Genomic DNA, 72,089 nt, shown 5'->3' on the forward strand with positions numbered 1-72,089 from the left:
TCTTATAAGCTGGCTGGCTTCTCCCAGGCCATTTTTTCCCTCTTCTCTCACTGAGCTTCAGTTTTGCTTTTGCTGCTAACTTACAGTTCTAAGATGTGGTGAGGAATGAGAGGGGCTGCCAGTGGGGACGTTTAAAGTAATTTTCATCTATAAAGCAAAGCTCCTGGTGAGTCACTTTGGGCCATAGCCAACTCTTTGTTCACCTGCGCAGACATGAATGGGCTGCAATGTACACAGCTCACCACCACCACTGCTTTCTCTTGATCCTGGGCTTCTTTGGAGGTCCTGTCATAGCTGAAAGAGCCAAGAGGCCTTGCTGGGCTGTGACATGATCTGCAGCACTGCCCTAAATCTCTGTCCTGCTGTGAGACCCCCATTCTGTGCCTGACACCCTTCGCTGTAGGCACATGCTGTGCCGCACAAGCTGGGCAGGCTGCGGGGGGTGGCTGGGCACAACAACACATCTAGGCATGCTGCATGACATGCTTCAGCCATACTCCATCAGAAGCAAGGCTAGGTTTTGTTTTAGAAAACAACAACTCTGAATACTGCCAAGTAGTTGATGATTTTCCAGGTCTGCCTATGGGTGTCTGGATGGAAAACGCTGCTTTTTGGGCTCCTGTATGGGAGGGGGGAAGCCTGCCTTACAATAAAAACGTTTGTTCAAGCAGTGCTTTCACTGGTAGATTACATCTCAGCGGAGCCGTGAGGACTGATTCTGGCTGCATGAAGGCCTCCCTTGTAGCAATATATCTATTCTGAGCACACACAAGTCTCATTAGCATTAATAAATTGGCACTGAGGGGATTTTATAACATCTCTATGGCTGGCTGTCTCAGTTCCTTACGGCCGGTTCAACTTCAGACAGAGCTTTGCGAGTAGTTTTTAAAGGGGCAGATTAGGAAAGCAAGATGAGCCAAAGGAGAAGCAGGGCTTAATGTAGGCATGACAGGGAAAGGCAGGGTGTCTTTTTGCTGTCTCAGCCCCATTTTCCACTTATTGGATAAATATGTGACTCTTTCTGAATCCCGATTACCCTGCCCCTCTCTAGCTATTTGCATGAGTGGTGTGAAGGGGAAAGATCTGCTGGCACTGCCCAATACCCTGCTTGTATCCCCCTCACTTTCTTTTCATCTAACCTAGAGCTGTCCCCTGCCCGTAGCACACACCTGACTGCTAGACCATGTAACTCTCTGCTCCTGCTCCCCATCTCCATTGCATGCAGCTTCCTTTACTCCCCGAGCTCGGTCTGGTTCCTCTCCCAAGGGCTCACAGGCTCTTTCCATAAGGTTCTTTTGTTTTCCCAGCAGCAGCAGAGAATTACGTGTTTCACCTCTTCCCAGTGTGGCTGTGATCTTCTCACATTACCCCTCCATTGCTCTTTTTCTCCACTGTGCAAACATGCCTAGCACTTCCCCTTAAATGCCCAAGATCCTAAACCCCAGCAACTCATTATTCTCATTACACAACAGGGCAATCCCTCCCAAACTCTGGTTTAGGGACTTGAAAAGCAAATCTTGTCTACGCGATAAAGAGATAGCCTTATGCTTTAAGGCAAACTAATATGGAACAGTGTCTCTCTGACAGTCATTTCTTAACACAGAGTGAGCTATGAAAATTAGGTGGGTGGTGCACCCTTTCCCAGGTCAGAAGAGACAAGATGTAGTTACATCCATGTGAGCACTTCTGACTTGACCTTCAGTGTTTGGAGTCGCATCTGACCCCAAATACAATACTCATACTGGGTGGGAAAAGGAAAATAAATCCTGCAATTTCTCAAGTTTACTCTAGCTAGTGATATTATAATGTCTTATACTGCTGCTAGTAGTAGACAGCTGCAGGACAGTGTTCTGAAAAGTTCCTGTTGTTTTCCTTCACAGAAGCATTCAAGCACCTTGGCAATAGCCAGTCTAACAAAGTCTACTTTGAGGCTCAGCACAGAGACTAGCACAGAGGCAGAATAACACAGTAAAGAATAAACCTCACCAAGATCTGCATTTGGAGTGGAAAACTGCTTAGGCTAACAAGCACGAAATGTCAGGCAGTAGGTCTTGGGAACTAAGTGCATTTCTCCACTCAGTTTACATGGAAAGGAGCCTTCTTGTGTAATTAACACCAAAACACCTCCTTTCTCACAGAAAGAACGGAGATACAGCAGATGGGCAACTGTTTCACGAGAGAACATCATGGTAAAGGCAAATGGCATCTTGGCTTCTGGAGACTGGATTTGAGTCCAGGTCCTCCAAATGCCAGAGGAGCAGTCCAGCAGTTGGCCATGACTCACATGCCAGTGGGGGTACCTCCTCACAGTTTTTTTTCAATAAGACATTGTATAAGCCAGTTGGGCTGCAGAAAACATTAGGATGACATTGGTCCCTAGTGATGAAGGGCAGAGCATGTGTCTGCCAGTAGTAGTGTCGGCACCAAAGAGTTTCAGATTTGAGCCTCATCCTTCCATCATAAGAAGGCAGCTTAATGTGACTTAGAAGCACTCCACAATGTAGAAAGATTCTACACGAGAAATAAGATTTCTAGAGTTAATGGGAACATCCAGTTCAAATAGAAAATCTCAATGAAAGAGCTTTGGAAGCTTTATAAATGCTCTGAAGTTTTACCTATGCAGCCAAACTCCAGGAACCGGAGTAAATTTCTCCATTAGGAGGGCCACCCTACAGATGCCCACCCAAGCTGGTACTGGTTAGTACCAAGGGAGAGACAGGAGACAGGATTTCCTGATCTCATCCAGTCTCTCTGAATTGCTTTGTAGCAATTCAAAAAACACCAAAAAGGTAATATATTTTCTGCCATTCTTTTCCTCTGTCTAAAGTAGAAACCAACTAGGAAAATACGTTTAACATCAGACATACTTTTTCCCTGTATATGAAGAAATCCAGAAGATGAGTGTTTCATTATAAAAATATTTCATACTTAAGAGATACTGTCTGTATGTCCTTGGTTGGGTAGCAGGGTAAACAGTTGTATAAAAGTGAAAGGATTTAAGATGTGTTAAAAGGGAGTTCATTTTAGCTGCACTGTAACTACAATAACATACCGATATTTTATTCTTAGCCATGCCAATCTTGTATGAACACTCTCCCTTCCTGTTGCTCTTTCACATTGCCTGGATAGGAAATCAAATGCAACAGAGATGGGTGAGACCAAAAAAGTTTCAGATTTTATTGAACTTTGAGGTTTTTGGAGCTAGTGGCTTGCAGAGGTGTCACTCTGTGGTGGATTTCATCTGTAGCTCTGTGACTACCAACTGAAGGATGGACCGTGTGAACAGACATGAACGAAGAAGAACTACGTTTGGCCCCGGTTTTGTCTGTTGTAACACAGGAATAATGTGCTGCTTGAACCATGTTTGTTTGACCTGTGTGTAGAGAACATGGCGTTTTTTGAAAGAAACGCAGCTCTGCTGACTCCTGTGTTTGGAAATTACCTTTTCAGTTACTCAAACAGGAAAGGATAAACACTGGAAACATTATTAATAAAACATTAAAAACCCCCAAAACCCCAGCTCCTAATTCAGCAGAGGTCAGACAATAAAGTTTACAATCACGCACTCCACGCTGCTCGGCACTCAGAGCCAGCACACCAGTGACTGGCCAGATTAGTTAATCTTCCTCAGTTTCGTCTTGGGCCCTATAACTACTGTGGCAGGTCATTAACCAGCTGGTGAAGCCCCAGCACATCGTACATTTATTCCCAAACCTTAGCAGCCGTTGCTGAGTCCAGGAGCCTTAAAGAGGTATTTCTGATGTTAGCTGACAGAACGGTAATTTATGCTTGCTGTAATTCAAAGGGATTCCAAGGCAACTGTAAACTAATGAAACCTGAATAGCTTTCCCGGAGAAGGTTCCTTGTTTAATCAGTTGAACTAAAATGGAAATATGTAAAATGGGCACTCATCCTTATTTTAAAAAAAATACAGATTTTTGTGAAAAGGGACATAAATGAGATCATGTTGTGTTAAAGGAAAGAAATGTAGATTAATGTGTGATTAATGCAAAATGTTTATTCCCCCCGCATTTCTTGATTTTTTAAACTTTGCTGTCCATCACTGACAAAAGTAAAAAGTGAAGAACACAATCCTAGTAAGTTTGGTAACCTAGTAGAGGTATTGATTTCAGCCAGGATTTTCTTTTTCTTTCCTTTTTCTTTTTGTCTCCCCCCACCCCCCACCCCCTTTTTTTTTTTTAAATCTCAAATGAAAGGCTCTCTTTAATCAGATAATTGACCCGCTGGTAATTTTAGCCTTTTGTGACACACCAGTTGGCAGGTACAGTGGTACAAAACCATAGCCTTTTCCTACAGCTTTCCCTCCCTCTGGGACGCTCACAGACGTGTCTCTGTCTTTATCAGTCCCAGGGGACTGTTCCCAAACATTTTACATTGACAATGCAAAGGAGGGGCCTTCTCCCTCCTGCAAAGGGCCAGCTGTCAGAGGTAATGACTGCCGGTGGACGCACAGATGGCACTAGAGGTGCTCCCTCATCCCACCACGCACCTGAAGAAAGGTGGTGTCCATTGCACAGCTGTTCCCGTAGGGGCCACATTCTTGTCCCCATCCTAGGGCTCAGGGTCCTTGCCAGGTTGGGGTGTGGTCTCGATGGTGGTGGACATGGACATCCCCAGAGCCTGCCACGCTGGCGAAGAAGACACGGCCCCGAGAGAGCGTCGCTTGCAGTTACTGCCTGCTCCTTGCTCTTCCCCTCCTCTGCTCATCGCTTTCAGCGGTGGCCAGAAGCAGAACGTAACTCGCTGCGTGACTGACAGCCCTTCAAGCTCCTCAGCAAACCTCAGGCCTTAGTTTGAAAGGCTCCTGAAAGAAAAAGGATTGTGTGCTCTCTGAATGCAAGGCTGCTGAACCGCTGCCAACCCCAGGCTGCTCCATTCAAAGGGCTGAGTGAATAAATGAGAATAACATCCTTAGGGACCTCGGGGATCAGTTTACTCTAAAAATCCTCAGCCTTACAAAGGGTCAGAGTCACAAGGTAAATGAAAATGGCTGGGAGGGGACTTTGATGGCCGAAACACTGTAACTGTAGAGGACTTGAAAGAAAACTGTATTTTTAAAAAAGTGAGAGAAGGGAGAGAGCAAACAGGGGGAGAGGTGGCAGGGAGGGGGACTTCAGCCTGCAGCCTCAGCACAAGGGAGAATGGGGAATGGGAAGAGAAGAAAAAGAAACTTCTCCGCTCTCTTAATCTGCAACAATCTTTAAAATACTGCTGTTTAGGGTATGGGCAGTAGCTGTAGTGAGAGAGAGACTCTCCCCTGCCTGCTGCCTCAGCGCGACCAAGGCATTTCCTCTGGGTAAGCAGCTCTCTGGGCACAGAGGGCTGAGCAAATGGCACTAGAGGCATTACTGCACTGTGCCCTGAGAAGCTGAAAAGAACAGCACACAAATAATAAAATGGTTCGGGCATCTCAGTTAAAAAGTGTCCACATAAGTTAATGAGGAGACATTCAAGAACAACATTTTGGAAATAGCTTTGCCCTGGTAGGGAAGGCAAATGGTGTGAATGTGTGCACTTGCCTTGGGTCTATTTAAGAGTTGCTGTGTAAATGTTGTTAAGTCATATATACAGCCAGACTTGAAACAACATGGAGACCAGTGGGAATTAGACACCTAAACACCTCAGTCTTGAAACCACTGGCTCTCGTTGGTCTCATCTCTTTACCTTTAGTTCTCTGAGCAGCCCCGCTAATAGTGACAGTAGTAAGGTTAAACATCATCCTAAACATTTGCAGGATCAGGTTGTAAGTGACTCAGAGCAGCTGCAGTTTCTTATTAGATGTTTGTATAGTGCCTGGCATCTGGGCCACATCTCAGTTGGAGTTACTGTAATTCAAGCCCTAGTAATTTCAAAAATAGGTTAAATACTGAATTATAAGTTTTCTGTCAGATTCTCTTATGCTGATTAAATATTTTTCTAAGTCCTTTAAGTCAAGACGCCCAGCTGACAAGTGCGTAGTTTTGGTTCAGAGTGTGCTGGTTTCTAAACGATGTACCTTAACTAAGGGAGAAGCTGTGTATGCAGCTGAACTCATCTTCACTCTCACATGGTAAAGATGATACCTGTAGGCTACTGAGGGAGTTAGAGGCATTTCTCCCCACGCTGCTGTTAGTAAAAACTCTGCTATCTCTAGGTAGTTTCCTTTTACTTTTTTTCTGTAATGGAGAACAGGAAAAAGAGTATCCTATTGAAAACTAAGAGAAATTCAAGCTTGCTGCATTTAGGCATCCAGACAAAGCTCCCTACTCCGTGGAAAAGAGTCTTGCCTTTAGCTTTCACTGGACTTCATGTCATCATATAGACTCCATGCCTCATAACTGAGTTAAATTTTGTTATTTATGACACACTTGTGGGGCTAGGAATGTTAGTACCCCATAGTGGTGCACAAAATAATGGTGGGCAGAGAACATGCAGGATCCTATTTCATGTTTCTTACACACCAGCTGCAATATTGCTCCTCTGAACAAGTCTCCTGCCTTGATATCCAAGTGGGGAAGGACCTGTCCGTCCCAGAGAGCATTATAGGCTCTTGTGCATTTCTGCTGGTGTTTTTTAGGGTGAAAGCAAGAGGGTTTAGCTCACCAGTAGTAGGCCAGTGAGTAGCTAGACCCATAATCTGAAAGTAGAGATAAAACCTATTTCAGACTTTGGTTTTGTGTAGTGTGGGTTGCTAATAGAGTTGATGGAACCACAGAAGAGGTAAAATGGCATCCCTGTGGGCAAATGATAACAGCAGATTTTTGCAAACCAGAAAACTCTGAGGCTTTTGTAAAGCTCCTCCCCCCCCGCCCATCAGGTTCAGAAAACAGCATTTATGCCTAAATCCTTGTACTAAGCAGGATAGAGACATCACTGGCTTGTGATCCAGTTCCTGTGTCAACCAGTAGAAGCTTCAGGGGGACTCATTTAATCTCTCTGTGCCTCCTCTTCATAGTGCAGAAACAGAAGCACTAGTTTAATCCTACATACTGTGCAAAAGAGGTACCTGTAAACTGCAGAAATGTTGTTTTGGCAGATAATGCAGGAAGAAATGACTTTGTTACAGAGCACAGCAGTGAAGAAGGTGTTTGATTGTTTATTTTTAAACAAAAGCAGGTAGTTCACAAAACTCAAGCCAAATTTTCTAATAAGACTGGGCTCCCTCGTGGATTCTCTGAAGTTTAATAAAGGAACAAGATCATGCTGTGGCATATCCAGGGTGTGGGCATTAATGGGATTTCCTTCTAGCCTGCCACCTCTTTTCCCATGCCAGTGGGAGCTTTGCTTTCTTTGAGATCTCTACCACCTTTGTAAAATTTAGCTGAAATAGGCCATAGGGTTCAGAAGTTACTGGAGTATCTCATGTTGGTATAAGACTAATTTCCTTAGGAAATCAGGCTGAGAAAGCAGTTTGGTTCAGAGTACACTTACAGCTATAATATGGTGTAATTTACTGTAGCTGTGAGCATCACTGTATAAATGAACACACATGCACACACATTTCCTAATGCCTAGTGGAAGCAATAAGCAGAACCAATCATGTATATGTAATTGTGTTTATTTTTCACAAATGTCTTTTTAAAAAGGATGCTCTTAAACCAAACATTTGAGAAATGACCCAAATAAGGATTTATCTCAATTATGTGTGTGGAAAATTATATGATAGACATTTTTTTCCAAGAGAAAAAACTGAAATGTCACATGGAGTTCATTAAAATCGAGCTAATGGTTTCAATCACATTTCTAATAGTGTAGAATAGCTAGCCAGCAATGTGGACCGCGATTAAATCTGTGTGATACCTACTGAGACACGTGCTTTTGTTTTCCCTCAACTTGATGGGCGAACTGTTTGTTGCTGAAATGCTTTATTTTTACAAATGTGGATAAGGAGAAACATGAATGAAGAAAAATATGAATGAGCACAAGGAGTAAACATGACTAGCCTATAGAAAATCTTGCTATAGATTGGTTCAGATAGATAGTGACAAAGAGGCCCGTATCTGCTGTAGGGTGGGCAGTTCATGGTTCTCTGCAATGCAGTCATATATAAGGACAGTGTCAGGGCAATATATATTTCTTTTATAAAGTGCCAACCTGTTCCTAGCCTCAAGCAGAAGAAGAGCAAAACAGCCCAGCATAACCTACTAATGCAGTTTGTGCCAACATTTGCTTATTCTCCCAATTCCCACAATCATTTTTTAAAAAGTAGATGTCAGACAGCGTTCGACATTTAGGTTGCCGTTGGCACTGCAAGGTTTTTGTTAATGTGGGGGCAGGGAGCAGCTGACCCGCACACAGCCCGCTTCAGGCTGCCTTTTTTTGCTCGATAACCTTTGCAAATGCGCCTTTCCCCTTTATTTCGCTTCCCCGGTGCTCCCCAGCAGCCAGACTTGGGAGTACCGTCCAAACGATGTGCTCGGGAGCCAGAGAAGCGCTTTCCACCCCGCGCTGTGGATTTAGGTTCAGCCTTCAGAGGGCAGCGCAGGGCCGCAGACGGGCCGGGCGGCGAGGGGGGACCCGGGGCCAGGGCCGCCGCTCCCCGGCTGCCGCTGCCCGCCCAGAGCCGGGGCAGCCGGTGCAAGCAGCACCGAAACCTCCCCTCGGGTGAGGTCTGCGCTCTCCTGGCGTATTTTCTTCTAAGCCCTTTCCCAGACGGCATTATTGATTCATGGCGTTGCTCCCCACACGGTGTGCTGATGCAAGGCGATACTGAGCGCGGCTCTCTGCGTGTGGACCAAAAGCACAAGGTGATGGCTGTGGATCTGCCAGACAGGCTGTTGTGGGCGATCTGTAGGAGAGAGAAAGGAAGCACCTTTGCCGTGTGATGTTTCTGTGAACGGAAATTTTACTCTGTAACCACGCTTTTATTTTCAGAAGGAGAAAACTGCAAATGATTCCAAGAAAGACCCTCTTGCTTATTCGAGTTTTAATTGTGATTAGTTCTGCTGGTATGGAGTTCAGTGTGCCTTCCCCGGAACAAAACGTGACTTGTTTAATTTCATTCTAAAATCCAATAAAAGTAGTTTAGATGCATGTTGAAAGACCCATCGGCTTCCGCTGGGCACACCACATAAGCAGTTGGCGTCCTATCTACTTCCCTCATCTTGCTTTTAATTCTCTCTTTTCCCTTACTTTCTAATATCAACTTTCACATAACTCTGTATTGCCTCAGGCCTACATGTTCCATAGATCAAATCACTTTTAATAAGAAAAAGTGAGTTGATTTATAAGGGAAATATTTCCTTGATGGGCACTGGGAAGGGGGAGGGGGGGGAAAGCCCAAAGAATTTTCTTGATGATCCATTTCATTTCCTAGTTAGTGTGCCTACAAGATAACCTTCCCCCAAATTCCTTACAAAAATGCCCCTCTAACCTAGCTGAGGAATGTCAGTTCCGGTTGAAAAGGTGCCCTTCCTCCTACTCAGTCTCTCTTGCTGCCGTTTAGAGTGATCTCGGGGCTTGCTTCTGCTGGAAAACCTCAACATTTGGGCTTCTGAGCTGGCCAGCCGTGGCACTCAGTGTGGAGAAAATGCTGGAATGAAAAGATGCTTTTATATCACTGTTTTCCTTCTGTATTATGAAAGCACTACAGCACCAGGAGGGAAAAGGAAGGTTTTACAGTTGGAGGAGCGCAGTTTGGGGAAGAAAACCAAGTGTCCTTGAAAATATCTCCTGGGTTGTATCACATGTGCTCATGGATGCCAGCAACTGGGAATGGAACAGCACCAGGGAAACAGGATGGATTTCAAAATATAAAAATGCCAAAGTGCTGTAGTACTATGCCAGGGAAGCAGGCTAAAAATGCCTAACAGCACACCTAGCTGTAGCAGAGAAGAATGTAGACAAACCCATAAAGTCTGGACAATTCTCTGAGAAACAGAGGAACTGCCTTCCTGGAACAGGCTTGCGCTACTCTCCAGATGCTCCAGAAGGCAGCAAAAAAACCCCTCTGAAAACCAAAAATCTCAGGGAAGACATTAAAGGAACAGTTTGCCAATAAAGGAGAATTCTTCATGATTGCCTTCAGTTAGTTACTGTCTTACCCTCAGAGCAGGAAAGCTTAATTCATTTCTAAAACTCTTTTAATATGCAAGACACACCAGGATCATGAATTCTGTAAGATAATTGCTCATGCACATGTATAAAAAGCATGCATTGCACTTAAAAGTTGCATACCTTTAAGAGTGGCTACAGCATTGTGTGTGAGACAGAGAAAAGCTTAAATGAGTAACAGTGTGTTGCCCTCATATTTTACACTGATTTCCATTCCCATCTTGCTCTCTTACTCTCCACTTGATATCCTTTGCCACTTTTTAGCCTGCAGTCATGTCCCTGCAGAGACGGGTATCTGTGTCATACTTCCCGCAGTAGGACAATTATTGGTGGACTAAGATTACAGCATTAAATGTGTTCACAATTCCTGCTCCGCATGACAGTCCAACTCTCATCCTTGCTGTGCGATGCCGATGCTGCTGTGCTGCAATTAGCCTGCCGGGCTGCTTGAGGGGCCAGCCCCGCACACGCCTGGCCACTGGCAGCAAGACAGAAGCACAGGAGAAAACTCCTTTGCTACATACGCGTCTGCAATACATTTTGTCTACTTTGCTGGCAGGGAGGCCAAATGATACCTTTCCTTTTAGAACAGCAAAATGAATCATACTTTCTGTCTTAAGAGTAACATTTATGTGTCTGCGGGAACGTGATCCTTATTCTCTCTGTTACAGACACGAGCCAGATGCTTTCCTGTAGTTCAGATCTATGCAAGATACATTCATTTCCCTTTTTCCTTCTTTACCTTCCCCTCTCCCTCCTCCTTTCTTCCTTTTTCTTTCCCCTTCTCACGTTTTCTCTTTTTCTCTTGGGCTATGTGTATATGCGGTCCTTCCCAAACAAAAGGAGTTTGCTCCTTTTTGTAGAAGAGTAGGGAAAGTTTTTGTATGAGTGTAAAATTCTGCAGTTCATTCTAAAGCTCTTCATTCTACAGTTCTGAGTGGGGATAGCTTCCACACTAGTGTCTCAAAATGACCTTTAAGTTCCATGCACTCCCGAGAGAATGCCTTACGTATTGGGAACTACAAAGAGAGCTACCTGGAAAGAGATCTGGCTTGCAGGGAGTCCTAGGCACCTAGTGCCTGGGAAGCAACTACAAGTTGGATACAGTAAATAATTTAACTGATTTTGAGCTCATTTCTGCTTAAGCCTGGGGAGAAGCAGGGGCATCTTTGACTGGCTTTGCCACCAAGGCAAGACTGTGGCATAAAGTCCAACAACAGAGTGAAGAACTGCAGGAGAAAGCTGCTGCAGAGGGAGTACAAGCTCTGTCAGCTAGAGCAGAGGTCTTGGCCCATCAGAAGACTCGCTGGTTTCTTTCCTGAGCATAAGTGCAAAGGAGTTTTAAGAAAAGATCTAAAACCCATCTGACTTTGTGGATGTTTACAGCAAACTCTTCCCAACACCAGGAGTCACACAGACACGGTTGCTTACAAATGTAAAAATTCAACACAGATGGATTAGGAGGGGAGTCAAGCTCTCGGTGCTGACTCCGAGACAAGAGTGGGCTGCAAAATAAAGCCTGCTAGCTTATGTTTGACGAGGCAGAGATGAGGCAAGGAAAGTGAGCTGTAACATGATCAAAACACTGAGGTTGGGAAATGATCTTTGGAGCAGCATTCTCAATCATTCTGAGCAGGGAAAACTGTATTTTTCAGGAAGAGAGGAAAGGCTGTGGCTTCCGTGGTCCACTGTGCTTTGTTCAGACCAGGACTGAACAAGCCTTTTAATCTATGTGGTGCTTGCTTTACTAGACAGATTTATATATTGTATACGTGTTAGAGAAAGGTTCCTGAGCCAGTATTTGTTCTAAATCCTTCCCTTTTCATTTCATTTTTACTGTTCTCACAAACGCCTATTAAAATCAGGATCTCATAGGTCTAGTGGATACCCAAATATTACTGCCACCTTGTTACAGCTACAGAGTCTGTGGGGGACCAGCAGACTCCTCATTCAGTTGAGTTCCCATTAGCTGGTTCCTGTTGCAGCTCAGGGCTAAGGACATGCTGGCAGGGAAAGGTGTTCCAGTGCTCAATTCCTTCAGCTGCCTGTGTTAGGTGCTCCCTTTGTGCTGTCTCCAGAGACTGAGCAGTCTTTGAGTAAGCCAGGGTAGACCGATGGACCTGAACCTTTTGTAAGCAGCCATTCATGATGTGGTTGCATGGGCACAAGAGCAGAGGTGGGAAAAAATGATGGAAGGATGGGTTTATCCCTTTTTTCAGCAGCTTGATCTGTGTTGAGTGGCTTTTCTTCACGCTTATGTTTATCTACTTCTGCTTTAAACACCTCTGATAGTTGTAAATAATAACTCTGAGATCCCAGGAGGGTTTTTGTGGTGGATCACAGTGTCATTCAGAGTGAGACATACTCTGAAGTGACAGAAGGAATTTGGAAATCTCACTGACAGTGCTGGAAAAGCCCTTGATGAGATAGAAAATATAACTTAGAAAAATCAAATTATTTGCAGAATAGCATCCTGTCTCTCATATTTCAGCTGCTCACTCTGCCTCCATCAGGTAGCCACTCCCACATTACTGATGCTAGGGCAACCCAACACTCCTGCATTCCTCAGCTTCCCTTCTAGCTCTCTCTAAACTGTTTGTTTGTTTTCTGATTACTTTGGCATTTTTGTGGTATTAAAATACTAACAAATGAACAGTTGCCTAAGTTGAGCCTAATGGTAACTGTACACAAGACTTTGTAGCTCTGTGTTTTTGTAACCATGCAAATTATGGGTCCTTGCTTTTTTTTAATTTTGCACTGTATCACCACATAAGCTGTTATCTAATTTGCTCTCTGCCAGCACTGCATAAGCGTCATTGCTTTTCAAGGCTACTTTTACCTGTTGTTAAATAGCCATTCCTACTGATACTTCTATTTTTTGCACATGGGTTAGAAATCTTTACAGAAACATATTATTTTTACAATATTGATGTGTCTGCTAGTAAAATAACATTCAACGGAAGAAAGACATTCATGCCCTTGCTGAAAAACAGGTACGAAGACATGTCCAGAGATCACCACCGTGCCTGATCTATGTAACATTTTTATTAATGTTATAAAATGAGTTATACATAAGACTGGCTAACAGTACTGAATAACTCTCTCTAAGGTGAAAGAAATAGCCTAAAATACTTAAGAAAGTTACAAAGAAACACTGGATGGTAATAATTTAGTACACAAGACAGAAAAAATGAAGTCTGCCTTTACATAATCTGCATCTCAGATGTTCAATGACAGAGATGGAGGTTAAAAAGTGTAATACCAATGTAGAAAAATTAGTTATGTCTTTCAGTCCTTGCAATACAGGACTTGTCATATAGGAGAGGATATTGATTTGGGATGATCAGCACCTTGGCTTAGAACCCCAGTCCTTCTAAAGAAGAGCCAAGGACTATTCAGGCGGGAGTCAATTCATTCTTGCTTTAGACAGCAAGCGTTACAGTGCCCTTCTCTACCTGTCTGAACAGGACACGAGTTGTTGGAGGCTTCACTTGAGTCCTCAGGTTGATCTTTACTAGGTCTTCTTTTCAAGTCTGGAAAAGCCCATCTGATCCGTGCTGGATGTGACTCTTAGCAAAAATAAGACAGTTAAACAAGTATGCAGGATAAAGGAATTAAAAGAATGCATTTATTCTGTGGCATTACCTGCATTTTTGAGAAATAGTCACTCAGTGGTTAGATGAGAAAAAGTGCGTTTAAAATTTTATGTGCCTTAAGATAGAGCTGGTAAACACACATGCTGTGGAGTGTCCCTGCTGTCTGGAGCTCACCGGCCCCTTATTACGCTCATTTGTTCTGCATGGCAAGGGCTGAGTTCCACAGTTTGCTGTTGGCAGCTGAGAGCTATTATTGGGCTGCAACATCTGTTTCAACAACAGTGGGTCCCTGGTCAGCAAAACTAATTAAAAAAGAAGTCCAGAGTCAAATACCATGACCTATCTAGTGTGTCTATGTGTAAACATGGTAACTACTGGAATAATGAAAACTTTACAATGCTTAGGATCATTTACAAAAATATGACAAGTGATGAAAAGTCTTCAGAACTGTTCTTTATATCAGACACTTATGAACAGCACACACAAAGATCAAGATTCCTGCAAACGCTTAAGCACATAGGGAACTTTTTATGCACATGGGCATTGGTAGTAAACTCACTGAGGCCACTCGGCTGTGCAGCCCTTCTCACGTGGGTGAATATTTTCAGAATTGTATCGCAAGTTTCCTCAATACTCTGCCAGGGTTTTGTTAATTGGTAATGGTAGCTAGGAGGTTGCTCGGGTGTGTGTTTAATGGCTCCAAACATTCACAGGATTCCTCAGTTCCTCTCTTCTGTCAAAATTTCAGTTGTCAAGACGGAAGCAACCAGGGCTGGTAAGTTCCAGCACGTTAAATACAATCCTCTGACCTAGTGAGAAGAGGAGTCATGTTTATATTGGGCTGATGAAATGAGATGACTTGTTTGAGGAAAAGGCCTTAGACAAAATACCCAGAACAGGAGTGGCTGGTAGGAAGCTGTCAGAGCAGGCACTGTTTTGTCAGCAAAATGATGACTGAGTTAACTCCAAAGCATCCTAATTTTCATTTTCCCCAGGTTTGCTGATGAATTCCAAACTTTTTAAAACTGAACTGAGGCTAAAAAGTGATGAAAACCTCCCTACTGTATACACACAGATAAAAAAGTTGTCTGTTTTCTTCTCTAAATATGGTTAGATTTTGTGCTAAATGTTGTCCTTAAAGGAAGCCTCTTCATAGTCCCTGCATGAGCTATATGGGAGGTGGGTCCAGACAAGTGAGTAGAGGCAGGAGTGCAGCAGATCGTGCGTTATGAAGCTGCTGCTTTCCAACACAGCGAATGGGCAGGACATGACAGAGCTTCAGAGCTTCCTTCCCCATCCCATCTTCATAATATGGACTATAAGTAGGTTAACTGTGAGGACCTTTTCCCAGCAAACAGAAAACACACAGAAGGAACTGTAATTCTCAAGGTCACTATTTCCTATCCATACAGCTCCTAATGCTACACTATGTATCTTCTTTCCAGGTACGTGGTGCAGCTGCTGTCAAACCCATCATGACTATTAAATGAAGATACCAATGATTAGTAGTATCCCTGAGTAAGTCTGTCTATTCACAGTTCTTTTCTTTTTCAAATGTGTTTTGAACATTTCCAGCCAACAGGAAAATTGCTAATGGATTCTTGTGTCTGGTTTTAAAATGCAAAAAAATTGTTTTTGTTTAGCTCTTTCCTGACCAAACCTATGCTTGTCTATGATTTCCCGTATTGCAAAATAACAGAATCCTTTCTCTTCAGGGGCAACAGAGAGACTGAAATGTGTACTGAAGACAATATACCCGTGTAGCCAGTCATTTTCTACAATCCATTCTTTCTTTAGAAATGATGGGAAATCAATGTTTCCCTAGAGATTTTTACTGCCAGTCTGTTTATCTGCCAGAACCTCTTCAATATCCATCTTAGATGGCTGAAAATTATCTTTACAGGGTGTTGAGATGAATGGTTTGTCAGACCTTCTGCCTGATGATTTTTACATCCTTTTCTAATCTCTCCATTGAATAGTAAGTTAGCAAAAAGTAAAATACATACAATATGCCATTTTGAACTACCAGACTTGCTGCAAATCCTAATTCAGTTATGAGACTGTGCCCTTAAAGCAGTGGGAAAATTGCCATTCATTTTAATGTCTTATGTGTCAAAATAATGACCAGATTATGTCTTTGTGACATTCCAATTATTTGTCCATAAGTGTATCTTCCCCACAGGCTGACACTATTTTTGGTGCGAAAGAGCAATATTCCCATGGATGGTTTTCTTAATATCACTGGCAAAATTTGGATTATCCACTCCCAATTCTGTTTTTTTTAAACTGCAAATCCTGGTCTTTCTAACTAGTTTAACCTGCCATCGTGCCAAGTAGTGTGTTAGATGACAAGGTGATTGATCCACTGTTCCACATGTCCTTGGGCTTTTCCAGATTTTTTCATCAACTTGTGCAAATTCGTCTTAATGTTTTTGGTTGTGTTTCAGATATAGCACTATTATTTGAGAAATGAGTAATTGCATTATTTCCCTTTTTAAAATTTTGCCAGAAAATGCATCAATCAAAACTATATACTAGGAATTTGTATGGATTCTTGAAAGAATTTAAAGACCTCAGAAAAGAGACAAAAGAATAGAGAAACCATCAGCATTTATTTTGCTAGAAAAAAGTAAGAAATTGAGACCTTGTTTGTAAGATTGGGAGCCTGTTTCACCATTGTGCCTCAGTTCCAAAGAAAGCGCAGGAAAAAAAACCAAAACATGTATCAAGTTGAAGTTGTTCATTTTAATCTTAGGACCTTCCCCCACTTCCAGCAGATGTGGACCTCGGGGTTTTGCCCATCCGTAATATAAAGGCTGCTACTGAATGAAAGAAGAGGTGCTTTCAAGTCAGGTAATCCTGTGTGGTGACCATATGTTCCCCATTCCTGTTTCACGCTGTGCTGTTTTCATTTCATGCCACTAAGCTTTTGGGGCACAATGTTGGTAATTGCCCCTGCGCAAAGAGCAGTGAGGATGCCGGTGCTGGCAGGCACAGCGCTGAGCCGCCCAAGGGTGAGATGGAGAGATGGTGGGGCAAGGAGGGCAGGGCTTCCTGGGCGAGATGTAGGGGCTCCTTTGGCAGGGAAGGATGCTGGTGCTTTGCCAACAGAGGACAGGTTCATGTCACACCTAGTATGCAATAGGATAAAAGCACCCATAGGTGTGGTGTTAATGTTTTCCCAGTACGCTATTCTGGCTGGTGCTGGGCCACATGCAGTGGGGGTGATAGCTTGGAGGGGCTGTCCAGGCTCACACAACCTCTCCCGAGCATCTGCCTGCCTGGGGCTGGCACGGGGCGAGGGTGTGGGGGCAGCTACCACCGGCCAGAGGACAGGACAGTCACTTCCAAAACAGCCCTGCCCCTTCCCCTTTATTCCCCTGATTCCTGCAGGGCCAGCAGGAAGCGTGACTCCCCACATTTCTCAGTCTTAAACATGCCTTTCTCCTACTGTCTTTCTGTTGGCAGAAGGAGCCTGTCCCTGGACCCTCATCCACGGGAGAGTGACATCCAATTTCTTCTACACTGCTGAAAAACTTGGAGCCAGTCATGACTATGTTGATCTGCTTAGTTTTACTGGATGAAAACTGTAATTATAATAGCACTGACGCAGTGCAGAGCAAGACTTTCAGCTGTTGCAATCATCACAGTTCTGCCAGCTTCGAAGGAAATAATCTGTTCATGCCAGTCCAGAATCTGGCCACCTTCTAAAGAAATCAAGTAATGATGAAATCACCAGAGTCCCTATTGAACAACATTTTATTAACATAGTTACCTTTTCTTGCAAGAATAGCTTGCACCTTTTAGCCCAAATCTGAGTCAAATTCTGACTGCAAATATATTGTTATTTTTTTGGGGGGGGGGGAGGTGGGTGGGGTGCCTTGCAGTAAGTTGTATAAAGAAATATAATTGTCTTTCCAGTATTTTATTCCCATTGCTTGGGTTATGCTATGCAAAGTTCTGAGCAGCTGATGAGTTCAAATTCTTCCGCGCACTGATTGCAAAGCTAATCAGGTAGGTGAAATAGGACTGAAATACTGCTATTTGCTCTAATTTCTAGGAATATAAATAGTGACCACAGCTTTAGTTCTTGAGCTGAAATATTCACAGGACGCCTGCCTACATTCACCCGAGAGCCAGCGGGCATCTGGCTGCAAGACTTCATAGACTTGCTTCTAAAAACTAGAAACAAAGCAGAGAGGACAAGAACAATGCAGCCCTACAGGATCTCTCCTAAATTAGAGCTTTCACCATGGGAGAGTGAGCAGCTCAGGGGAATTGGTAATGGGAAATTGGAGCCATGCACCTCGAGGCTGCCAATCTGTATCTGATCCAGGCTAGTACTGGCTGGAAGCCTTTAGCATCCAACCGCTCTTTTCTTGTCTTTGTGAAGCTGTTAGCAGCCTCAGCCTGGTTCCTGGTGGAACTATATCCACAGCACAAGGCAACCTTCACAGCTGGCATGAAGCTGCAGCCTCGCTTACATTCACAGCAGAGAGGTGAGGTGAGGAGGAGGTGGAGACATAGCTCCTTCCTACCCTTAGGAGAGTCCCCCATGGCCAGGGAGAGGCATGTAGGCAAAAGGGTGTGTGGAAGATACTGTTGCTGGTTAATGTGCACTCAGGAGAGGAGTCTGGCTCAGAGAGACCCTGGGCTAGAGGGGTACATGGGGAGGGGTGGCAAAAGATTGGTTGGAAGTCAAGGGATGGGGCAGGGTTGAGCAAGAAGTGCCCTAGCAAGGAAGCCGTCTGCATACAGTGCATGTCAACAGCAGTCATCTTCTCTCCCTATGCAGCATTTCTTATGTGAGGATGGAATGCAAGAGGAGTGTGTTTCTGATACACAACTGCCTAATTTCTGTGAAATCAATGGGAAGGCAGGGGCTGAGCATTTTGAGTACCTTTGAAAAATCCTAGCGTCCACCTGAAAAGTGCACACTCTGCTACTTGTGCCCATGGTTTCTCAGGGTGAAGAATTGCTCAGCCCTCAGTATACCTATTGGTCTTCCCCAGATATCAAAATAAAATAAAATAATAATAATTTTTTTTAAAAAAAGTGCAGCAATACCAAAATCATTACAGCATAGACTGTTTGGGGGCTGGAAGTACTGAAGAAGCAGAACAGCAGGATGGAGTTCTCATACAGAGGCAGGAGGAGAAATAACTCATTGCAGCAGAGCCAGATTTCCCAGAACAAACTGACACATTCTATTAAGCCCTCACTTGCTACCTGGGGACGAGCTTTAACTGAACCTTGGGGCTGGCCATCCAAACACAGGCAGGTAATCAGGTAACGTGAGCCACTTTATACCTACCTGGAAAAAAAAAGTACAGGTTGGGTGTGCAGTACCTAAACTAATTACTCCAAAATGATTGCCTGGATTTGGGCCAGGCATTATCTCATTTGTCCTCAGCGCTACTGCAATGGCATGAGGGGAACAGAAAATGCAGTAACTTGAGAGGGAGATAAGAACAAGAGGGAGGGAGAATTGGGAATGCTTTTTAGCTGTGAAGGAGATGTTCTGTCTCTGCACCATTCTTTTGTCCAACCTCAACAACAGTGAAGCAGCCTTTGTATCTTGTCTCCTTCTTTTAAAATGGATTGGTAGCCAGAAAGAAGCATTACCCACATATACATAGTCTAAACACTGAATTAACCTGTTTTTTTCTCCTTGCTCTCCTTAGAGCTACACTCATCCTACTGAAGAAGAAAATGTCAAGATCTGATTGTAATTTTTAGAAAAAACCTGTCATCTCCATTTTCTACACAGATTATTGGTTATATAGTGAACATAATTTTGACTCATACTGAGTAGAACAGAGAAGTTCTGATCCCAAGGATTATTGGTCTTAATGAAAAGAGTTCCCTTTGATATGTTCAAAGCAGAGCTGCAGAGAATGGTTATTGGTTATTTTATTGCTGGTAGAGAAAATCAGTCATTTAGTTTCTGATATAATATAGTATACAGGACCTGCCTAGGAATTTAGGAGAAACAAATAAAGTAAAAGTCAGCATTAGAGAACAAAAAAAAAACCCCAAAACAAAAAACACAGACTAAAACCCAGCAGCACAACATCTTTTGTCTTTTATATACTGTCATACGGAGAAAATAATATTTTTCATGTAGAAGCTGACAATTCCTGCATTGTGTTTAAAGTGTTCCTGGAAAGTGTGGGCTTGGGAACTACCACAGATGTATTTATGGGGAAGGAAGGCACCTGAGACTTATCTTGCTAATGGCTGTGTTTCGCATTATTCAACTGATGTGGAACTTACTGTGTGAAACCCATGACAGACATCAAGAAGGAGGAAGGAGGTGAAACAATATTGAAAAGCTGTAACTTTACTTTCCATTTTCTGTTCCATTTTCAGTGACACTTACTTAATATATGTGAATATAATAAATAATTTACTAATAAATAAAACATAAGGAAAGAATAGGCAAGAATGTGAAATCAATAAGCTTAGTTTTTACAAGAAAGGACAAGTAAGAGTCTTATTAAGTCCATCCAATAATCCATCCCTGATTCACTTAGTCAGTGCTTAGAAAGTCAGTAAATGTTCATTTTCAGCTCTTGCTCATTCAACTCAATGTAGATTTGTTTAAACTTGCAGAAGAGTACAGATCTGGGGAATAGTGCCGCTTTGCTGCATTAGAACATGCAAGCCACATTTAGCTGAAGAACAGATAAACCGTGACCATTTATGTGTAGCTGCCTGGTCTTCTGCGTTGGTTGGGTGTGAGCTGGGCATGTCAGTGTTTGCCTTTGTTCCCTGTTCAGGATGACAGGGGAGGTTCAGCTTCAACCAGGAGAGCACAGCTGAAGGTTAGAGGACAGGACAGATTCTATCTTTGAACTTCAGTTTGGCGCTACCTAGGAGCTGTAGCTGACATTAATGCTAACATAGAAGATCATGTTGCTTGACCAATTTCTTTAATTCCCTTTCCCCTTCTTTTCCTTTTCTTCATCCTCTTTTTCCTTTTTCTTCTTCTTTTTGCTTTTCCTTTTTCTTTTTATCTTTTCTTTTTCTATTCCTATTCCTTTTCTTTTTCTTCTTTTTCTCTCTCCCTCTCCTCTCCTCTCCTCTCCTCTCCTCTCCTCTCCTCTCCTCTCCTCTCCTCTCCTCTCCTCTCCTCTCCTCTCCTCTCCTCTCCTCTCCTCTCCTCTCCTCTCCTCTCCTCTCCTCTCCTCTCCTCTCCTCTCCTCTCCTCTCCTCTCCTCTCCTCTCCTCTCCTCTCCTCTCCTCTCCTCTCCTCTCCTCTCCTCTCCTCTCCTCTCCTCTCCTCTCCTCCTCTTTTTTTTTTTTTCCCCTCCTCTATCACCTTTGGTGGTCAACTGTATTTATAGACAAAGGGCCACAATGTACATGCCTGATTCTTTCAAGTTAGATGCCTGCCTCTTTCAAGGGAGCCTGTAGCCAAAATTACCTGTGACCTTTCCCAGGAGCATGGGTAGAAACTTCTTCTTGAGTGAGATAAAGAAATTAGACTTCATTCTTCCATGGTTTACTCCTAGGAATGCATTTTGGCAAGATGCTAAGAATAAACCAGTTCTTGAAAGGGGGATCTGGGAAGTTGACAAGCATGGCTAAGCCCAGCAGGGAAATTTGATGAGGAAATAAGATGCTTTGTAGATCAGTGTGTAGTGATTAGTCTTTTGAATGCTGGGATTATTATATAAGCAAAAAAGGAGGGGGGCACTTTTTGTATCTGACAGCTACCACTTATACAGGTATTCTTCAAACTAATGAGAAACATAATGGTGTATTTGTTTATAAATCTTGAGTGAGACTCCTGCATTTTCCACCGACCAATTAAATGTGATGGAAAAGTAAAGACAACTTTTCTTTTTCTTCTCTCCCAAATTAGAATCAGTACAGAAAGAACAGGTAAAAAAACCCCAGTTAATATCCTGCCCTGTCACTGAAATGCTGCTTTCAATCTTGGAGTCTATGTTCATCTTCAAACAAAAAGTGTATTATATATTTGAAACTCAGACTCCACATTTTGTACACTGTAAACATGTACTGAGAATAATGAAGGATCCAGAAATCATTGCACACTGGTATGACAGATATTAGTTGCCATCATGCTGTACAAAACCAAACAGGTTAGGAAAAGCACGGAGTACAAAAATCATCAAATGAATGTCTGAAACCACAAAGAAATTAAAAATACTAAAATGTCCTATAAAAACAATAGGTAAGCTGATACTTAATTAACAGTTCTGTCCATTTTTTTCCTTTTTCATAAGCAACTAATTCTTGTTCTTAAAACTATGGTCTCCATCTGTTTTAAAAATTGAACCATCATCCATAAATGTTATTTTCCCCTCTCTATCTTCCTCTCCAGTCATCATATACACATACAAACAAAAGTAACTTGTTAAGCTTACTTAGAATTTTGCACATAGATTCTACTAGTAAGCATTATGACTCTGTGTATGTGTGTGAAAAGAGAGAAAAAGTGAGGCAACATATTAAACCTCAGATAAAATGTTGGAATATTTTACGGAAGTTCTTCTTCACACATAACACATGACATTGTTCACACAGAAAATGCTTAGGGAAACAGAGAGAGTCATTTACAAACTTCTCCGAACAGCCTGTACGTCTGAGTCAAAATAACCTATTTGCAATGTTATTTGATTATCCCGGACATTATTACGCATTTTTGTTTAGTTTTCTGCACCGTAGCTAATAAGTTGGCTAAGACCACCTGGAGCTAGCTGGAGATCAGAGTGTTTCCAGTCCTGTCTGCAGTGCCCTTTCCCTTACAGACAGACTAATTTGTGTGCAAGCAAGATTTACCATGAGCATATGCCTTTCTCTCTCACTGGGACATTATCTTAGGAAGTGTTATTCTAAGTAGTAATTCCCCAGTTCAAGTGAAAACACTTAGGGAGTCAGCTTATTGAACGGAAATCTGAAGTATATTTATGAATGTTTACACATAACATATGCACATACTTGTACATGCTATGGGATATAACACCATCTGGACTGAGGCCAGATCTCACTGTTTATATGCACAAATGTATGGCCTCATTTTGTTCAACTTTTTCTGAATTGCAGGGGTAAGCTAAGTGTAAATGAGTCTCTGCCTGAGTTACAGCATTATTGAATTAGTTACAGGAGCAAGTATTTAGTTATGATTAACATTTTATAGGTGGAACTTCCAACCAGAAAAGAAAGGAGACTTTTTTCCAAAAATTCACTGTTGTATTCATACATTAAGTACACTGTGTGGTTCCAGTAAACCCCTTTTTGAAGACTATCTTCAGTGCTATGTGCTGCTAGTGACCCTGCTATTGCTCTTTAAACTGCAGTTGGCTGCCTACACCTGGGGAAGTCCTTGAATTTTGGACTCACATGAATCTTTATCATAGGGCTAGCTTAGTCCTGGTAGCAGCGCTTTACATATTTTTACTTTGCACAGCAATAAATTACTCTACGTAAGTTTTAAGAGCACGGAGAACCTGTTGCCCACCTATGCAGAATCTGCATGGATGCCCAGTTTTTCCATTTCTTCTGCAATTTCCTTTCATCTTTAGTCTACTGTAAGCTTAGCAGAAACAGTCTTGTATGAATTTTCATGTGTATTGTGTTTTCTTCAAACAAATGCCCCTACCTTGTTAGAGGATTAGAATACCATAGAGATATGGTATTCTAGACATTACTGTCATCTTGGACACCTCATTTGTTGTTCCTATCTGCACAAATTTTTTTGGTCTTTTTGATTATAGTTGAGGAATGAGTATCTAATAGAGGACTTGAGAAAATGTCTACAATTTATACTCAGTATTTTGGCTGGTGCAAAGTGTAAAGTGTGTCTTTGAATTGGATTCTATCATAATTTTAAAGCTGTTGTTTTTCTTGTCTTACAGTCACTGCTGGAAAACCTGGAGGTTGTCTAGATCCAAGACTTTTCCTAAACATCTTTTGATATGAATCTTTTATGACTGTTCTCCATTTTTCTGTGTTATATTGAATAGTGAATGCAAAGACAGTCTCTTCAGATAGTGACTCAGAGGAATGCAACATGCAATCTACACAAAGGAAAGTTAATACTCTAGCAGCTAATTAAAAAAGCATTACCTTCCACCAGTGCTGACCTCAAGCCATGCAGAGGATAAAGATGGTTGTCTGTCAATCAAGTTTACCTAACAAACCCTGGCACAATATTATGATGAATGGACAGATCTAAAAAAGGGTGATATTGCTCAGAACTCCAAGGTACTCTTAATACCACATTTAAAGAAGCAGAAGGCCTCATCAGTCATTTGAAACCTCAGCCTGCATGCTAGGGATATACCAGTGCTAAATTTGCTGAGTACTACAGATACTAGACATGCAATATGTAGAAGGACCATTATAGGCTTCCATGGGGATTTTGATATCCTCAGCACTAGGGTGTTCAAACCACAACAGTACCTACAGACATCCTAAAGTCTGCGTGCTCATATTTCACCGTCTTTCATCATTCCAACAGCAGAATAAACACTGAATTTTAAGTCTTTTTGTGTTCCAAAGAAATTTTATTGTATGTTTAGGAACTTTGCAACTGCTGATGCTGGCTCACTCTCCACTTCTACTTTACCATTAATTAAGAGAAATTCAACTGCCATGTTCTCTGTAGAAATAGTGTAGAAATAGCATTCACCCACACTGCAATTGCAATGCATTTAATTCCTCTATCCCCCTGCCCATGTATTTCTTCATCTAGATTTTTATCATGCAACCTGTTGCCCCAGTTCTGTGACAACACAGCCACAGAGCCCTTTGTTAGAGTGAGAAATGGCTTTTAAAAAATGTACCTTTTGTTTTCCTTGAACCAGCTAAGAGGTGAGAGGTTAAGCTCCTAGTCATTTATATCAATTCTATAGTACTTATCTGAATAGCCATGTAAGAGTCTGGGCTAAAATGTGCTTTAACCATGCTTTAGTGAAAATATGAGGAGCAATCACCTGAATTCTGTTCCCATAAGACTTCTTTTCTCTGCACAAATGCATTCACTTTATATGCGGGATAGCATAAAGGGATCCCACTGTAAGTGAACGCAAAAGAGCCAGGCATCTTGGGATGGCTCATCACCTTGTTTCCAGACTTCCTCTCCTGAGGTCCCTTTTACATTGCTCAGTTCAGACTGGAAGAATAAGCCCCCACAAATCAGAACAATTGTCTTTATGCTATTAGGATACTGAAATATTTGAGTCATACAGACCTAGAAGTGTGTGTGTGTTTTTAGGCAAGAACTATAGTAGGGGGAGAGAGAGGAGCTGGGGAGCAGGATCTCTCTACCATGCCTCCTTGGTCAGCCACAGCCAACATCTATAAAACTTCTCTTGGAAAAGTAGCAAAGTCCACTCTGTCCTTTCCTCTTTCCTCCCACTGAGCAGGGAGTCCATTTCAGTCTGTTCATGCTCGTGGGGAGGCCTCTGCAACTATTTTGTATGTCCTAGCCTGTGGGATGGATACCTGCAGCATGAAATGAACAGCTGTAGCTGCTGCTTGTGAAGTCAAATGCAGTTTATTATTAAGATAGAGAAAGAAACAGTCTCAATGGGAAACTGACCATATCCTGTGAGGGAGAGGGCAATAGGATCCATATTACTATTTCAATGAAAATTAGTAAATCTTTCGAGCATATCCCTGTGTTTTAAAGAATCAATGTATAGATCTTTGGGGAGCGTTTTATTCCCTGTAATTAAGATAATTTTAACTCTCTTAAAAGGTAGTGCTTGGTTCAACAAAGCTAAGTGCCACATCCTCCACTTGGGTCACAACAACGCCACGTTAACACTACAGGCGTGGGGAAGAGTGGTTGGAAAGCTGCCTGACAGAAAAGGACCTGCGGGTGCTGGCCGACAGCCGGCTGAACATGGGCCAGCAGTGTGCCCAGGTGGCCAAGAAGGCCAACAGCATCCTGGCTTGTATCAGAAAAGTGTGGCCAGCAGGACTAGGAAATTGCTTGTCCCCCTGTACTTGGCACTGGTGAAGCTGCACCTCACTGTGTTCAGTTTTGGGTCCCTCACTACAAGACAGACACTGAGGTGCTGGAGCATGTCCAGAGAAGGGCAACAAAGCTGGTGAAGGGTCTGGAGCACGTCTTATGAGGAGTGGATGAGGGAACTGGGGCTGTTTAGTCTGGAGAAAAGGAGGCTCAGGGGGGACCTTATTGCTCTTTACGGCTGCCTGAAAGGAGGTTGGAGCGAGATGGGTGTTGGTCTCTTCTCCCAAGTAACAAGAGACAGGGCAGGTGGAAATGGCCTCAAGTTGTGCCAGAGGAGGTTTAGATTGGATATTAGGAAAACTTTCTTCACCAAAACAGTTGTCAAGCATTGGAACAGGCTGCTCAGGGAGGTAGTTGAGTCACCATCCCTGGAGGTATTTAAAAGGTGTGTAGATGTGGTGCTTAGGAACGTGTTTTAGTGGTGGACTTGGCAGTGTTAGGTTTGTGGTTGGACTCTGTGATCTTAATGTTCTTTTCCAACATAAAGGATTCTATAATTCTATGATCCTATGATTCTGTGATTCCATCACTATTGATCTGTGTGGTCAGGATCAAATAATGTTAGACCAGTGCTTTAGAGGATGATGAATAGAGAAACATGGCATGATGAACTGAGAGGAAGGATGATGAAAAATGTAATTTCCATAAATGTAAAGCCTGACAAAAGCTGACTTGCTGTGATACTTGGTTCATTACCTGAAGAGGGAAGGGATTACATGCCGGGGTAACATGCTATCACCATTGAGGTTCTTGGCCTCCAGGACATGGTGGAAGCAACCACCTCTGGAAGCTAATGGTCAATGGCAGCTCAAGCAGCAGGGTGCTGAGCCAGCGGTAACCATAAACTGCAGCAGACAAGGCGTGTGGCATCTGAAACCTGAAAGCAAGCAGATGAGCCACCGCTTCTCTCTCCAGTCATGCAACTTCCTGTTGCCTAAACTGAATTGTTCTAGATGAAATTTTCCGTGTAAAAGCTGACATCAGGATGAGTGTTCCTGGGAAGCAGCAGTAAAAACAGTTCATTTTTTCTTCAGCTATTCTTCAGGGAAAATACACTCGCATATATTTTCATGGCCTTCTCTTTGACCAGTATATTGGCCCACGCTTTGGAACAAGGCTTTGAAACATGGTACAGATAAGGTTCTTTGTCTCAGCAGCGTGCTGCTTTTTGGCCTCCTCATGAAAATCTCCCCAGGTGTTGCCAACTTGCAGACCTTTGACTTGCTGCACTTTGCACATGCTCAGCTGTGATTTTCCCAGTTACATTTCCAGAATATTCCAGTTGCTCTGCGCATGCTCCAGGACTCTCTCTGCAATTGCAGCTGTGGGTTCCTGTCTAAGGATACAGTTTCATGATCAGCGTAATTTGATCTAACTGTGGGCTGCTGCCCAAAAAGGATGGCCCCATTTTCTCTGGGATCCCCAACTGCATTTGCTGAACTCCCCTTTTGCATCAGATCTATCAACTGTACAATTATGGAACAGCTCATGAGGATGACAAAAAAATCTTCCTAGTTTTTTTCTTTCCTCTGTTTTTCAAGGTCAGTGCCAGTTCCAAGTACACAGACCAAGGGCAATGTGCCTGACCCAGGTTTCCTCTCATTGCCTTGCTTGGGTATGCACTGCATGGGAGGAAGGAGCTGCTCACTGGGATGCAGCAAGGGCACAGGCCAGACCTGTGGAGCAGGCAGTCGTGTAATATACATTCATGAAATAATACATGGAAAAACTTGTGCTAAGTAAATGAGAGCAGTAAACAATGTCCAGGGTATTGGACTGCAGATGCTTGTCTACTATATAAGCCATTTGAGTACAGTACACAGTATTGTACTTGCCTATATGCAAGCATCTTGGTGGACAGCAGTAGATAGCAGGAATTCAAAATTACTATTATTAGTTCACCAGCGCATACTGGAAGAACACCAGCTACTTTACCAATATCTCAGACAAGCAGGCCTTCCACTACGAGCTCACCTATTCAGTGTAGTAAGTATGGGCACTGTGTCTGCTGTGCCGTGCAGGGTAAGAGGAACACAGCCCATGGTGCTGAAGGACTCACTCTTTCTCTGGGGTAGTGTTCTAGAGGTTAGCTAGGTTTTTTGCCTTTAGTGTTTGTCATCTAGCCAAACGAAATAATTTATCTGAAACTGCAGCAAGGTGCATCAGTGGTCTGCGTGTTCGTACGTATGCCATGCTTCTTGTGCTGCCCTCTGCTCAGTGGCTCAGAGCAGCTGGAGGCTGGTGGCTGTCGGTAGCATCTTTTCCCATGGGAAAGGAGAGATATCCTAAAGCTTTGATTTAACATGGAGCTCTCAGTGGGTAAAGCAGTGCGTGCTCTGCCTGCTGATTGCTTACTCAGTGCTGTTGGTTGCATTAGAATAAAAGGGTACCTAATAACTCCTCCATAATACTCTTGGATTTTTACACATAAATTCATCTGTTCATCACAAGCTTCTATAGCAAACGACTCACAGGAGATGACTTTGATTTCTAAGAAAATAACTGGGAGAAGCAGCTTTTAATTGTTTTCTGCATATACAAAACCACAGTCATAAGGAAATAATGCATACATATGCACAAAATGCAAAGGTGCTACCAGAAATACGGCCTTCAATGTATTACCTAATCCAGTTCAGAGGAACTCTCTGAGTGCAAAGGCTGGGTTGCTGTGATATGATTTGAGCATATGGATATAAAGAAATGCTAAAAGAAATGGAATTAGGTAGCTTATTTATGTTCTCCTCTACCCAGTGCACGGCATCATTATCATTTTATCAGGATCCCCTGACACTCCTGATGAAGTGTGAGCAGATTGACTCACCAAAGCCACAGCCCAAATGAGCCTTTACTCTGATATTCAAGGATAGCTTGTGAAACTTTCCAGCTGATGCTGAGTTATCCTCTGGGAATACTACAAGGATTTCAGGAAACCCTTTTTTACTTTCTTTCTTCCTTTTCCTCTTTCTTTACCATGATGTCTTATTTTATAGCGGAAGGACTAAATCTCGCTATGGGAAATATGAACTTGTGATAAAAGCAAGGGTTAAAACCAAAAAACCCCAACTTCCAGAATTTTTCCATATCTGATCCATCATTAACAGCAGTGAATTTGGGATCATCCAAATTCCACACTGATTTTTGGGAAGGGGGAGATGAGACAATTCAAAGAGTTAAATCCTTTGTCACAACACAGCTTGCCTCCAGTTTGCACTCTGTTATAAATGAGACCTACTTCAGTGTTATTTGATGGCTCAGCAAGTTCAACAAGGTATTTGTCGGTATTAATCAGATGATTGTACCCTTTGGATTAGTTCCTAGTATCTGCTAATGGTGAGTCACTTATTGAATTTCAGTAGTACTGAGGAAAAGAAAAAAGTTTTTAAAAAGGTGGTACATAGAGTTTTAGCTTTACCTTCAGGCTGTCAGTTCAGTATCTCACTATCACTCCGTCAAAAACTAACTCCTACTGAAAACAACTACAAAAATACACCACCAGCACCAAATATTGTCAGAGCTAAAAGGAATACCCACACTGTAGGCTTGTTTCACCAAAAAATTGCACAGCATCTAGCGCATGAGCCAAACCTGTTTGGCCTTTAAAAAAGCACACCTGGGTATGTTAATGAGGCTTCTATCTCCATAGTATGAATAAGGCATAATAAAGTTCAGTATTTTGCTGGAACAAAGACTTCAACCAAAGCCTCAAAGCTACAGCCAAGTTAGCTCTAGTCCATGCTACAGTACACAGCCACATTTAAAAAGTTATGGAAAAAAAAAAAAAGGAACCAGATCACCCAATGTTGTTGGCTTTTCTGTCATTCTTTTTTTCAATGCAGATGGGTCCTAGAGGACAAAAGTGCTTGATGAAGACTGAAGCAAGGTTGGTATGTAGCAGCAGAGAGAAAAGCCACTTTCTTTCTAAAGAAATGTAAACACATATCAGACTTGAAGTTGAAGGCATCTTTTTTCCTCCCACTAAGTACCAGGGTGACTTAATTTGCCAGCTGTTTATTTCCATCAGTAATTCATGAGCAAAAGCAAAGAAAACAGTTTTTAGGAATGCTTCTCTGCCCAAATAATAAGTCATTATTTTAACTCAGAAGGCTTTCAGGAAGGACAGGGAAAATAAGCCCCTAAGCCTGTGAAATGCTGCACAATGTTCAAATAATTAATGTTGCTTCTCGCATCCAAGATGTGCTGAGGTTGTGGTGAAAGATTGGAAAGTGGTTTTTAGTCTGATGAGGCCCAAAACCTTGTTTATGGATTCCTTCTGTAGTTATGGATATTATACCTAGCTAGGAAGTGTAGGCAGTTTTCATTCCTCTTCTGCTTCTGGTGCAAATGATTTTTTAAAGGGAAACCAAAACTAATGTGTCTTGCCCACCATACCCTCTTTCCAAACAAAATACTTACTTTTAGGTCTTTGTCAAAAAAGCAAGTGACAAAATATTTGTCAATACTTTGTGGATTATTTTTTTTTGAAGTTGTATAACTCCAGCAGCTAACAGAAACTGAAGACCAGATAAACCATTTATTAAACCAACCACATGACCTATTGGGGAGTGCTATTATCTGTCCTTTGAAGGGTTACATTCCTTATCCCTTTTACTTCAACCTTTTAAACAGCTGAATTGTGAATCATTTCTGTGTACTAAGCCTGCTCTCCACAGAGACCAGGAGGACATCTGGCCCTCTCTGGGATGAGGGTTGGGAACTGGGGAGGAGAGGAGGAGTGATGGTCCTGCAGGCTGGTACTGGATCCTTGCTACCCACCTGAGACCAGAGTCTGTGACATGACTCCCACCACCCCAGCCAACCAGCCTCAGCAGCCTCTGTGCCTCCTCCTGTGGGAGATGTGATTTGAGCTGGAGCTAATCCTCCCCCACTGTTTTATTCAGTTAGGTTTCTGCATGTTTTGGGGCACATAAAACACTCCTGAGCTGCATCAGATTTCTAGTCTTAGCTATAGCATTTTGCCTTACAATTCAGGGAGTCTTAGCCTGGAGGACACAGGTGGAGTTCATGTGCCAGCACAGAGCTGCTGGGAAGCCCAAGTCTTTCATGCTCCCAGTCCCTTGGTGACAGTAAATCTGAGCATTCAGCATTTCCTTCTGTGGAAGAGCAGATTTCCACTGCTCATTCACAAAAATGCTGCGAGTCCTGCTAGTATGAGTGAAGCCACCTTCGTCTGGCATCTGGCATCCTAGACTGGCGGCGGGTTGGTATCGTACTTGCAAGGAAGGCTGTAAGAGAAGTTCATCTGCTGCACCTGTTAGAAAAAAGTCCTGAAGGCAAGCAAAGATTTTGGAACGATCCCTCGTGTCACAGGCAGTGGCACTTCAGGAATGATTTCATATGCCAGCCAGACTCCAGCTTCCCTGATTCCTCAGAGTCTTGTCATGGCTTGCATACACCATGTGGCACTGAACGTGAAAAACTGGAGACCACTGATCAACCTGCTCTAGAGAGCAGATTTAGGGCATTGTGCATTAACTTGTTTTTTCCTTTGGTAGCCTTCTTGGCTTGCTTATTTGCTTGTTTATTTGCAGCTTGTTCCAATTCCATCCTTCGTCCTTTTCTACACCTTCACTATGTTTTCAGGCAGCTTGACAGAGTTTGTGACATCCTGAAAATACTAATTAATTTATGATTAGACTACTGTCTTTATTGTATGGGGGGAAAGGACAACACATAGCTTGAAGTTACATATATATTACATAAAGAAAAAAACAAGGCACCAAGTGGCTCCAGGGCTTCCTGAAGCTACAGAGGCTGGACATCTGTAAGCCTGAGCAGCAGATTTTTTCCCACTTTCCTGTTATGAATCCCAGCCTCTGCCTACCCTAGAGGAAGGAGGAGCAGCCTGCCAGGGTTGCTAGTGATTCATATGGTGGTTTAGGCAGCTTGTGCAGGCAAGGGAGGGAGCTCTGAGAAACCCTTACTCCAGCTAAGGCATTGTGAATAAATTTTTTCCCTAGTTAGCCTACAATCTGACTCACATACATTTTATGCTAGTGAAATCCAGCCCTCCATCTTTCTCTTTAACACCTTTTTGTCAGCTGTGCTAGAGTCATAGCTCTAACTTATGTGTATTGGCATAAACCACATCATCTCATCTTGGGGTAAATCCTTTCCTCCATGTCCTTTGCCTGGAGCAATTGCCGTGCCCTGCACAGATCCTCATGGCTCACTTTCAGGGCAAAGGGCTGCACATATTTAACCACTTACCACTTCAGTGCCTGGAAGTTAAACTATCTGGAAAACACAAAAGTGAGACTTGGGGTTAGGATACCAAAGGCTTCTCATAATGGGTTACACTAGGTTACTGACTACTTAAAAATATTCAGCACTGAGGGCCGTTTGATCACAAGCCACCTTTTCCTGAGTCCCTGTGAAGCAATGGTAAGATGGTGTTCACCCTGAGAGACTAATATGAAGATGTACTAGCTCAGCCATCAAATATCCATGCTGAATGCGCTGAAATTCAGCCAGATTCAAGTTCTATAGGTAACTCAGACTAAGAACAGATGGAGTGATGTAAGTCCAATGGCAGTGTAGCAGTAGGCTTCTGGGAAACCTAGCAAGGCCAGAGGCTTGAGGACATAACAAGTGGTTCAACTGGCAGCTGCTCCATGTGGTGGGCTAAGAGGAAGCAAAGCATGCGAACAACAGAGAGGCTCAACAGGAAAGCATCTGACAGGTGAAGGCAGCAGCAAACATGAAGCAAATCCCAACCAAAGTAATCTCTCCAAAGAGCAGGAGAGATTTGCCCAAAGAGCAGAACATGTGATGATCCTAAGATTAACAGGCCATGCCAGGACAACAGTAAAAACATACCCTTGTAAAGAACTATGGCCTAATAGCCTCTTACTGCCCCGCAAGTCAGCATATGTTGGCTCAGAAGACAAAACAACAAGGAAAACTGATAGCACCAAAGATGTAAGAACTTGCATGAGATTTCAAAGGAGAAGTGTGAACTACCAGAAGGAAGAGTCTGAAAGAGGTAGGAAGAAGCTGGTCTGAACACGCACATCCAAAGTCCCAGCAGCACACGCGTACTATCTCTGCAAATAATCCTCCTAATAAGAAGAGAGTTTATTTTTAGAAACTAGGAGCCTTCTTACTTTGTTACCCGGAATTTAGTTACTAAAGGGGGATCATATATTGTATACACAAAGCCTGCTTTGACACACCCTTGTTACTTGACTGGCTACATGTGTGTTATCTGTGACAAAAAGTTAACATTTCATAATTAGAACATATCCCCTCCAGGCATCATTTGTGTCATCCACTTACACGACAGCTGCAAAGGATTTTCATTGCAGTGACAGCCACAAAGGAAGGATGTACAGAAGGGTTTGACACAACTACATTCATTTCTAAGCATGTTGGCTGCTTGCTGATTTGTGAGTAATGCAAATGTTTTACTTAGTGGGCTGAGCTCAACAAGAAAATAACTGGGTTTCCTTGTGGACATGGAATTTTTTGGCTTTGAATCCTGGTGCTGCATCTCTTCTGTAGCACAGAATTTTATAGTTTAGACAAGAGTATTTCTGGGTCAGGAAGAAAGCAGATTTTATGTGTTTGCAATGGAAATTACACCAACCGAAGATGAATTAGTATTTCTACCTAGATAAAAGTAGGCATAGCTTTAGAAAACTCCAGATAACATCTATATACTAGTGATTGCAAAGACGCATTACCACCACAGTAATGACAAAGTATCAACATACTATCACATCTAGTACTCAGACCCTCTACAAAACTGAAGTTTTGTACATAAAAAACTGCCATACACTGGAGACTTTGGGTCGATAATTAGCAACTTTTTACAAACTCTTGTATTTTATTGCCTTATAATTTCTGTACCACCTCATCTCTTAGTGAGAAGTAATGCATCCAGAGTAACTGCAAGCATGAAATGAGAAACAAGTTAGACCATAAACAACAAAATAACTGTTAGAGCAATCAGTAGAGGATGCAGCCCGAGTATGAAGGGAAGAGACTGTGTGACTTTGATCCAGCACATTACCCCCACGCTGTTGGCAGAAGGGAGGAAATGCTAAAGCAGTCAATCCACATTTGGCATTGTTGCCTTCCCTTGCAGGAGATTGCCATGCTGCATCAGAAAGCTGGAGAATGTGATGCATGGAGAATGTAATGCTGGAGAACGTGATGTAAAAAGTAGTGCACACTAACCATCTTTGTCTGGTCTAAAGCCATATGCACCCATTTACCAAACAGAAATAGAAGTCACTATAATGATACCCACTTCTGCTGACCAAATCACCTCTTCCTTGAGTTACCCCATTCTCCATGGCAGGCAGCATGCTTAACAAGTCTTCACAAAAAAGAAGGTAGTGAGGAGTTCCGCATTTTGCCCATGTCCCATGAAGTCATGGAAAGATCTTGAACACACTCTGTCCAGGAACTGGTTAAAACTCCAACCTAAACAAGCCCCGCTCTTTCCTGCTGGTACCTGCAAGGCTGGCCTAGAACTGGTTGCTCTAGAAATGCCAGTAAGATGGAGTTTTACCTTCTGGAGCTGGTGATCAAGATCATTGCTGCTAAAGTTCTGTCTTTCAGCTATTCGTATGTCACAAGTGCTATAGTGTAATTCAGGCTTCATTATTTAGACCACCTCTGGGCTCAGCAATGCAGAGCTTACCTCCTGGTCCCTCGTCAGCTTTGTCCTTAGCACATGTCCCATAGGCACTAACAAACAGGGTCTGAGGAGCATCTGCAGGATTTAAGAGTGTAGAGAATTAAAAATTCTCCCTTGAACCATTCGGTACAGACCCTCTGGTTTCCTGAAGTAATTAATTCCCCTTTGTGTTTCTGTCCACATATTAAAAGAAACAGAAACACACAAATGCTCTCTTTGAGAAGGTAACCATAGCAGTCTGAGGGTGGGAATCAAGGACTGAGTCCTGAGGTCCCTGAAAAAGATGTCCATGTTACCTTCTGACTCATTTTCCCCCTTGCTAGGCCTGTCTGTCCCCTGGTTTTGAAGGATTATGTTAATGATTGCAAAATACTTCACAGTATGCTTTAAGTGTTAATAATTAAGTATAGCTGAATGGGCTGCATGAGGCTAATCAGAGCGGGTGCTCTATTCAACAGGTGGTAATTCTGGTATTTTAGAAACAATCTTAAAAAGTACACTGTAAATTGTGTAGCTATAGACATGGTCATCAGCATTGGTTAAAGATTCATTTCCCATGAATCTTCCAGGCTTTGAAAATTACCTGCTTAATGAACAAAGTACTAACCGCACAGATGGATACTGGATGGTGGGTTTTAATCCCCTCAGAGTTCCATCCTTGGCCAAACTTGCCTATTTCTGTCAGAGGGGAAAGAATACAACTGTGCTTTTATTTCTTCATACTCTTTACATCTGAAATTAACTCAAAATTTCTCCCTCACATTTTTACTTCTGTTCTAAAGTGGTCTTGGATGGGCCACAGAACTGTGTTGTGTAAGAAAAGCAGAATCCCCTGAGATGGTGAAGCGAGAGGTGTGGAGGATGAGGAGGTATCTGGATCAAGCCTTCCTCCGTTGTTCTGCTCTTCCTCACAGGCTTTCTTGAGAGGCATCTTTTCATGTTCTGCCCCCAGGTAGCTTTTCAGCACATCAGCTCTCCTGTGCTGGGAGTGCTTCCTAACATCTGTTTCAGATTTGTTGCTCCTTTGTTTCCATTTATGTCCCTTCTCAATCGTTATTGCTTTTAGGCCAAAAATATTAAATTGTATAGAAAATGTCCAGATAGGCTAAGACTGGTATATGTGTGAGATAAATTTTGTTTTAATTGTTGTTTTCTATCATATTAAGCACAGAAGGTTCAGCTGCTTTGCTGACAGGAGACAGAAGATTTTTATCTGTCTCCATTTAACAAAGCAAAACCTGTAGAGAGGCTCCGTCTTTTATGGACCAGCCATTACAGCCAGAAAAACGCAACAAGGTTTTGAGCTCAAAGCCCTCATCACATCACACTTCTACCATCAAATCAGCACTACTATGACAAAACGAACTGATTTAGAAATGAAGCAATTTCTTATTGTAATGAGTCTCTTGTTTACTGCAGTCCTTACGGGATGTGTCATGAGAATGGCACCTTAAGAAGGTCCTGGTATGCATCTTTGGGTCTGGTTTTTAGATTATACCAGGGCTCCCATTAGTGCAGGGCTGATCAATAAGTACTGGATGCCGAATGAAAACACTTGAATTTTTTTTGGCTCATGATTACTGAACAACAGAACTATATTGCATGGTGTTAAAAAGATAAGACGGGAATAGAACTGCTTAGTTGTTACAGTTTACAGAAGCAATTCAGCCAGTGCAAAATGGGACCTTAATCTTGACCCAGTATGGTAAACAATTAAAAAGTAAATATTTAGACACTGTACCTAACAGATAAACATTGTACAAAATAACTGTATAGTGACAACAAAATAAATGCATGTGTACAGCTAACAGATCTTTTCACTTTCTGTATGTTCACCCTTTATGGCTGATGATAATTTATTTTTTCTTTTCCCATTCTCTAACATTCACGTACCCGTTTCTAGCTCAGTCACCTATACCTGCTGAGATGAAAGGTAGGTGGCAGAAGTTAAAAGTGACATGGATTTCTTGCTGTTTCCCAGTCCAAAACATTTAATGTACCCTAAGATGGTGCATGAAAATTGAGTATGTGGCTTATGGTTTGGGGAGCAGAGGTCATCTGGCAACCAAGAGGAGTGAGCACCTCCCTGTTTGCAAGATCGTACTGTTTTTTTCCAGTGTAGCATGTCTAGTATTTAAGCTTTGCACTGATTCCATACATTGCTCCAAGCCACATCCCGTTCAATGGAGTTAGCAGAGCCTCTGTGTAACTTCTCTGTGGGGCCATTTTTATGTTCCACGCTGGTAGGACATCAATACCTCTGTACCACAGATGTGGTTTTGGCTGGGGTATGGAGTTCAGAGGCAGCCTCCAAAGCAACTGGCTGCATTCTTTGGCAGTCAAACTACAGAAGCATATGGCACTGAGTTACTTACTGGATAATATTAAAAATAGTATAAGGCTCTGCATTTTAACTGAGCAACTATATTGCTGCTCATTAAACACTTCAGAAATGTCCATCTTCATAAATATAAAATATAGAATTACATATGCCAAAGAAAGGCATTATTACAGTTCCTTAAAATGAAATCTTCCAGGTTTTAAAATGCTTAGTAATACTGGCCTGCTGACATCCTTCTTGTGACCTTAAAACAATTTTTTGTTGTTTCCTTTAAATAATTTAGTGAGTGATTGCTCAGTGATGATGTTTAAATAAAAACACAATGTGATAGTTAATCTGCGAGACAGATGCTATTAATATTGGATGCATGTAGTTTCAGAAGTATTCTGCCTGAATCTGAAGTACTAAGCTGGATATAAATAGTGGTAGATTTCCCTTATGTGGAAAATGTAATAGCCCCGTTAAGCATGTCTTCACGGCAGAGTCAGGCAGTATATTGGCCCTCAGCTTTGAGTACAAGCTTGAGCTGAGATGAGGTGCAAGGAGCCAGGCTGCCAAGCTACACCGAGCTAATGAATCCTCATTAGCTCACTGCTCCCCTAGATATTTCTGTTGGCCTTCACAGGGCATCTCCCCTAATCCTCTCTCACTGCAGTAAGTGGAGTTGTTCCAGACCTAACCCTCTGGGGGAATGGTGTCTTTTCGGGCACGAGGAGGGAAATGGGAGGCAGGGGGTGACCTTTGAATAGCTGAGGTTTGTACCCTAACTGTAATCACTTCAAATGAAGTAATCTGGACCTGCAGCAACAAATAGTGGGCAGACATTCATGGTGTGGCCTTGGAGAGGGGTTCTCTGGCCGAAGGTCACTAACTAGCGGCCAAGGAACAAGCGTGATGCCTTCATGAGCTCTAGCTGTTTCCAAAAAGCCACTGTGCATGTGAGCTAGGTCTTCACCAGTAAACTGGGGAAATGAGAAAGCTGAATGAAGGTGAAAAGCTGCCTCTAACTTCTCTTTTCAACCTCATCATCCCACAGAGACTGACAGGATCAGAGTTTGCGTGTGGGCATGATGAATGGAGCAAAATGCAGAGCTGAAATAAGAGTCAAAAAGTAATTCCACTCTGAAGACATACAGGGGGCGGTTCTATGGCTAGGTCACTGTCCCCAAACGCCCAAAATTTCAACATAAGACAGAAAGGAAGAGATGCTTCTGTGTATGTATGTGCCAACAAAGCGCTGGCAGGTACATACTGCCTTCCTTCCAGCCCACCCTTTCTGCCCTGGAGAGAAGAAATGTAACTGCTGCTACTTTACATTGTAGGCAATACCTGCAGCTACACATTCAATTATTTTTAAAAAGTTCCAGTTACAATTCCTGTAATGGGATCAATTTTCCCCTTTGTCCTTTGTTTTTTTGACTTTTACTAACAAAATAAAAGATAGATCAGCTAAGGATCTTTGTTTAAATATTATTGGCATACAGTAAATTTAGTAATGCTAGAGTTAGTCCTGGAAGCTTGTTAATAAGATTACTCATATTACCTGTGCACTTAATAAATTTTTGCTGGCTACTGCTGGTTGCTGTGTAGCTCTAGAAACTTATACTTTAAGTTAGGCAGGTTACCAGCTCAGTACTGGGGGGAGGGCTGGTCCAGCCATCAGTTACTACCGGAAGTTTGGGTGATGCAGCTGCAGTTTCCTTGCTTTACCAGAGACATCTTTGCACAAAGCACATGGGCTAAAGTCTCACACAGGCTTTAGCAGAGGTTTTTCCATGCTAAAGAGGTCCAGGGCTGCCACCAAAAGCAGCAGTGCAGTCCACAGAGGTGCTACAGGGGGACCCAGGGCAGGGCACGCATGTGTGGGAACTGTGCCAGACATTTCCCCCTCCACAAAAGAAGAAAATATTTAATTTTTAACACAGGAAGGTCTCTGTTTTAGGATTTGATTGGTGGTGGCACAAATGCTTCTGCTGGCACACAGGGAAGGGCAACGCTGGGGTGGGATGAGAGGCAGAATGACTATGCTTTTCCATTGGTGATAGGTTTGTGAACCAGGAGCCACCGCCCCACTCTGCCCCACCACCTCATCTGTAAAATGGGGCAGTAATACTCCTCTTCCCTACAGGACATTTGAGGACCAACACATTCCTGCTGCTGAGGCACTCAGGTGTAAGAGATATATACAAGTATAAGCTAGATCAGGCCTCTGTCAGGGGCCTGAGAAATATATTTCAACTGTCTCACATGACTCAAATCAGAAACATTTTAAGTTTTCTTCACCCCCCTGCTTTATAATTTTCAGGATAATTTAATCTTTTTTCTTCTTGCAGCTCCTTGTAAATATTTGGACAAATCTGAAAATAAAAATACTATGCAGGAGGAAACTTTTCAGTACTTTAACATAATCTATTTTCCCCAATATTTTGGCCAAAAGTAGTCTCATAAATTGATATTAATCTTCTCGTTGTACAAAAAAAGTGCCATATTTTACTGAATTTATTATTTAATAAAAAATATTATCTGAGTCATGTAGGATGGAGGCCAATCTGAAAATCTCTGTTTAAAGACTTCATTTTTTTATCATTATGAATAGTGATGGTGGTATTTATGATAGGTATTTACACTACTGAAAGTTGGGACAAGGCAAGTGTTTTTGGAAGCCAAGTTCAGAGTTAAGACCTGAAACGTTTTTTCTTGGTGAAAGAAGATGGGAGTATTCCTACAGTGAGAAACTCTGGACTCTCCTAAAACAGCTACCAGTGTGTAGCATGTCTAGGTGATGATTAACACGGGGTTATGATAACCCATTGCAAATGCTGGAAAAGCGATAATACTAAAGAAAGTGGGGATACCATGATGGTAGAAGAGGGAACAATCAGAAGGAATAAGATGAAACTAAAAGTATAATTAAATTTGTAAGGAAATTATCTTCGAGGTGTATTACCTGGAAGAAAAGTCTCCAGTGTTCTGTGGTGAAACTATCCACCTTGACTTTCTAAAATTAATCTCATATTTTCGATGATAAAAAAGCACTATGATCTGGATAATTTTCTGTCTTACTGATACAGAAATAATAATCTTACTGTTTTCCGGTGCTTGGATCTTTTCTCAAAATCTTTTAATACAGAACAGCACAGTGAAATTCTTCTGCAGTTATATTTTCTTTTCTTAGACACCTTTTACAGTCTCCCAAATCCTGGTTTGAAAATCACTGCTGTAGGGAAACAGGCTGCATAAACCCACACATTTCTATTGGAAAAGCTGGAGATTAAAATGAGTGAATTACATTTAGTAATTTGACAAAGAAAACTGAATGACAAATGTGTTATAAAATTTCATTTTTCCCCAGACTACATCTCATTGCTATATATAAATATTAATAATATATGGTAAAATTGAACATGTACATGGTACAGCTGGTTGAATGATTCTTTGCAAAGAATACCTACAAATGTAACCCATCTTTCTGCCAGTAAGTCAGCCTAATGTCTACAAATACATTTCTTGTTTATAATGTTTACCAAAGAGTTTCCAGCAATTGATTCTACATGGTATTTGCAAACTATTTGGTATGACTAATGCCTCACATTTTATTATCATTCTTTCATTGCTGCCCAAATGGAGGACCTGAAATTTCTAACATGTTAATGTAGGTAAAGCATTTGGCATTTCTTTTTCTGCTGTAGCTTTTGTAGCTAAAGGTCATTAATATGGCAAAAATGTTCATTCGTTGTTTATGCCCTTTCTAAACTGAATAATTTGATAACACATTTTTCTTACTAAAAGTTTTAGTTTTTCATGCACACACAGCCTTCTGCCTCCATTTTGTAGCAGAAATAATAATAACAACAACCATTTTTTAAAAAGTATGTACTTCTTGTAAAGATTTGTATTTGTTTGTATTGTGTCACTGCTACAACAAAAATTCAGATTCATGGTTGGTTTTTTTTTCATAATGTTGCCAAAATGTACCAGACTAAAATAAGCAACAGGTCAGTCTCTTGAAATTCTTTTTTCACCCTTACAATACATTTCAAAGCCATTAGAAGCTAATCTGACAACATTTTTATGTGACATGGTTGTCAGTAGGAAAAAAAGAAAGGCATGGGAAAGCAGTGGAAAAAACCTGAAAATAAGAGACTTCAATATATTTGGGAACAGCTGCTAGTGAGATACGTCTGTGTGCAGGAAATACACTTTCCTAAAGGATCAGGATTTTGACAGAGGTTGGATAACACTTTGAGGTATACTGTACAGTGTCTTTACTGTTACTGCAGTTACAATGAGAAAGGCAGAAGACAGCAGCTTGATGAAGCAGACTGCAAATGAAAGGCAAATGTCAACCTTCTCAAAGCAAGCTAAATTAGGAGTCCATCAGCAATTAAGTACTTAAAGCCTGGTTTCAAGAGGGTAATTAAGGGCATAAGTAACACCACCCATTCTGAAGCAATGGTTAAGGTGTAGCAAAACCACATTACAAAGTCTTACACGGAACTCTGAAAAGTCATCTTGAAGTTTCAGCACTCCCTTTGAGTGCTTCCCTTGGTGAAAGATAATGACTGACATTGTATGATGAGCCAGTGACAAAGTTAAACACAAGATCACAAAATCATTTCCAGTTCTGGCCTAATTAATATATCTACTATCTATTTTTACTTCTAATTTTCACTTTACTCTCCACTCTGATATAATTATTACTACACTGAATTATTTAGTAGTATGAAGGAATTTTCTTAGTTTAGTTACATGGTCTTTGTATGATTATTCAAAACACTTGGTTTGCAAATGCATCACATATTGTCACATATTTTGGGTGAGCTAGCAGCGAGATGTTGGCTGTTTATTTCACAGTATTAGTGTTGCAAAAGTAGTACAGGCTTCTGAATAGTCTGTAGATAGTGTTTAACGTGACAGGAAAAGCTCTGACAATTTCTGTACCAGGACTTAGTTACTTACAAAATTGAGACTCCGTAACTTTCTACAAAAAAAAAAAAAATATTTTTTTAAATAAAAAGGCTGAATTAAGAAGGTTGCTTCTGTTTTAGTACTACACGGTGCATTTTGAAAATCCACTGAAGGAATTTAGTTGCTCCACTCTCCGATGTTGATGACAGCACACACCTCTTTGAAAAATCACCCTCTGTGCTTGGCATATGTTAGAGTCCTCCAGCTCCATAATCTGCCAGAGTGTATTGTTATTGCATTTTTGACAGCTGGTTCACATACCAATAGTGATGTAACCCAGCTGACCTTATATCCTTTGCAGGTCATGCATGATTCTTGTATTCACAGTTTAATAAAGCTAGGAAACAAGACTTGCAGAGGAATACATCCTTCCTTGCGCAAAGCAGCTTGCAGCAGCTCTAAATTGTTTTAATGATACAATGGAAACAGCAAAGTATCTATCTGTGTCAAATTATATTTTTTATGATGGCAAGCCACCATGTGGATTTTGGTTTCTTTTCAGAAGAGAATATCTAGGGAGTCACAATGGACGTGGCAGGTAGAAAGTGAGTCTTTCTCATTTCAACACTTGCTCACTTATTTTTACATCTTTTTAAGCACATGATTTTGTCGTTTCTTTTGTTTCCTGTCTCCCAAAACACAGTAACTCTCCAAATCTAAAAATTACTGTACAGAATCATTTTTTCTGCTGTTAAATTACTTGAGTGACCAAAAATTCTTTTAGATAACCTTCCTCTTAATCTTGTTTGTTTGTTTGTTTTATTCTTGGTGCTCTGTTTTCTCAGGTTGGCCGTTTCTCAAAATTTCATGTGTTAATGTTAATTAGGTCCTTTGAATGCTTGCACAGAGGATTATGTGAAGTCATGTGCAAATGTGTTGCCTTACTTTGCTCTAAATAAAAAAGAGAGATTTAAGATTGTGTTGATAGGGATAGTTTCAGTTGTGCCTTTGTGCATTATGACATATCATAGGAGGCTACACCTGCTCTAGACCATATTTTGACTAAATGAGAGTTAAGGACAGTATGCAAGTGCCTTGTCCCTTTCAGATGCACTTTTTCCAGCCTTAAGAACTGTTATTGTTCCACGTTTTTCCCTTACCTCTTTCTGCTATATGATCTTGTTTTTATTCATCCACTTCAATGCCTGGGATGACAGAAGATGTTAAACCTCTCAGCAGTACGGCTGGAGTCTGTGGAAGAGCCTTTACCTTGAGTTGCCCTGACCATCAGAGGGGAAGGGAAGTTGGAAGACACAAAAGAACAGTGACAAAGAAAAACAGAGAGGAACAAGAGCCACCAGACAACTTCTGACAGCTCAGTGCATTGCACTGATACGAGATGCTGATGACTTCTTCACTAAGTGTCTTCCAAGTGGAACTGATACACTTGCACTCTCGGTGCAGGGAAGTAGTTTAAATGCCAAAATAATTAATCAGGCTCTACCCACTTTATTTTTCATTAACTATCTAGTTGTGAAGGTGTAAATACTGTAACCCCAAAGGGATTTTAGGTATCATTAGTGGCGTAAAAGGCTGAAGACATGAGTGACGCTTGGCCACAAGGCTGTGACAGATTGGTTGCCACAAAAGTGGTTTTCAACTACAGAAAAGGAGTGAGATCATGGTCATTAGGAAGGAAAAGAAAGATGGAAACAAGACGACCTTTTCCAGGGTTTTTTTCATTGTATCTTTGCCTTCAGCTTGTACTGCTGGAAGAAAGTTTTAAAAGTTAAAGGAAAGAAAATCACAATGTCCACAATAAAATTAAAAAAAACCCAAAGACTAGAAAGATTGACGTGGCCACGGGTAACACAGTGAAACTTCACTAACCTTCAGTTAATTTGTTCTTATGTTCCTATTAGTGGAGCCAGAAAGATGTTTTTTCAGCAGTATTTATTTCACTAAACTTATAAAGAAAGTATAAATGAGAGCAGGATGGAGAAAATAGCTAGTAGTTGACTTCTAGAAATAATTTCCGGTCACAACACAGTCACTTTATGAACTGTTTTTTTAAAAAAAGCCTCCTACTAAAATCACAGTATATAAAACACTTGTCTATGTGCTGAAAAAATCCTCACTTTACATTTCATTCTGCAGGGTAAGCTGCTTAAGTCCAACTTTAACCTTCAGAGCATGACAAACAGCTGTCCTTCTAAAAAAAAATTAAAACACTCTAAAGTAGGAACAAGGAAGAAAGAAATAACTTCCTCTATTTATGAAACAAGAAAAAAAGAGTGAGTGGGGGAGCGAGTTAAGGTTTTTGAGGCCATATAAGGCTTTTTTTAATTGGCTTGCTCTATCTACAGGTTCATTTGCTCTGTTTTCATACATTCCACTGGTGAAACTTTGCAGGAAAAACAAAAATGAGAAAAAAAAAAAAAAAAAAAGAAGTCCTCTAATAAAAAAATTGAAGGGACTCAAAACAATGCAGATGAAGCCTACAAGTCACTTATTGACCCCCTCAAAGTCAAGCTTCTGTGTTTTGCCCTCCCCTGCTTAACTGGTTCCAGAACTGGGAAGGCAGCAACACCAGCCGTAGAGCAGGCAGCAAAAGGATTATGGAGACACAGACAATGGGAAAGATGTTTTCTGCAGCTAAGACCTTACGTTTTTTGAAGAGGAAATTATGGGATCTTTTGTCATGCAATTGAAAGCTGAGATGAGAGTGTATTTGGATGAGAAAATGGCTTTTATTTTTGACTTCAGACGTTGTCCAGAACTTCAAAATGAAAGTGCAGAATTGTAAACCATTCTAGAATTTACTAACTAAATCCATAACTGTTCTGAATTAGAGCAGGACGGTGTCCCCTTTATGTCTTTGTCTTGTAATTTATTTAAACTGGCCTCATTTGGAAGTACTCATTAGGTCATGGCATAATTTATTTACTGGGTCCATTTGCCATAGCACATGGAGGTGATAACACAACTCCAGAGACTTGGGAGAATAAAGAAAGTGGCAATATCAGCTGAACTTTCTAATTCTTTTCCAGTTTGATTCATTGAACTTATTGGAAATCATCAGCAAGATGATCACCAAGAGCTCCCTACTGTTCAAGGGAGCAAAGAGACACCACGAGCATGTGGATGCATGTCTGGGCATATAAGTAGGGGAGGAAATACCAGCTTCACAATGTGCGTGCCTTTCCTCCAGCCCTGCCAAATTATCTTTAACCTACCTGAAAGGGTCTGGAAAGCCAAGAGGGGAGAATACCTATTGCCACCTTTTCAGGCTAGAAGCAGGTACTTAAGGCACCATGCCTGTATGTCAGTGCAGACTGTCTTGTCTCCTTTGCCTTCTGCATGACACTGGTGTGACACTGGTGATATGACTGATCCCCTTGGCTGTGTGCAGAGCTGTCTCACGTGATGGCACTGGGGAAACATTCAGAGCAATTTAAAAAAATGTTAGCGTAGATGAGATTGAGGCCAATGATCACTAAATTGCATATCAGCTTCACCCCTCCAACTGATGTGTATTTGGGTTGGTTGTCCCCCCTGAAACCCCACTTATAAAAATGAGCCACAAAGACATTTCTGCATAGCCATCACCTTTGCACAATTCCTTGCCTAAGCTTCGTAACACTGGCAAGCCAAGGATGCTCATCCCAGGGAGCTGGGTTGTCAGAACGGACTAAACTTCAGTCCTTGCTGAGTCATGCCCTGATGAAAGGAAGCCTTCTAGCAATAAATTGCATTATTGCCTTAGATGACTGTTGGCACAGGTCTTCCCCAAAGCCAATCTCAAGCATAACATAAGGTCTCACTGTAATAAAATAAAAGTACTACATACTTCATTATTTTCAAGTCAGCTAATGACTTTGTAACTTCTCTGGCCAATAATAAAAAAAGGATTAAATGTCTTTTCAACCTGACTGTGATTTTATCTCATATAGAAGAAGCCAAGTTAATGACATGTAAAGCAACAGGTAATTAATACTGAGTGCAGGGTAAAGGAAAAGGCTGTATATCAAGGGGAAGGCCACACTAAAGCAGCAGAAATCTACCATCTTTGGGAGCTGTCTTGGCCAAAAACCCCAAACATACAAATAACAAATGAATACTGCAGGTGGGACTGCTGATGCTCTGGCATCATAAAGTTTTGTCATGTCCAGAACTGCCACTGTCAGCACCTACAGTGACGAGATAGATTTATGTCCAGTGAATGCACTAGCAACCTAATAATAACAATATGTTTTCCAAATAGGTCACTCTGGAAAACCTGGCTGTATTATAATTATATAGGCTTGGTGGACCTACTAACATCTTGAATCATGGGATCACAGGCTGTACTGTCATAAATCATGTTGTATTGCTGATTTTATACATATATTGTGGTTGTAATTTATGTGTCAACTTATATTTATTCCCCCACTTGACATTATTCTTCAGTTTAAGAATGATTTATGCGTTTTTTCCAGTGTTATTTTGACCTTAATAAAGATTGTCTTACTACAAAGTGAATTATTAGTATATGGACCTCTTGGGCAAAGGTTGGTGCTCAGAGTAATATAATGCATATTTTCCAGGCGCTCCCATCTTTTGGGTTCTTTGTTTTCTGAGTTCAGCATGGAGGGTAAACTAAACAGCTCAGGTCTCTTGTCTAAAGTGGTGGCAGGAAAGATGCCTTTGAGAAATTTTAATCTTTGGGGAATTGCTGTCCCCAGAAATGCAGGGCACAGCCCTTTTTGGATTTTTCCTCCAGACCAAATAGTGTCTACTCCAGCCTTGCTCCCACAAACCTGTATACCTGCCATTTTCTTTGTTTCTGATGGGGTTTTCAGCAATCAGCTGTACAGCTCCTGACAGAAATCCTTCACTCTCTGGTATCCTGGGGTCTCAGGACCACTTTTACTGCTTCTGCCGCTGAAGGGAATTGAGAAACTAGGTCACCAATAATGATTCTTTTTATTAACTTAATCCATTTTAAAAGTCTCCATTTTTATACAGGGAGTTTGCGTGCCTGACTGTTTAATTCAGGCAAGATACTCAGAGCCTGTATTTTGGAGGTGTTGACTGCTGCAACCTAAAGTCAGTGGGAAGTTTCACAAGGTCAACTCATTTGAACGAAGCCTATGAAAATTGGCTTTAACTGTCCCACAGCAGGCTGAAAATATAGAAAAACGTATCTGAAAAAGTGAGTATGTTTTGGGTTTGAATTTAATTCTAACGGGGATTCAATAAATTCCACAGGTTCATTATTCAAGAAGAATTTCTAATTTCTCTCTGATCTCAGCAAACAAATGTACATTCAGCCATTTACAGAAAAAAAACCTCTGCTGATATCCTTAAGGCTTAAATAAAAACTATGAAAATGAATGCTTATTTTGGTGTATTTTGTGTTTTAAATGGATTTGTATATTTTAATTTTAATCGCCTTTACTACATAGCTCACAAAAATCAGTTTATTCGTATATATTTTTCTTGCAAGGAAATCTAAAAAAGTCAAAAAATATCTAAAAATATTACAGTAGGCCTTCCAATGACATAACATTATTCAGTTATGTTGTGAACTTTTTAATACAAATTCTCTTAGTTACCCCTTTTTCAGCTTTCTCTGTACTTTGTCATTCCCTTCTGGATTATAGTAGATTGCAATTCTTCTGTATGGTGTCTTGATGTTGCCTATTTAACGTGTGAAACATCTTTTTAAAATTAATAATAATTGTATTATATAATATAATAATTAATAAATAATTAAAAATACTGTGTACTATTCTCTATTATGTCTTTAAGGTCAATCTTCTCTTAAAGCTTGAGTATTCAGAATAATTTCTCAATATTGTTCTGGAATCTAAATGCAGTAGCTGAAGTGGAAGTTTGGACCTATAAATATTCTTGCATATTAATCATTATAAGAGATTGCATCTAATATCTCAGACCTTTCTTTTGTCTTGAAGTCACCTAGATAGATGTGAACATCAGTTTTCTAGTGGGTCAGTATTTTTCCCCAGTTATGCCAATAAAGCAAGTCCATTGACTTCAGAGAATTTAATCCAGATTTATGTAATAATTATTGAGAGCGTTGGAACTTGACCCCATAAGCCTTCGTGTTGAGAGATTTCCATCTTTACAATGTGAGGGGTTTTTTTAGCTTTTATTAAGACTCCAGCTTTCTTTTTCTAAAGCTTGTTATTTAATATGTATATATTTCTTCATAGAAATACCACACTGTAAATCTGCATTCCATAGAGGCTTAATTCCTAGTACTATGCATATTCTGTCTATTACCTCTGCTTAGAGTTGTTTTATTCTGTCAGATTTAGACCTTTCAATTCAATATGACTACTTATATAGGATAGAGAGCCAAAAACTGTTGATCCAGAATAAGAATAGCAAGCTACCAAGTTGTTGAATGCAGAAATTGAGGCTAAGTCTTGAAAACAGGAACTTAAATCAATCTTGTGCTTCATTTTGGACTTTTTATGCAACAGTGGTCAGCAGAGTCATAAAACAGGAGGTTCATCTCCACTCCAAAAGTGTGAAAGGACTTAGGATACATAATACTAATTCCATTTTGATAGACATGAATCTATCTCTGGCCAAAATTTTCATATATGTTCTGCCAAGATAATTAGCACATAGTCTATCTCCAGAAACAAACATGAGCCTGCTGCTGCAGAGGCTTTCTCCGTCAATAGCCCCATGATGGCTGTTTAATGTGGATGAGCTCCTTCATTGTGCTTAGCAAGATATATAACAGTCTCATCAGTATGCTCTGAAGTTAAAAAATATTTCTATTGACTCCATTCAGCTTTGGATCAAGCCTTAACAGGAAAATGACATGTTCTTTAGCAAGCTACACAAGCCTGAGCTAGAAGCCCTGGGTAGCTCCAGCCGTGTTGCTCAGGAAATGCAGCCATCTACTACTGGTCCCTGCTTCTCATTCCCTGTTCTTGACTGTTAAAAGAAAAAAAATGCATCTAGCCAGTAATGCAGTGATTTTTTCAGCTTTAGTGGCATGTGTTAAACATCTGAGGGAAACTGACAGGCATAATGTGTTAGATGTCTCATCTGGGTGCCCCACAGCCAAGATGCAACTGGTCAGATTCAGACTTCATTCACGTAAATCAGCCTAACATTATTAACTGTGCTATTTGCTCTGCTGATTTAAACCACATGAAGATCATGACATAGATTTGCCTTAGAAGTTGCATGAGAATGATTTTTTTCTTTTGTCTTCCCTGAAATATGCTGTCTGCAGGTAGATTTTGCTTTGTGAAGTACTGCTATAATGGATGACCCTTCATAAAGAAAACAGATGCTGTCTCTGCCCTTCATGCAAGGGCATGGCTGCAGGGAACATGGACCCTGCTTTTCACACCCCACACAAGCTGCATCACCCTCTGATGCATCAGGATTCTCCCTGTCCTCCCACCTGCAATGCAATTCTTTTACACTGATCTATGTCAAATATGTACTGGAGATATGCCAGCAAATCTTCATGCTTCCCCAGAAGACTGGTCTTGCTCTTTATTCTGCCAAAGGTATGTGCTGACAACTGCTGCTTCCCCCTGGCTTTTGAGATGTTCCTGCCAGCCCGAAGCATGAACCTTGAAGGAGAAACAGGTGTGTTTTTCACCAAACCAATGTTTAATTCAAGTTAAGTGAATCGTTGTTGAATTCAGCTAACTCCTATGGCAAGAAAAGGCACACAAGACAGTACGACACACATGGTTAGTAAGTGTGTGTGTTCACAGCCTGGTCTAAAGTAGCAGGAAAGGAAGCACACCCTAGGGTTTATACCACTCCCTCATTCTACTTGTGTTGAGCCACACTCAGTTTGATAGGTAGCAGGAGACTAGGAGGATCATTCCATTATTTGTAATATTCTGTTTAATAAACTTTCACCAAATGGAAAGACAAGACCCAACACAGGGAGCAGAGAACTATGCTTAACTTACATTTGGGGTGGTATAGATGGAAGCTGAAGAGCTTACCCAGAAACAATGAACAAGATGACAATCTGTGAATGTGACCATAGAACATAAAACAGAGGAAAAAAAGAAGACAGTTGCTCATTTGCAGCAGCTAAATTCTTCAAGAAGAGCCAGGCTGACCTGAAATATTAGCCTGTGAGCAATGTGGACTTTGGCCTCAAGAAATAATCCACTGCAGCTGTAAGCGAGAGTTACAGAACTACTGCAAGGTGAGAAATGCAGCAGTTTCACATTAGGAAATGTCAGCTCCTCGGTACAAGCCTAATGGCTGTTCTGATTACTTCATGTTACCTTCTTAGTCGTGATCTGACAAGCACAGGTCCCCTGTTCAAGGCAGTGTCAAGGAAGTTCAACTTTAAACTGGGAAGTGGTACCAAAGATACAAGCCTGAGCAGTCAATGTGCTGAAAACTTCTCCTGATTTGAGTTCTACAATCTTACAATTTGCATAAATTACCAATGTTTATGCATTTTATGGATATTTTATCATGTTCACTTTGGTACCTGCAATTATGTTGATTCATTTTTAAGTTGTAGCATTTGTAACAATCCCAGTACAACTAAAATGTGAGAGATTTCCTAGCTGTAAAGGAAAGTATCACAGCTTTCAGAGACAGAGATATAAGTTTAAGCCTTTGAAAGAGTTAGACAAATGTCTTCCATGTACCTGGTCCCAGATTTTGCATTTGGGCCTAGATCTCTGGATGAAGCTGAGGAAAACTGTAAGAAAATACTTTTTTAAAAAAGTCTACATTGCAGAAGTACTTGTGGGAACCGCAACAGCTTGCTGGAGTAAATCTGATCTCGAAAGTGCCATAGATGTTTAGAAAGATGGAAATATTTCTTTCTAATGGGGATTCCAGCATTATTACTCATTAAGTTTTCTGAGGTAAATATGCTTACAGATAAGAATAAGAGGAGTTGGATACAAGAGTTTTTATAAACTCTGCAAACTGTCTATAGACTAGAAACTGTATATGAGTCTGAAAATGTGAATATTTTTATTGGTATGGGATCATCCAGTGAAATACTTACCTGTAAATACTGAGTAGTTAATATGACCACTTCTACTTAGTGTTAGCTGGATAAAATTGAAGCAGTATCCTTCAGAAAACCAGCATGTTTTTACCCTAGCCTCTTCCCCAGCACCTTCACTCCCTCCCCAGAGTACCCTCCCAACTAACTAGACAGCTTCAGGGAAGCCACATAAAAAGTCTAAAATCAATTAAAAAAAAAACTACAAACAAACAAAAGATTTTGACACAGAATAAAATTGATCATCCCTCCCTACTCCAAAAAAGAAAGAGCTGCCATCCCACCTGAACCTTGTTGCCACGTAAGTAAAATTCAGCAAGGAAGAAGTGGCATAGAAGCATTGCACGGTCACCACGAGCAGGAGCCCTGTGTGCTTATCACCCCTTGGCTCTCTGTGGGATTCAGCACCTTGTTGTGCTGGAAAAAAGCCATAGGGTGGATGTTGGCTGAAAAGAAAAAAAGTCCTTATTCTTGTTACAAGTAAAAGCATCATGAAGGAAAGAGGAAAAATGGAAGTGCCATAGTTTGGTGGCCTGCAGCTCAGTGGTTTCCTGTCCAAGGCATTGAACTTGCCCCTCCAAACAGCTGCACACAAAGGTTTGTGGGCAACCTTTGACCACGTGCTGCCATGTAAGTGCAGGTATGGAGCAGAGGAAGAGCAGGAAAAAAACCTGTTTGACTGTCTTCTGTGAACATGTGGGTCGGTAGGCTGTAGATGGACGGCAAAGGAAAGCAGGCAGAGGAGCAGAGCATGGGGAAGGGCCTGCTGAAAGCTGTTTGATCTGTGAGCAGAGATTTTGTGCAGACTGCACTGATCTTCACAGCTTTAGGAATAGCAGCGAAGCATAGCTATTGCCTTTTATTATATTTAAATTATTGAATTTTATTAAATAGCATTACCTTTTGCCCTGTCCCATGGGAAAATATGCGCTTGTTATACTGCTTGGCGTTCTTCAAACCTATCTGGTTTAGGATGTCCTTCCCTGACCCTGAGTGTGAGCTCTTCTGGCCTCCACTCACCTGAGCTGTGATGGACTCACATTCACAGACTTGGGTCTTGTAACTGCAATTCAGAGTTGGAGGAGACCAGATCAAGGCATCATCTCTCTGGATTCCTGAAATAATATGGTTTCCATGAGAGATCTGACTGTAAATACTTTATCAGCTGGAGTAAGCATGGAAGTGGTACACTATAATCTACTTTATGGCCCAACCTACTAACAGTGTTTAATCAGGAACTACATCTTACTTTATGGTCAATCATCAATGCTTATGCTAAAATGTTAGACCTGATAGCCAACCTCAGGGCTCACCTGAGGTTCCTTCTCTGAGAGTGCAACCTAATTTGTGTGAATACCAACACCACAGCTCAAAGATGCAGGGAAGGTGAATGCTTTCTTCTTTCATCCAGGGTAGGCTGCAATCTTAGAAATGTGTTGTGAATCTACCACTAAACAGATGAGAAGAGGCACACTCGAAATAAGGGTCAAAAAAGTTAAATAACTAGACGATAGAATGAATTCTAAGCTTTTGCAGCCAAAACACATAGGAAAGTTATTTGGCAGTAACATTTTGCTTTGCCTTATATTAGTTATTACGTACATTTTCCATTGGAATTTTTTCACTAATATCCCACTGGTTTGCACATATAGTAGGATGTGTAGGGCTGAGAATGATAAAGCAAAGATCTGGGGGATATTTTTCTGGGGAGGAGGGGGAGGGAGAGGACCTGTTCACGCACTGGCTGTAACCAATCAAGTTTTGCATGATGCCAAAAAATTAAACATAGTAAAGCCAGACCCTGTCAGCAATGAGTTGATTGCTTTAAATAAGGGAGATTTCCTGAATGTTTAAATTGAAACTTCTACTATGATTAAAGCAAAGAGAAGTACCAGGATGCTTCCTAACTGTTTAGTTCCTAAAATTCCTGTGAGGTCTGGAGATGACAAATTCAATCCTGATGTGCTGTGTTTTACACTCTGCAGGCTGTAGTAAAAGGTAAAACTAATCAAGCTTGGGTTTCCCATGGGCTGTGCTTTAAGATGTTTTCTTATTTAAAGTCATGGAAATATGTTAAAACCCATGTAGACTGGGAGAAGTTTATACAAGGCAAAATGTATTCGACCATACTTTTGCACAGTGTGTGTATTTTGACTTTTCATTATTTTTTGTTTGTTTAATCCTTCGTCCCGCTTAAAACTGCATTCCGACCACATTTGCAGACTGAAGATGGGGAAGAACAGTTTATAACTCTTTCAAAATGTTCCTTTAGACTGTTTAGAGCAGAGGATACCTTGGTAGTGAATTGAATTTCTTCTATAAGATGTTAAATGCAGCAGGAGAGAGAAGAGGCCCATACTCAACACTAAACTTTTAATTACAGGGGGTGAAATATACATACTGCTTATCCCCAAGCCTATATTTTAGAGGAAAGTTTAAGCTCACCTAAAGCAATCCTTCCTCACTGTTTCAAGCTCCACAAAATTAATAGTTTGATGGAATGTGCCTAATTAATCATCATATGCACACACTCAACATTTTACGTAGCAGGGAAAATGATTGAAATGGGCCTTTTCAGAAGATCTGTCTCTATCAGAAATTACTTCTGACCTGACTATGAATGTAGTCCTTAAACATATATTTTTGAAATGATCATTTTTAAGTTTCCTGAATGAAAATTATGTTTTCCATTGTGAATAAATCAAGCAGTTTCTGTTCAACAGCATAGTTCACTGTATAAAATGATCTCATCAAGATTTCTGTATCCCACCAGAAGAAATATTTGTCTTAAGATCTTCTGCATCTCAGACATTTTAAGGCTGGTTTGAATTCCTATATTGTTTACATTTCCCAAGTTTAGCACTTTTCATTATGGTTATTCATTGTGGAGATACTCTTTTCAGATGATAATTAAAATCTCCACATGCAATTTCTCTGATATGGTTTCCAAGTTTAAGTTGGAGAGAAAGAAAGGAGAAATATATTTTGAAGATTTATTATAGCATAAGTTCTGCAGTGGTCCTTTACCAAATGAATGACAGATGGATGATAAGTATTATTTAACTGCCTGTGTCATCATTTTGTATTCTGCTTGAAACCCTAAAGTATGTTTATAACAAATCAAAAATACAGACATAGAAAAATCACATTTAGAAAATGTTTGGCTTTTGCAGTCCCAGAGGAACTCTTGCTGTTATTAGCAGGTATCTATCTGAAAATGAAAGGACCATTTTAGATGCAAAAAATGCTATCTTTTGCAAATACCACAGTTTGAACACAGGAGTACAGATGCATTTGGGCCCCAGGTCTATATTTTCTCATTGCAGCCAGCTTTCACCAAGTGATGTTGCAATTGCTGAGAAACTGTGTCACTTTATTATTGCAGCCTACATGTTGGTTTTAAATAACATTTTCCATAAACAAGATTGTTTTGATTGGTACACCCTAAAGAACACCTGTTGACAAGTGGGCTTTGGAATCCCTTTAAATTACACTCCGATTAGTCCATAAGCTAATTGACAGTGGGGTGCTGCTGCTAGCTTCTCCTTCACAGATCCACCCTAAACAGCCAAGTGGAGGAGCTGAGATCACATACTCGCTTGATGGTCTTTATATTTTTATGCATTTAGGATTAGGGTAGTTTTCAGGCTTAATTCCACATAATCAGACTGTGCCCCTGTGGAAGCAAATGATGAAAACCCCTTCTCTCCAAAACAAGCAGATACACATGGTTAAAGAGGGAGCAAGTGGGTTTAAGTCTTCTTCATGTGAGCTCTGCTTGGCTACATGGAAATTAAATTTTTCATAACCTGCTAAAGACAGCCATCAGTATTGATGGCAAAATGCAAGCCAGTGTTGAAGGAGGAGCTGACAGAGGAAGGGTTAAAGCCCGCCGTGCTGCCTGGTTTGCACATGATGGTGAGAAAACATCAGATAAGTGGCTGGTTAGAAATCCTCTTGTGCCTCTCTGCACATGGTCAGGGCATTTCAAGGTAAGAGCCCAGCAGACCAGCTGACCCGACAATATCACAGATGTTGATGGGGATCTGTATAGTGAAGGTACCTTCACCACGGCCATGCACACCTAAGCTGGCTGTGCGGCCGGCAGCAGCAAGTTGGGCTAGCCGGGGGTGGGTGGCCCCAGCCGCCCAGGCTTGCTGCCCACTGCCAGACCATACGGAAACACCAGCGACCATCAGCACGATAGGAAACCCGGGTTTGCCTCTGCGGACCCACAGCAGCTCTACCTTCAGAGCTACCCAAGACGAGTGAGGAAGCAGAAGCCGCAGCTGCAGACAATTACCGCCTTCACCCAGACTAAACAAAGGGTGACCGCTCAGCCCCATGGAGCCCGGAGATCGGCAGCTCTGGCCAACAGGACCGGTGGGGAGACTTGCCCCTTCAGCCTGGGCCGCTTGCCTGGGCAGGCACTTTGCACAGCTGAGAGCACGAAGCCGGCAAGTCTCGAGTAATTGTGAGTGACAGGTAAAGGCAAGGAAAGGGGAAAGAGGAAGTTTAGCTTTGTAAAGGCATAAAAGCGTCTCCCTTGTACACCATTGTTTTATTCCGCCCCCAGAGGCAGGCCTGACTCCAGCCGCGTGGATTTCAGGCGCTCCTTTTGGGGAGAAGAAAGGCTTTTCTGTGCTCTTTGAAGCTGGTATATGCTGGTCAGACAGGAAGCCGGAGCTTCTGTCAGTCAACAGCACATGCAAAATTTATCAGTATATTACTTGACAGAGGTTACTCTGTCATTACTAGCTAACAGGGCTCTGCCAGAGAATTTTTTTTATGGAAGCATGTGCTGTCAAAGGCAAAGTGTCCATTGATTGATTGCCACAGCTGACCTAAACATACAGGGATCACTATGTAATAACCCCTTTATCATATATAAACCACCAAATGCTAAGTTTAATAACACTAATGGTCTCACTTAAAGCCCCGAAGCCAGGCAAATTCAAAGAGGGGAAAAATGTCATCCTTTCTGTAATCACCAGAATGCAGTGGGGCTGCCACCCGGCACGGAGATGTGGGACTTCAGAGCGGGAGCACTGAGCCCTGCAGCGGGCTCAAGCGGAAATACCGTCCAGCCCTTGGGCTGAACTTTCCATGACAAAAAATACATGTATACGTATGTATTTCTTAGTTCTTTATTTTCTGCTAAACAATGTGCCATGGTTATTACAGAAATACCATGCAACAGTCATGTCAGTAGCTCTTAAGCCTGAAAACTGCTGGAACTTTCTCAGAAAATGGTAGGCCCCATCTTCTTCAAGGTGATTCCTAGTGCTTAAAGCTCCTTTAAAACAAAACAGAAAGAAAGTAGCATTTACAAAAGAGGGAGGAGAAAGCTTTCTGAAGCTACAAGCCAAGCTTTAAGATCTCTATTAGCTGTTTAAATGCATCATTATCATTTCCTTCCAAGACAGAAATATGGCTAGAGAAAACAAGGCATGAATATTACTTGTGTTACGGTTTTCTTAGGGATGGCAAAAAAGGCCTGAATGAGGGAGGGGAAAAGAACTGAATATAAAGTTTGCTTTGTGGGGTATCACAATACTAAGAGTTTGAGAAATACAAGGTTTGAGGGGGAGGAAGTACTGCTATTTGAAATTTGGAAATGTCTGAAAACAGCTCAGATACCGTTATGCTAAAAGTGAGCAAAGGCTGCATTTTAACGTTACTGTTCTCAAGAAAAGAAATTACAAATTTAAATCTTACTATGAATTCTCCCTTCAATTGTTCCATGCTTGTTAAAGCTTTCTGCCTAGCTGTAAATGCAGCAGCTATTTAGACAGAGATCGGGGTAATTTCAATAGCCAGGAGCCAAGCCCTTGTCCCCCTGAGGTCAATGTCATAGCTTACTATAATAAACACATGGCATCAGGCTGAGAGTCATTTGTGGTGAGGAGCTCTAAGGTCGTGCGGGTCCTTCTGTCATGGTGTTTCCTGGAAGGCTAGGATAGAACTACAGCTGGGGATGCACAGAAAGATCCTGCGTGAAGGAGGAGCCCTGTGAACAATTTCTGCCAGAAAGTACATGGCATTGGGGTTAGGTTTATGTATAGAATATTTTTTTTTGGGGGGGGGGGGGAGCAGGGGGTGGAGGGGGGCATTCAGCAGCCAAGCCAAAATGTTGCTTTGGTTCTGCTCAAGCAGAGTATTTGTGTAACCTGAAACAAATAGTTCCAGCCCCTCTCAGTATGTGCACAGGACTAGAGCACCCTCACCATATTACAAATCATCTTTTGGAAATCAAGTGAAAAAAACAACAACACTCTAATGTTATTAGTAAGTACTTTATAATAACTGAAAAACCCCGCAGAAAAAATCTAGGACAGATGCCCTCTTGCTGCTGCACCTGTTGCTCTCTTGCCTGTTTAAGGGAAGCGCAGAGTAAGCACTGAGAGAAGAGCCATGGAGCAGGAGCAGAGTGATCTCTAGGGATACTCTTAGCTCGGAGGCTGAAATCGGCAGGGCACTTTATTTCAGGAGCAACTTACACCCATATAATGGTAGTGGGGAACAGCACAGCTTTGCAGTTGAGCCCTTGGGGGAACACTCTGCTTCAGTGGGAGCCATAGGGCATGAACAGGATGTCCAGAAGACCTAAGCCAAGCTTTCCACCAGGGGTAAACACTGTCACAGCTGTAAATTTGGGTTAACATCACCTGGGCAAAATCTCCAATGAACTGGAAAGAATCTTCTGCTTCTGGTGGAAAATGTTTACAAATAGATTTCCATGAAAACAGTTCTCTAGAGTTTCAAGTTGAAACCAAAATTTAGTCAATGGGTTCAGATAAGAATTTCTTTGGAGCATGAGATTCATTTGAACACAAATTGAAATGCAGTATTTGGAGAGACAGATATAGTTTTACTAAACCTTCTCTAGTCAGCCCATACTCTCTCAATTCCCCAGTGTGTTCTGCTACTTAGTACCAAGAGAAGACATTACCCACCTCACCTTGCCCTGCGTGTAACTTCTCTGCCAGTTGTTGTTGCTAGTCACCAAAAATAGATTCAAACATCTAGGGTTTCTTCTAAAAATCTTCACTTCCTAGATCCACTCACCCATGGAAAAAGTGAATCTTACCTGAGCCTCTTGCCATTAAAAGGCAATCCCTTCTTTCTCACATGCAGACTCAAAGTATAAAACAGCAAGATACATTATTAGGGGATACAGTGACAGATCATCAGTAACTCAGTGATATGCAGATGAACATAGTACAAGTAATAAGCCAGTCACTCATAGCACAGTGACTTCAGCTACAATGAAGCACAATCACTCTAACACAATGACATTAACTTAGAATATTCACATGCAGAAATGCTTCAGTGGGACCTGCATAAAAGGCCAATGTTACTGGGAAATTTTTGAAACACCGGAGGACATTCTTTCTTCCTTATAAAAGTAACAAAATTAAGGTCCTCTTGGTCAGATCTATGGGAATTTTCATGTGCTTTGCATGTCCCATATCCTGTTTGCAGCCAAAGTAGTTAATATACTGTGCCATTTATGCTTGTCTGTTTTCATTCACCAGTGTCTTACAGGATGTTTTCTCTTACAACCTTAAAAGAAGAGCTCAAATTGAAATCAGCTTCAGAGCCCCCCTTCTCAAAATAGCCAGCCATTTCATTCCTGCTGCAAGTGTCTTACAGTACCTGGAAGGGAGGAAAATAGAGTGGCCTGTGATAACCAGCTCACACCTGTCACCTTTGTTAAAAATAACTAGAGTCAGCCTTTCTTATGGTTTCCCCCTGGTGCTCAGTGACATTGTAAATAAACAGTGAGTGATTCTGATGATGCCCTGCAAATTCCTACAATATCTATTGAGAATCCCATCCATCCGGTCATGGTGATTGATGCTCTCCTCTTCCCATTTATTACATGTCATATCAATTTTTATATTCAAGCAACAAATTGTTAAGAGGATGTAGTGCTACATTCATGCATGGTCCTAGTTCCTCCATAATGGTGATACCTACAGAACATGTATGGGAGACTCCTTGCATGGGTACTTGCCCAGAACTCCACTAGGAAGCAGATTAATGCATTGTACAGCATGACTGAGATTTGATGAGATACAGAGATGTACTAAGTGACTCAACCTGTCATTTCCTTCCTCTCTCCTGTCCCTTTTTGTGAGTGTGCTTTGCAAGAGATCCAGTCTCTTGTGATTGGCCTCTTACCACCAGAAAAAGATGCAATGAAGACCCTTCCATATATCTTTTGCCACTGGGTCCTTCACTGCATTCAGAGACATCTCAAGCCCAGTGGTGTCAAACCAACCGCAGGAATTAGAAAGAAGGTATAAGCAATCTTCCACATGTAGGGAGAGAGCCCTGGTGGGAAGGATGCTTGACACACACTTGGAAAAGAGTCAACCAGTTGGAGTCAGTGAGCAGCCAAGGGGATGATGAAGGAGGCCTACATTTGGAAGCAGAATGGTGTTTCAGGATCCAAAGTGCTGTGCATCAACATCATCACCGTAAAGCAAAAGGCGGAAGGGAAGCCATAGAGAGGTAATAAACAGATGAAAATCTGGCTCACAGAGGTACCTGGCTCTGCTGCAGGTATTATAGACAATTTGCACATCTTCTGTCTGAAGAGAGCTTTCTAAAAACATCTCTTTGAGAGATGGGCTTGCCAAAAATAACATTTTATCAGCAGCACAGCTTGTCAAAACCAGCATTTTAGCTAGGGCAAGCACTCAGTGTGCAAATAATGTTTTTCCAGCAGCAAAGCTTCCCATATTGGAAAGTAGAAGCTGTTAGCGCACCACTTTCACTAAATCCATCCCTCCCCCCTTCTTTTTGATAAAATGTTGTTTTCATCCATCTCCTCCCCCTAAAAAAACATTATTTCTGGAAAATTCCTGCCCTTCATGAAACACTATTTTCCTCAAGTAAAACTCCTGATAAAACTCCACTTTCAGCAAGCCTTTCTCCTTAAATTGCCATGGTCCTCACTCCTGATAAAAAGACATTTTCTGTTAAGTCTCTACTTCTGATAAAATGTTACTTTTTCCAAACTTCTGCTCCTGATAAAACATTCATTTTGCCAAGATTGGCTCCTGAGAAAATGTTATGCTTGGCAAGGTCTGTTCCTGATAAAACATTTATTTTTGCCAAACTTCTACTTCTATTAATTTTTCCCCCTCAAAATTATTATTATTTCCCCTAAAACCTCCTTAATGTAAGATATTGGATATGACACAACAGTGGGTGACAGAGTATCACTTGCCAACCAGTCTTTTATCCACAGCCATGATCATTAACGGTGAGCCCCCCAAAACACTGATGTTAAATGCCTCTTGCACAGTGTGGTTCTTCTGGAAGCCTTGGGAGGAACAGTGAAAAAGATATTTGCACCCTTGTGCTAAAAATGAGATTAGTTATCATATTAGCTCCTCATATAAGGCAAACTTGGTCTTATTTAAAAGTGAATAAAATCAGACCCACCAAGAGGTTAAAGGTGAAACAGTTATGGGGACGTTCAGGATTTTCCAGTGTTCTAATATTTAGTGTTCCAGTTAGGTTAAGTGAGGTTATAGACAGCAGATCAAGAGATCCTTGCTTGTTCACAGCAGAACTTTAGACTGCCAGCACTTTGGTGTCTGTTTTGTCTCATCCTGCCCAAATTCACATTGGCAACTGTCCTACTGTACCACGTATTTCTCAAAAAAGGCTTCTTCCATTTGTGAGGTGCTTTAGGAAGGGGTGACAAAGACAGAGGGCCCAGGTGTCATGCTGGCACAAGACAAGAGAACTTGGGGTAACATATTCTGGAGCACTCCTTTTACGTTGCCACATGTCCCTCTGTCTGGCAATGTTCAACCTGAATCCAAGGCTCTTTGTCTGTTCTGTGTCAAGTTTCATTCAAGAGCTAGTAATGAACCACCTGGTGTTTTTCACGTTTGCACAAAGTGTAGCTGATCACTTATAGGTGTGGTTAGGGGGCTGTGGCACACAATGTGTGAGGAAAGGGTGAGGACCTCAGTCTGCCTACCTTGGAGAACCCTTAGGTCTCTAGATGGTGCCTGCAGCTACCTAAAGGGCACTATACAGAAGAAGAATCCAGACTTTTCTCGGAAGAGCACCTCTACAAGGTCAAGAGGCAACAGGCACAAGTTGCAGCAAGGGATATTCCACTCAGACGAAAGGAAGAATAAATATCACCATGAAAGTGGCCAGGCACTGGGACAGGTGCCCAGAGAATCTGTGGAGTCTGTGTTCTTGGAAGTACTCAGAACAGAGCTGGACACAGCTGTGAGCAATCCAACTTTTAAGACAACCCTGCTTTTAGAAGGAGGTTAGACCAGATGAGCAGAGGTCAATTCCAACCTGAATATATGGTTTTCAGTAGATAGCAATTTACACACTGAATCTGGAACCCAGACAACAGAGAGCATTTTCTTCATAGTGAATAAAAAATTTCCCTTGAGCTGAGTTGAATATTAGCCTGTAGTTGGTGTGTTTTGTTTAGTCTTACTAGTTAATATCTCATTTGAGTTATACCTTCAATATATTAACCTTCTGAAGGTTAGATGGAAGACAGCAGGTAATTCATGGGAAGTGTTAAAATTAGTAATTTTGATTAAATATCTAGTTTATGAGGCTTCAAAGACAGGAATGGGAGTAAGAGATGTCAAATCTCAGTGTAGCCTCAGAGAGGATGTAGTAAACCTGAGGACGGCCTTGTATGGAGGCTGTGGAAATATATGGGCAGAGGCAGTCAAAATGGCAGTAGCACCCTCTCCAGCAGCAAAACACACTCTGATCAGTTTAAGTCAGTTGAGAAACTGCATTTTCAGGAAATGCCCACTGGGTCTGATCTGAAGTTTTGGTAGCAATGTGGGTACCTCTGCTTCTAAGTGAAATAACTGTTCTGGTTTGGGTTTTTTTTGGCTTGCAATATATAGACTCATCCACCTCAGTGCTTGTGCTGTGAGAGCTGATTTGGGGTGATGCTGGCAAGCCACAAGCATCACATTCCCTTTCTGGACTATCCTTGCAGTTCCCATTCCCAGGTTTAGGAGCACCCAAGCCCTACAGCCAGTGCTGTGCAATTGTGTGACAATCTCCTCATCACACAGCTTAGTTTAGGCACTAACAACCCAAGAGTCCAGCTGGGAGTGTTGCCAGCAGTGCTGAGGACAAGACAGCACATCTTTCACAAACAGCAGAGCAGTGGGGAGCACACTGCATCCCAAGAGTGCCTTTGAATTGTATACCTCTGCATCAAGAAAGGCCCAGTGTATATCCTGGACAGCAAAGCTGAGGACTAGCATATGAGCAAGCACCCATGAGCTGGCCTTGAACTCATCTCAGTTTACCAGCCACTGGGCTCAGTGACTGGTTAGCCCCAGTAGTAATGAGTAATGTAACAAGGAGAGCATTGGCCTAATATATATTTCATGGCTCCCTTCTCACCAGAGTGAGGACCCCTTTGTCCTTACAGTTTAGCAAAAGGTAGTAACTTTGCTTTAAATTTTTAAATAAAAAGTTAAAATCAAAGGCATGTCTTACTACCAAGAAGCTGAAGTAATTAACGAGCTCTCTCTTGGTTTCTTGCACTCTGATTTTAAAAAGTGACAGTGGACAAGATGTAGTGACATGCAAATCCTTAAGTCGTTAAGCTGCAAAACATGACAGCCCTACCTTTATTGCATAAAAGAGACTGGAAAATCAGTGTTGATCCTTTCTCTCTCTCCACACCTCAGCAGATGCAGATGGTGTTCTGAAAATGAAGTAAAAACCTGCACTTTTTTAGAACTAGTCCAGAGTACAACATTAATCTCTCACTTCAGATTAGCAAATGTAATGATCCTTGTCTGGTTTAATTTGTGTTATCTTTTCATCCCAGAATGGGAGCGTTTTCTTGCCAAGAGACAAAAAAAATCTAAAATGTTTTCCAGGTTATGTCATAATAATAAACCTTAGATCCACTGCAGCAGAAGTTGTATGAGAGAAATGTTAACAAGTCAGTAATAACGACGAACAGAACTACGATCTAACAGCCCCTACACTGCAATAAATTTTTTCAAAAAAGAATAAGAACGATATTCAAATTCAGCTGCTGGTTTGGGTTGCCACATGCTGTGATGCCGAACTTTAGGTACAAAGTAATGCTCTGATGATACCCCAGACCAGTGGTCCCTTCTGAAAATGTCAGCCACAGATTTTACTACACTGACATTTAAGTTAAGGCCATGCTTACCTCAGAGCAAGTTGCCCCTTGCATCTTATTCATACTAGGCTTTTAGGGGAGTGATTATATTCTTATTAGGCTTTTGCAAATATTTTTTGTTTTTCTTCTGTAAGACCTGGCCGCTAGACAGGCAGCTCCCTGCTATGTTCTTGCAATATTTCCAAAATATAAACATGTGCTTAAGGACATTTTTCAGGTTCCTCAAATTATTTTTTTTCAGTGTCCACACTTCCACACAAAACAAAACTGTTCAGATATAGCATAGTTTCTTTGTCTGTTCAGAATTTGTCCTCCAAAACATGAGGCACATAAATCAATACAACATGCTTTACTGTATCTACACAAGGTATTTTCATATACTCTGATAAAGCACAGCAATCTAAAAAGTGCAAAACCACTGACAGTCCATTCCACTGATTTCTTCCAATGCTCACCACCTTGCTGTTTTCTGGATTCAGCCTTGGGACCCTACAAAGTTTTCTACCTCACTGCCTAACAGTAGGAGTTAGAGTTTCCCTGAAATCTCTTTATGGCTCATGTTGATCTATTTTAAGAAAGCCATCCCATTTCCAAAATTCAGTCACTTCTGACATCCCCTGCCATGTTCACCTGCCACTCCTGGCTGCTCTTCAGCAGCTAATTTGTGTACCATGTAAGCATTTAAAATTTACAGTTAAACTAGGAATAAAATCAGTAATAGGCATAGTTGATGACCTTTCTGTTAATGACATAGACAGATTAAGAGGTATTATTTTAAAAAGAGGACACCACCCCAACACCAACAAGACAGTCTACTGCATTTGCTTGCTGGAGTCATGCATCAGGCCCTGACTCATTTGCTATTCTAAATGGCTGAACTCACAATTATGTTATGCTTAAAATATTAGCACCATAAATAAACCCATTAATGCTTATGTGGGTTTCTAGGAAAGCTTTACTAAGACATTTCATTTTTCTATCAATCCCTGTAGTAGACACAAGTCTAGAGGCACCCAATCTCTGTCTAGACGCTGCCCCCTTAATATCATATACATAGAGTTTGTATTGCATTTCTCTCCAATAATATAACTAGTCCCCAAACAACATTGCACTAGTAAGAAGATATGAAATATCTAGCTCCCCACCTCAGGTCAAATCTTTTCAATTCGGCAGAAAGATGAAGAAAAGGACATTAATTAAGATGAACTAGCTTGGTTTAAAAAAGTAAGAAAGAATGAGAACCTATTGATTTTCTCTGTAGTAAATAACCATGCACGAGGTAATGTTGGAAGTGTTTCTGAACTCTTAGGGCACGGTTTGGTTGCAATGTGTAGGCTGTGAGTTCTCCACCCAATGAAACCAGTTAAGTAATTTTTCATGCTGGGAGGAAACGTAATGTTGACACATAAAAACAATGCTCTGTCACCTCTCCTACACTTTTAATGAAGGGACAAGGTAACAAGAATTTGAACTGATACAGATTTGCTGGTGCTATTTGAGAAATGAGAATTGTTCAGTTTGCCAGAAAGAAGTATTTCTTTCCTTCCTTTGGAAAGCTGGGGAAAAAGACTTTGTCCCTGGACACACAAGTGATGAGCAGAGGGCAACCAATGACTGGATTAACCACAAAGCATGAATATCAGTGCAGATGCTTGAGGGTCTGTGGGCTTGGCCATAGCCCCTGTGTCAGGTCACTTTGCTGGCAGCACAGCTGGTTGCCTCCATGCCCTCAGGTCAGCTTGGCTCCAAGCTTCCTGCAGCACAAATTTCCAAGACTTACAAGCTGTGGGGTTAGGAAAGACTTATGATCATATGGGTCAACAGCACTATATTTTGATTGTTCCCTGCAACTGTTAATTGCTATGAAATTTGAAGCATTGGAAAGGGCTCCCAGAACACAGAACAGCTGCTTGCAGCAAATACATTTTAACAAAGTCAAAAATACATCCCCAAACCAAAGTGAGTATTAGGTTGCTTTAGGAAATTCTGAGTTTAATTTCTTAATGCTTCTTATAGTTTGCAGTATACCATATGGAGGTTGTAACCATTTTATTTTTAGTTAGTGGTAACCATCAAAACAAGTTCTAGACCAAGGGAGGAAGAAGATAAGGTGCAGTGTCAGAAAGGAAAAGTGTCCTAGGGCTGCAATAGTGCACAAATACCAATAATGTGTATTAGTATCTTTTCATTGCAACAGAACTATGGCTGGAAAAGGATACCCATGATAGCTATCCTGGTAAGATGCTGGCTATATTCCTTGCTGAAGCTTGAACCCACTTACTTATCTTATAGGAATAGCTACAGAGACTGGTCTGTAGGGCAATAGAGGAGACAGTGTTACTGCTGTAAGTATTCCCCTGGTAAAACACAAAGCAGGGAAGTCCACTGTTGCCATGTTCGGTAGGCACGCTGTCAGAGAATTAACTTGAAAACTAGCTCTGGTAAAAAACACCAGTGGGTTATAGCAATAACACACATGGTTAGCTGAAAGCTCCTGTTAACCTAAAGAGATAGAAATCACAGGGACCTTGCTCTGACTAGAAATGCTGAGGTAAATTCCCTCATAGTTTAAAGGCTCTCAGATGGGATTGACTGGAATGTGCATTGGTAAACATTAATAAAACCTTGCACTAACTGATGCCAGCACTGAAACAGTCACACACAGCACAGGAGAGCTGTTGAGTAGATTCAGAAAAAGGAAGGGCAAAAAAAGGAAAGGGTCTTTTCCAAGAAGCGCGATGCTGGCAGGTGGGCCAGTGTGGTCAGGGAGAAGTGGTTCCCTTTCTTGTCTCTCATTATGTTGAGGATCTCTCTCAGAGTAAATCTGGAGATGCTGAATAAAACATTTATTTTTTTTCCTCCCCCTTCATTCCTTTGAAAGTCCTTTCACCTGTGCTAATTTTTGTTGGGGTTACTTTATTTACTAAATAAATAAAATTATTTATTCATGGTGGCTCGTCTGCACCTTCTCATTCTGCCACTCATCTGAACCTTTTAAACCAGCCCTGTTTACCACCAAACCTCCCTGGGCAATGTGAAGAAGGTGTCTGCAGCCTTCACGAAGTCCTTTATTCGTGTTGCACCTGCAACGGTCACAAAAGGAAATAATGAGCAATTTGTTCACATGATTTTCTACAAAAATGCAGTCCATCAGTGTGCTTCTAAGAGAGCAGACATTTCTAACAGCTTTAATTGCACAGTATAAAGAATTTACTGCAAAGAAAAAGGGACTCTCAGAAGGTTATTTTTTCACCACAGAGCATTCAAGTTCTTCTGAAGACCACATATGACTTACTAAAATGCTTAGCAATATTTTATTGTTTTCTTTTCAGAAGTGTAAAAAAATACTTTAAAGTACATATATGGACTGACCACAGATTTACTGCCACTGGCTCTTTGTAAGGCAGTCGGAATGAGGCTGCTCATGTACATAAATGAGTCCAGCTGGTACATTTACTGGCAGCTTTATAAGAACACCTCCAGAACTGCTGAACGCTTGTGAAAGGTAGGGTATCAAACAAACTGGACGGGACATGTGGGCCAGTTGATGGGCAAGGCACTATAAACCTATCTATAACTAGTGCAGCTGTGACTATAAAACTTCTCAGACCCCCCCCCCAAAAAAAAAAAAAAAATCAGACACACAAACATTTAATGAATTTCAAATGAAAAACCTGGAATGCTTAGAGGGACCACGTAATGATTTGGGGGAGTCCATTACAGGTCATACTTAAAACAAGAAGTGAGGTTTAGTAGTCAATATATTTTGTTGCTTCCTTTAATCAGCCTCAATTAAAATTTCCCAGCAACAATTAACTTACTTTCTATTTTTAAAATCACATTTCAGAGTGCAGCCTGGTATTAATATCCAACAAACAAGGGGACCTCTTTAATATTGCTGCCAAGAAAGTGGTAGCATTGTGGTACAAAGGCAGGCTTTGCGTATTTGTGTTAAACAGAGAAAGTAAAGCCCTTTGCCTCATGTGTAATAAAAGCCTATCTAAAATTTATTCTTCCTCTAGCAGTGAAGTGCCTACATCTGGCCACTGCAGTGCCCCTCAATGAAAGTTTATGTCCTCAGGATCAATTCTTTCATTTATTTACTTATTTTTTTTTAGCAAGTATCAGCACTTGGTAGTCAAATCCTGAAAACTGGTTGCAATACATTATTATCTGAGCTCTTTCCTTCACATAGACAGGTACATGGGGACTCTGATTTATAGACATAGTGAGGTATTTGTAGAGATGCCTGTTGTTAGTGTACAGTAATAGTAAGTCTTCAAGTTCTGAAATATTTCAGTATAGTAGCAGTGGACAAAGCAGGACTTTGTAGCAGTTTGTGCACTCAAGGTTTATTTCTAGCACAGTCCTTGGACAATGGTTCTGAAGAATATCACCGCGATTACAACCTGCACAAACACCCCTGCTTAGCTCTATACACCTTCTTTAGGACGGAGAATGTTCCCATCCTCTTTTGGATCCATGGGGTGCTAAATGCTCCAGACAAGCCACTGCTGCCCCACGCAGGGACGTCTCTGGGACCATCACATCCCTGATCATGAGATGCAGTCCTCTGTATGCAGTCTATCTGAGCCGTGAAAATCACTGATTGTGCAGCCAGAGATGTGTTATGTTTACAGCTCTTTGGAAAACTGCCAGATACCATGTTTCTGAGGGACTCGTGGCCTAAGCCTCCACAAAATTTGGAAGCTCCTTCACAATTCCTGAGGCAATACTGCGGAGACAGCTGAAGTTACTCTGTGGACTGTCATTAAGATAAAAAAATCTCCACAAATGGAACCTGGCTAAAGCAGCCAGGCCAAGCCTCTATGAAAAAGGGAGATAAAACTGTTTTGGGGAATCTTTCTGACTGGGTCACATTATGGGAAATGGCTATGCTCCATACTTATCTGGACCGCTCTCTTCAAACAGCCTCAGGCACATCTGTGTGTGGAGGACAGAGAGAAAGCATGTCCATCAGCTGTGCACTGGCATTCAGGCATCATGCAGAGCATCTTCTCCATGAGCAGTTCAGCTGACCACACCTATTACAAGGCAGATAATTTTCACATGATAAATCTGTTCAGAAACAAAATCTTTAAGACTATCAAATCATATTAAGAATATCTTCTTTAGCAAGAACCAAGTGCTCACTTTTGATTGCACTGACACATTACAATCATCAGCTTCCTAAACAGTGTAGTGAAGCCAGGGGATTAAAAGTAAAAAATGGCTGCAGGATTTCTACTCTATGCAGATTCAGTGGAATGAATGGAATACAGAACAGTTGTCAGGCTGTTTTGTAAAGAAACCCATTGATAAATCATTCCTCAAAATACAGTACCAGATAAATTGATCCCATACTGCAAATTCTCAACTACTTAAACCTGACCTGCAGGGCTTCTGCTGTACTAGCAAGTACTGAGAAAATACACAAATTTCATATGCAACACACTCTATTTGCCTGGCCTTTTTTACTTTAATTTCTTCTATTCCTGTCAATCAGGAGTCTCTGTTTTTATTCATCTCCTATTCTTGTTGGACTGGATCAGCAGCAGAGCAAAGCAATGCAGCTCTGAGGGAACTAGGTTGGTTTATGGTGGCTGTGGGGTTGGTCTCAAAGTGTACAAATGTGGAGATATTTGACTCAGCAATAAATATTACTGGTAAAACCCTTCTCTTCCCTCAGGGTTCTGTACTCTGGCAGAAAGAAGCAAAAGGAAAGGAGGAAAGTGCATTGTTTACCTCAAAATTCAGGCCACACTTCAAATGTTCATTTCCTGCTGCTGAAGCATAAATAGTGGAGAAAGAGTAGTTTAGGTTTGGAAAGGCTGTCTCCAGTAGAACTCCTGCTCAGACACTGTCAAAGTCAGGCCATGTCAGTTACCTCCCTTCAGCATTTTGAGTTTGTATTACATTTTCTTCTGCTCCAGCTGATAGACCATCTCAAAGTCCCATGCTCTATTAGTAGTGATAATCCTTCCTTCTTTGGCTGAAGTCCACAATAGCAGAAACACAGCCAGTCTCTTATCTCACATAGTCCTTAATTCACCCTCAACACAGACAACCATTTATTTGCTCTCAAAACCAGGATTCAAAAGCTGTGACTGATCTGAAATACAAGAGATGCTTATTGGGAACTTTAAATGATCTGTACAGTTTTAAAAGCTGTGTATAAACTGGATTACATGGCCTCAGATGTACTGGCATTGTATCTTGCTTACTCAACCAGGTAACTTACCGGCTTCCAATATCCACCTGTGATTTTTCTTCCAAACATTTCTTCCAGCAATGGTTTTGTCTCCTCCTGTGAAACTTTGGTTCACACAGCTGACACTGAAAGTAGCAACCCCCTGATACACTAGCCTTCTGACTACTGGATAATTTGTGACTTGGTCAGGATAAGCTCTCTGATATTTTTGATAAACTTGTGTCTTAAAATGTTCTCATACAATTACAAAGCACTCTGAAACTAGCATATAATGCCTCTGCTCCACTCCCTCCTGCTGTCTTCTCACTGCCTTAAGATGGTTGATATGAAATGCTGTTTCTTGGGTTGACATAAACTGTAATAAAAGTAGCAGTATTATTTTGGAAGATATGTGCTCCTTCAGTAAGTATCTTTCTTTGCACTCTAGGTATGCTGGCCTCAAGGAAAATTTACGCCCTCCAGTTTGCCACCATTATATTTAATTGTGGGTCCAGAAAGGCCTTCAGTCTGCACTCGTGCTGATTGCTTACTTCTGTAGATATGTAGGGATACAATAAAGATACTGTACTGTGGGCAATGGGAACTGCAGTGTGAAGAACTAACAACAATTCTGTGTGGCAATGCTTCCTGATGAATGCCAAATCCCAATGCTTCCCAGTTGCTGAGTTGACCGTGTAGTGATGTGGACTGTGGTCAAACTTCAAAGCAGTTTGGTTACATACTGTGAAGTCTGCTAGGACTTTCACCGGTCTCTGCATCTTACACCATTTCTGTGAAGCTACACACTCGAAGAAGATCCTTTTCCCTATCCATCCTCTGTCCATTACTGGCACCAGAATACACCTATAGCACATTGCTAACTGTTTTTTCTTCAAGTGTAATTTTAGAGCTTACTGGGCTGGCCACTCTTAGACGCTGGTCTAAGAATCTGTCCCAAGATATATCTCCAAGTTGCATATACTTTGCACACACTAAAAATTTAGATGCACAGTCTATTCATAGCACCCTGTAACAACAGCAACTTGCTTAAGACTGTCATTGATTTTGTTGGTATCATAAATATCTCAGCAAAATGACATTGCAAGCCACACTATTATAATGTGGTTTGCTAATCCAGCAGTGTATTTTTCTAACTTTGTGATTTATGTCAAGGCTATATCAATCAAGGATTTTAAATGCATAAATGTAATTGTTTTTGTGATTCGCTTTTGTAGAGTGCACTGCATACTAGCTGCAATAACACTCCAGGCTATGCATTTCCAGAGGATTACTGAACTTATTACTCTTCTTGGGTGGTTAAAGTCAGTCAGTCAGCCAAATACCTTTATAACACTACACATAGAGGGCCATATTTTTATGGTATAGTATATGAAAGAGATAATTTCAATGGATAACGGTCTCCCACCACTTCATAAATGCTAAGGCAAACCCAAGACTTTATTGTAAAAGGAAATTGATCTCAAGACAATGTTCTGTTGCAGTTGCTGAAGATCACAGCTATTTTATTACAATAGCTGCAGCCTACTATACTGCAGATGAAGGGGAGTTAGTTATTGTGGGCTTGAACCTGCAGAAAGAAGCCTGGAAGACTGTATGTGCAAGTGAAACAAAACTGCTTAGCGTGCACAAGCAGATAAAGGGCACTGGTTCTGTGTTAATAAATATTCTACCATGGGGCTACTGCACTACTCCTGTGTGCAGCTGTCGGAGGAACGGCTAACAGAGCACTCGAGCAGGATAGGCAGTATGGAGATAACGGATAAGGTCTGGGATCTGGTGAAGCAATGGGAGTTTTCCTCTTGGATCTTAACTTACAACCTTTGCTAGTTTCAATTCCTGAAGATGCCTTTTCATGCCATTTCTCAAGACATAATGACTGCACATCAGGAAAACACAAATGGCTGTTTACGCTCCTTGCCCACGCCCCGACCCGGGCACGTGTAGGTGGGCAGAACAGCTCGGACCAAGGCTTTGCATGTCCAGCAGCAGCACTCCTGCACAGGGGCTGCAGAAACTGGGCACAGTTACTTTTGCTAACATACTGTCTTCAGCTGGGGCTGCATGCTGTCCAATTAGGGGCCAATCTGTCTTAGAAATACATATTTGATGACATCCTGCCACTTGAGTAAGAGAAGGGAATATAGCAATTGCTGTACTGGGTCTGTAGGGTGGATCTGACCATGACCCCCACCAGGTGCTCAGCAGATGCTGGCGTACCACAGTTGGCAGATGTGGGATAATCTCCACTCCACACGCATTAGGCCTCATCCTGATTTCAGGCTTAAACTCTGAATCAAGAGGTTTAATGGCTGGATGGATTCCAATGGGCCAGTTTTATTTATGGACTGAATCGGGGATTGTCCACACAGCAATGTAAAAGTGGGGGGGCAGCATGTTTTGGCAGCACTAGGTTAGCACAGGGGCTACAGGCCAGGTCAAGAGAGTGACCTCTTTATACCAAGGGGACTGGATGGCCACGTTGGGCCCTGATCCTGCAAAATAATGTATTTAAAATAGTCCCACAAAGTTTCCCCAAGGAACTGGAGGATGTCCATGATATTTCCAGTGAGTTTTAGCACTCCAGCCACCTCAGACCATAATGCATGCAAACAAGGGGACAAGCCCTTCCAGCGGCTGGTGCCAGGCACCTCCCTGGCCCTGCACCCTGGCCTCCCCGATGCTGTGGAGGGCAGGGTGGCAGCTGTGCCCCCAAAGCCTCGTGCCCTTCCCTCTTGATCCAGCTTGTAGGGAGGGACGGGAACTGACAGCTTTCCTTGATTCAAAAGCCCATGTCTGAAGTATGCGGGGTCTCTAGCACAGGTTTTGGAACAGGTTCAGACTGACCTGGTGATGCATATGGTGATGGGGCTTAAGAGATTGTTTTGCCAGATTTAGGTGATAAATCATCTTGCTTGGAGAAGTCCAGCAGGTACAGTAATACCAGACAGGTCTTTATTAATATTACAACCATATTTTCTCCCAGCGTTTGATCTTGCCAGCTCCTGATGTTGCCTCCTTAGCGGAGACAATTGTCAGCTGACACCTGATCCATCCTTTGCTTGGCACATGAATATCTTGTATTTT

The sequence above is a fragment of the Falco rusticolus genome, chromosome 6 (assembly GCF_015220075.1).
Source record: "Falco rusticolus isolate bFalRus1 chromosome 6, bFalRus1.pri, whole genome shotgun sequence".
NCBI lineage: Eukaryota > Metazoa > Chordata > Aves > Falconiformes > Falconidae > Falco > Falco rusticolus.